Source organism: Macaca fascicularis, chromosome 11 (genome assembly GCF_037993035.2).
Source record: "Macaca fascicularis isolate 582-1 chromosome 11, T2T-MFA8v1.1".
Classification (NCBI taxonomy): Eukaryota; Metazoa; Chordata; class Mammalia; order Primates; family Cercopithecidae; genus Macaca; species Macaca fascicularis.
In genome coordinates, this window is record NC_088385.1 from 61,452,385 (window position 1) to 61,522,773 (window position 70,389).

The 70,389-nt window shown below is 45.4% G+C and overlaps 3 protein-coding genes across 3 annotated transcripts; all 3 read right to left on the bottom strand.

The window, feature by feature from the left end:
* Window positions 1-13,879: 13,879 nt before the first annotated feature.
* On the bottom strand, window positions 13,880-16,081 carry LOC123567526 (glycosylation-dependent cell adhesion molecule 1-like). Its single transcript, XM_045365411.2, has 4 exons — window positions 15,966-16,081; window positions 15,251-15,295; window positions 14,262-14,471; window positions 13,880-14,010 (listed from the first exon to the last, which is right to left on the bottom strand). Exons 1-4 carry the CDS (start codon window positions 16,027-16,029, stop codon window positions 13,880-13,882), a joined length of 450 nt encoding a protein of 149 aa, XP_045221346.2. The 5' UTR covers window positions 16,030-16,081.
* A 21,290-nt stretch (window positions 16,082-37,371) lies between these two features.
* LACRT (lacritin) lies at window positions 37,372-41,528 on the bottom strand. Its single transcript, XM_005571097.4, has 5 exons — window positions 41,417-41,528; window positions 39,759-39,812; window positions 38,812-38,949; window positions 38,303-38,404; window positions 37,372-37,514 (listed from the first exon to the last, which is right to left on the bottom strand). The coding sequence occupies exons 1-5, from the start codon at window positions 41,472-41,474 to the stop codon at window positions 37,453-37,455; spliced, it is 414 nt and encodes a 137-aa protein (XP_005571154.3). The 5' UTR covers window positions 41,475-41,528; the 3' UTR covers window positions 37,372-37,452.
* Window positions 41,529-51,408: 9,880 nt separating this feature from the next.
* Window positions 51,409-55,465, bottom strand: DCD (dermcidin). Its single transcript, XM_045365412.2, has 5 exons — window positions 55,346-55,465; window positions 54,277-54,315; window positions 52,764-52,865; window positions 52,330-52,419; window positions 51,409-51,682 (listed from the first exon to the last, which is right to left on the bottom strand). The coding sequence occupies exons 1-5, from the start codon at window positions 55,401-55,403 to the stop codon at window positions 51,639-51,641; spliced, it is 333 nt and encodes a 110-aa protein (XP_045221347.1). The 5' UTR covers window positions 55,404-55,465; the 3' UTR covers window positions 51,409-51,638.
* Between the last annotated feature and the right edge of the window lie 14,924 nt (window positions 55,466-70,389).

Here is a 70,389-nt window from a genome sequence, read left to right on the forward strand (position 1 = left end):
CCTCTATCTTCACAAGGCCTTCTTCCCTCTTTTTTTTTTTGAGGCAGGGTCTTGCTCTGTGGCCCAGGCTGGAGTGAGTGCAGTGGTGTGATCTCAGCTTGCGGCAATGTCTGCCTCCTGATTCACACAATCCTCCCCCGTCAGCCTCCCGAGTAGCTAAGACCACAGGCGTGCTCCACTACGCCTGGCTATACTTTGTATTTTTAGTAGAGACAGGTTTTCACCATGTTTGTCAGGCTGGTCTCGAACTCTTGACCTCGGGTGATCCACCCGCCTTGGCCTCCTAAAGTGTTGGGATTACAGGCGTGAGCCCCCGCACCCGGTGCTTCTTCCCTCTTGTGTGTCTGTGTTCTCTCCTCTCGAACAAGGACACCAATCATTGAATTTAGGGCCCACCCCAAATCCAGTATAAGTTCATCTTGAAATTGTAATTAATTACATTAGCAAACACCTTATTTCTGTATTCTGAGGTTTTGGGTGCACCTGAAGTTTTGGGAGACGCTAAGCAACCCACTACACGTGGGGAGACTGCCTGACAGGGCAGGGAGATGGTCAGTGCTCTAGGATTAGGATAGGGGGTCCTGCCAGAGCAGGCATAGGAGGCCAGTGGCCCCCTGTCTCTCTCCCCTCCCCAACAAGAGGAGGATGTGTTCAGAATCCGTGGTTGGGGTTGGGCTGGTCTCAAGAGGCCTTAAAGAGGAGGCTACTAGTGGTGAAGAGGGGGAAGAAATGGGAGCAGCGGTGTTCTAGACTGGAGCAAAGAAGGCTGAGAGGAGGACTTGGAAGGGAAAACCTTGGGTCCCTGTAATTTAGTCCCAGTGGAAGGGGAGACTGTAACCTGTGTGATGAACAATCACAACTCGTCGTATGATGAAAAAATGAAGTTGCATTTTGCTGACCTAGTCCAAGATGCATTTTGGTTTCATAATACTTGTTATTTCCCAGCATTCCTTTATACTTTATTGCAGGGTGGACAGGGGTAAAGTTTTCCTTGCTTCTGGGTGAGAACCCAGGAAAGCCTCTGAAACTTGCTGCTCACTCTCAGGTGAGGGACAGTCTCTATTCAGAAATTAGAACAACCAGGCCAATATATGAATCAAAACCTGAAACCATTTAGTGTCACTTCTCCAGGCTGCTGGACCCTGCTTCGGTCAGAAGCTTGTGTGGGAAAGCAGGCTCTGCTCGGCTTCTCTGTCCTGCTCTCCCTCCTGCTCTGTCCCCAGCCTGGCCCTTCCCCCGCCCTCACTAGAAGCTGTTTCAGGGTCAGGTGTGTTGGTGAGGGGTGGGGTGGTGCAGAGCCGACTGGCAGGGGTAGATCAGTTTTGAGATCGCTTGGTGCTCAGCCGCCTCCATCAGTTGGTACTCAGCCTCCTCCATCAGCTGGTACCACCCTCAGACTCTTTCTCTGTGTTCTCTGGTGATTATTCTCTGATGGGGGTTTTCCTGGGTCCTCAGGGTTCACCTCACCTGTGTCCCAGGAGTTGAGACTCCTTCCTCAGCCCCTGGGGTCCTTTTGTTCATTGAGGTGGCCCTATCGCACAGGATCCAAGGTGGACCCAGGGGAATGCACTGGTCTCCTTCTCAGGGGCCTGTAGCTGGTTCTTTCCTGATTAGGCAAACCCGGTGGGGCAGGCAGGGTGTCTCAGCAGCAGCTCTGCTGGAATGCCTACATGTCCCCAGTCCTCTCTCTCCTTCCAAACTTCTGGGCAGTACTCATACTCCAGAACACTCTGTTCCCAATGCTGGGGGCCGCATTCTCAGCCCTTGGGGTAACCCGTGCAGGCATCTCACTGGCTTTGCTATAAGGGAGTAAGCGCCTCTCTCCTTGCTTGGGAGGGAGGGCATGAGGCTGACAGCACAGTTTTCTCCATACATTTCCTCCTCACAGAATCCTCCCTCCCCTCCATACTATGACCCTCTTTTATATCCTTGATCTGGCTGAGGGGATCAGAAACTAGTTTTTAAAATTTTTCATATGATGATTTGGTGCCTCGGTTTGAAATTTCCTTTGTTGTATCTTGGTGCCTGGAAATTATGCTTTTATATCCTTTTACAAAAGGACCTGGGTTTGAGACTGTGCCAGGAGGGAGGGGTGTCAGGCTCTAAGTCTATACTAGCAACTTCGCTTCTCTTTGTCAAGGAAAGCGAGACACAAAACAAACATTCCATCTCAGAGGTGGAATGGCCAGCAGAGGGCAGCAGATCCTGCTTAAGACACTGCTTCCCGCCTTGGACTCATTGGTGCCAGATTATTTCATTCAATCTCCAGAGGCCACATGTCCCCCAGGTGCTGGGGCTCAGCTCTCATGGCATCTCAATCAGTTCCCTGGCATTAGCCCCGCTTCCTGGCTCTCTGCAGTCTAACCACCATTCTTCCTTTTTGAAGTATCAAAAATGAATCAGTCTGCATTTGATGCTAACAGCCATGTACTAAGCACCTATGTTGCAGAGATCAAAGCCATACTCTCTACCCTGGAGAAGCCCAGCTGGCAGAGAGGCTTGTGAACAGAAACTAAGAGCTGCAAAATAGTAACTGCTGCTGTAGAGGCAGAAATAAGGACTTTGGGAACATTGAGGAAGGGGCAGCCTGAAGGAACTAGAGAAGGCTTTGCAGAGGAGAGTGAATTGGAGTTAGGCTTTTTTTTTTGTGTTGTTGTTGAGTAGGAATTCAGGGAAGAATAATGTGAGAATAAGGGGGAAGCAGATTAACACATTTCTGGTGGACAAGGGAGGTGAAATTAGCAAGGGAGGCGGAGAGAGGGTAGCAAAGAGTGGTGGCTAGGGCAGTGTTTGGAGACTAAGGGGAGACTGGGGTTTTGAGGGACCCTTGGGGAGACACCTTAGCAGAAGAAGAGCTTCCTTTTCCTCTCCCATTTTCCAGGAAGAGGGTCTGAGGCTCTGGGGCTGCAAGGATTTTATTGAACTTAGAGGTTGTTGGAAGAAATGGAGGGGCATGGGAGCCTTGAACTCTTCAGAGAAGCAACACTTGAAGGATTCGATGTTGTTTAGCTGGGAGAAAAGAAGATTCAATGTTGTGTAGCTGGGCGGGTGAGCTTGGCGTAACAGAGGGAGTGAGAGCGTGGGCTTTGGATGGAGTCAATCCGGCCTTGGAACAAATCCTGATTCTTCCAATACTCCAGTGACCTTGGGCTTGTTGCTTTACTTCTCTGATCTTATTTCCTTATCTAAGAAATGAGAATAATAATAATTCCTACATCTTAGAGATGTTTCAAGCATTGAATGGGATAATATACACAAAACTCTTAGCACAGTTCCTGGTTACTTCTCATTAAATGCTATTATTTATTATTAGAATGATTGTCTTTAGATGTTTTAAAGGTTGTCCTGTGGAAATAAGAGCGCACTTACCTATGCTGCTCCACCAGGCTGAACAAGTTAGAGGGAGACAAGTTTGATGGGCGGGGAGGCTGAAGGCCCCATCTAAACCACCAGGGCCTGGAGGAAGCTGCCTCATGCGGAAGGAGTTCTCTGCTGATGGAGGGATCCAGGCAGAAGCTGTCTGGGGGCTCTTTCCAAATCAATGCTTTGGGATCCTGGGTTGTTGTGAAATTATGCATCAGTCTATAAGTGAAAGAGTCCATGATTCTACTTGAAGGAAGAGGGCCCCTGGGACAGGAGAGAAGGAGCTGGCAGTAGAAAGAATCAGTGCTTTGCTAGTCTAGGGCCCCATAATCTGAGGCCTCAACTGTTCTGTCTCCTTGGGTGAGGGAGGACTTGCAGTGGGCTCTATGGAGGCTGTCCTGGCCCTCTGCCTACCTCCCTGTGATGGAACTCCATATTCTGTGTAGGAAGTTTGGAAGTGAAGGGGGACATTCTTTTTTTGATAAGACCCTTTCCCACCCCCAATAAGAGAAAGTCCCCATTTTGGAGTCCCTCTACCTAAACATGTGTTGAGAAGCCCTTTCTGCGCTATAGCTTCAGGCTTTCTCACTTCAGGCTTCCTCTGATGCTGGGTTAGGTTCTGTGGGTAGGTGATCTTCCCCTCACTTCTGCAGGAATCCTGTAGAGGTGAGGGGGGAGAGCACTGGGCTTTTGAGCAAGAAGGCTTCTCAGTCCCTCCCAGCATCCTTTTCTTCTAACCACACTGGGAAAGGGAGACCTTTATCTGCTGCCCCTTCTCTGTGCCCATTTCCATTACAGGGGAGGACTTTGCTCCCTTCCTCACAAGGGGATGGGTGTCAGAGTGAACCCTTCTAACCCCTAGCTGTTCCTTACTTGCTCTTTTCTAGAAAAAGAAAAGTAGCTAATTTTGCTGATCACTCATTCATTTGTTTATTCAATTCACTTATGAATTCAATTCAAATTCATTCATCGAACTTCAACTCTTTGCACAGTAATTACTGTTCAAGGTACTGGAGAGAAAATGGTGAATAATAATGATTGATACGTTCCCAGGTTTCATGGAGCTTACATTTTTGTGAGGTAAAAAAGTATATAGACAAGTAAATGAATGTATAAATAGGAAAATTTCAGAGCACAGGAAATGCAATGAGGGGAATAAACAAGGCGAGGTGACAGAAGTAACTGGGGGGAGGATGGGTGGGAGTGACCAGGGAAGCTCTCTGATAAGATGACATTTGAACCAAGACCTGAAGGGTTAGAGGGAGTCAGCTATGCAGACAGCAAGAGGAAGAGGATTCTAAGCAGAGTGAACAAGGATGAAACTGGGAAAGAGGCTGGTGTGTCCAAGGACCATGAAGGGCGCCAGCGTGGTCATGCTGTATTGGGCAGGAAAGCGGAATGAGATGAGGTTGGGGGGATATTTGGAAGCCAGACCACACAGGGCCTCAGGGCCTTGCAGACCCTGGTAGAGAGTTTGGATTTCATTTGAAGTGTAATGGGAACCACCTGATAATTTTAAGGAGCAGACATGATCTGACATATACTTTGAAAAGACCACTTGTCTAGTTACTGATGGAGCCTGGATTGTACGGGGTTAGAGTGGAGGCAGCAAGGTTACTCAGAAAGTCATTGCAGGGGTTTGGGTGGTCAACAATGGAAGTGGAAACAGGGTGGTGGCAGAGAGATGGGGAGAGAGGGGTGAAGTCAGGATATATTTCAGAGATAGAATCTATAGCCTTGTTGGTGAATTGATTGTGGGGATTGAGGGAAAGGCAGAAATCAAGATTGACTCTTGGGTTTTTAGTTTGAGTAATTGAGTATATGGGGGTGATATTTAATGAGACAGGAAGATGAGGTGGATAGGTCTGTTAAGGCATTAGTTCAGGGGTAGTAACAAGATTGTAATGGCATGACTTCAACAGAACGGAAGTTAAACAGAGATAATATGGTGGCTCCGCAATATTCTGGACATTCTATCTCGTTACCCTTTCTTTTCAATACGTAGCTTCCATTTAGTGGCCGAAGATGGCTCCTCTACCTCCCATATCTTTATCTCATTCCAGTCAGTGTGAAGGATTTAGAAAAGAGAAAGGGAGGACACACTCTTTCTGTCAAGGGCACCACCCGTAATTTGCCCTTATTGTATTTGTTCATATCCTCCTGGCCGAAACCTAGTCACATGGCCACGTGTCTGTAAGGAAGCTTGGGAAATGTAGTCATTAGCTACATTGAAGAAACGGTAGGGTCAGCGAATCGGAGGTCTGGACCAGGTCAAAGAATTGTTACAACTGGGCTTCTACTGTAATGGAGATGGAAGGGCAGGGAGTTGTGGACAGAGGGTGGGATTCTTAAATTTAGGATTTTGGAAGTGGCTGTAGTGACGCGTAGGCTGAGGTACAAAGGTTAAGGACTGAGAAGCCAGAGTGTTCGGGGGTCATCGGCATGAACACTGACTGTCCTCAAGAATGAGGACAGGAGCAAGTGGGAAGGGGAAGACCAGGTGCTGAGATTAGGGGCTCCCTTTAAGGGAGAGGGGTTGGTAGGAGGGGGCAGCGTGTGTTCTGAGCTTCAAAGGAGGGGAGATTTTGGAGTAGAAAGGAAGAGGAATGGTTTAGAAGTGGCAGTGGAGAACAAGGAGGAAACTACTTCTTCCCACCTTCTGATTCTGAGGTGGTTGGTGGCTAAAGGAGAAAGCAGTTTCCACTTGAGAGTGTAATAGAGGTTGTCAGAGTCTCAGAAAATCTGAAATTACTACTGTTATTAATTTTTTTTAAGGGACAGGTTCTTACTCTCTCACCCAGGCTGGAGTGCAGTGGCATGATTGTAGCTCGCTGCAGCCTTGAACTCCTGGGCTTGAGTGATCCTCCCACCTCAGCCTCTGAAGTAGCTGGGGCTACAGGCATGCGCCACCATGCCCAGTTAATTGTTTTTATTTTAGAGACAAGGTCTTGCTATGTTGCCCAATCTGATCTTGAAAACCTGGCCTCAAGCGATCCTCCTACCTTGGCCTCCCAAAGCTCTAGAATTACAGGCATGAGGCACCACACCTGGCCTTAAAATGTTATTTTAGATTAAGCAGTATCAGTTGAAAGATGGGAGAAGAAAGAAGGAAAAAAGGGTATCAGTTGAAAGATGAGAGAAGAAAGAAAAAAAGGGAGATTAAGCAATGAGAGAAAATTCAAAACAAGATATTGGGATATCAAGAAATTTACTGATCACCAATCAGGAGTTCTAGAAGGCATAGTAAAAGGGTTTGGCAGAGAGAGACTGGGCAGGGAGAATTGGGCTAGATTTGGGGCTGTCAGAGCCAAACAGCGTTGGGGTTCTGGATGACAAGTATATCTGGAAGCTTTAGCTTGGACCTGTAAGTGACTGTGGTCAACAGAGAGACAGGACCTGAGGATCTTGGTTGCCCACCTTTCTACAAGAGGAATCAGGACAAGGACTAGACCTTGGTGCCGACCTGAACGGTTTCAAGGCCTTTGGTGACTGATTCCTGTGGCTTAAGGGGGGGATGTGAGTGGTGGTTAATCCCATGGAAGATGTGTGGGAGCAGAATAACTAATGGCCCCACAAAGATGTCCACACTGGAAATCACAGAACCTGTGAGTGTGTTGGCTTACATTGGCAATAGAGAATTAAGGTTGCAGATTGAACTGAGGTTGCTAATCAGCTGGTCTTAAAATAGGGAAATTCTCCTAGATTATCTGGGTGGGCCCGGTGTAATCTCAAGCATCCTTAAATGTGGACAAAGGACTCCAAAGAGAGAACCAGACTGGTGGCAAGGTGAGAAGCCTTGGCCGGATGGGGCTGGCTTTGAAAATGGAGGAATGGGGCCATAGGCCAAAGGCTGCGGACAGCCTCTAGAAGCTGGAAAGGGCAAGGAAATGAATTCTCCCCTAGAGGCTCCAGAAAGGAACGCAGCCCTGTGGACATGCCTTGATTTCAGCCCAGTGAGACCCATCTGGAACTCCGGAACTACAGAACTGTAAAATAATAAATCTGTGTTGTTTGAAGCTGGTAAATTTGTGGTAATTTGTAATTAGAAAACTGATACAAGATGAAAGGCTCTCTTATGGGTGACTGCTCCTTCCCACAGGGTGAGATGCTATGACAGCTGGTGAGACAGAACATTTATTACACCACGTTTCACCAGGGGGTGGAGTTAATGCATCAACAGGAATGTTCCTCAATAGCTTTGCCTCTTTCTCTCCTGCCCTCTCTCATGAGGGTGCACATTTGGACAGGACTTCACCTCCCCACCTCTCCCCTGGGGGATGCCTGCTGTTTCTCTCACTGTTTAGTGGGAGAAAGCCCCTTTTGGGCTTGTGTCTCAATAGCATTCTCCAGCTCAGCCTTGCCAGGGAGGTCAGAGTGCTGTAGGTTCCCTGGCACTTGTCTGGCCGTTAATACAACTGATGCTTTGGTCTCCTTTTTGCTCCCTGTTCTCTGGACACCTTCTCCATTGGCCAGACTCAGAGGGGCAGAGGGATGACGTGCTGGTGGCCCTCCCTGGAGCTGTGATGGTGGAGTCAAAGACTGGTCTTGGGGGACCCAAATACAGTGGATTTTAACAGCAAACGCTCTAAAGGTAACTCTGACCTGCGGCTGTGTGGGTGCAGCTGAGGCTGGAATGAAATTATCCCGGTTCCACTTGGTCCAGAGCATAAGGCTGTGAAATTTTGGCTTCAGATGATGTGTGCTGATATTTAGTAGGTGATGCTAGGTTGGCTGTCCAACTGATTGTCTACTTTGGTTTCCTTTTTGTTGTTGTTGTTGTTCACTTTTTTCTTAGTTTTTATTTACCATATTTCTCTTGTTCTTTTGTCTCACCCACGGATGCGGGTCCCAATGTCTGCTTTGTTCTGAACTGCTTTTAGGGTAGCCAGAGGACTCGGGAGGGATTTTGTTTACGGCCTGATCACAGGCTCCTGAGATTATTTCCTACCACGTAGTCTCAAAGTGGCTTGGGTTGGACATTTATGAAGCTCCAGCCAGGGTTTCAGATTTCAGAGGCCCACTGTGGGATTAACCACAGAGATGCGGCGGACTTCATACAGATAAAAATAATGGGATCCTTTATGTGGGTGAAAGTGAAGAAAAACTCCATGGAATTACTATAAATTTGAAGATACGGGAGAAATGAACAAGTCCTGTACCTGGAACACTCTTTAGAAATCATATTTTCCTAAAGAATCAAGGAAATATGGGGTTCATATAAGATACAAGTCTTGGTCTTATAGTGAGAAAAGTCAGAGAGAAAGGGAAAAGAAAAAAGAGGGCAGTTCTGTTGATTGAGTTGGGAGGAAAGATGAGATTTTCTTGGGAGAAAGTTTGAGTTCATAGAACCCATGCTTGAGATACATTAAAAGAGAAGGGAAATGGCTCCATGCCTAAATAGTTTTAAGGATGGAACTAGAAAAGAGCAGAATATTTATTTCTAGATCAGGGAGGGTGAATGGGGCCTGGAGGGATTTAACAACGATGCAAAACAGTTTGAGGCCGCTAGAGGGAGCGTTGACCCAGTCACTTGCACAGAGTGAGGGAAGATGATCAGGAAGTTTAGTGGTGAAACATTATTAGGTAAATTTCAAAGGAATGCAGGTTGTTGCTTTTTTTTTTTTTTTAAATGGAGGCTTGGGGGCTGTTATTGCCCATGTCCTGAGGAAGCATGCCACAGAATTACTGAGAAGATGAAATACACTCTAAAGGGAATTCATGCATGAAATAAATAGATCTAGTCACATCTGAAATTCTGTTTTCCCAAAATTTAAAATTTTTAAACTGACAAATCATAGTTGTATACAATTATGGGGTACAATGTGATGTTTTGATATATGTATACATTGTGGTATGATTGAATCAAGCTTACATTTCTCAATATCATAAGATGATAGAAATATCCTAAGCCCCCACTTTGAGAGAAGAGGCGGTATGCATGATCCCACCCTCCGAAGGCAAACTTAATGCCAACATTATTCACTCCACAAGAGATTTCTCCCACTTGTGAAGTTGAGGCTTTCTCTCTTCTTGCAGATACCACTTAGTTTCTACCGTAGCATGATACTGGCATTAGCCATGGGATTCCTGCACAGCTCAAGTGCCCCATGTGTCTTTTGAGCCTTGAGGAGGAGACTGACATTGAGATGCCTTGCCATCACCTCTTCCATTGCAACTGAACCTTCCCTGGCTAAGCAAGACAAATTCCTCCCCCTGTGCTGCCATGAGCTGCTCACTGATAATGACATGTAGGAGGAGCACAGATGAGATGAGGCCCACAAGCAGCAGCAGAAGTGTGGCTGGAGAAGCTGCATGGAGCCAGGTACACCTGAGGCACTGCGGCTGAGCGCTGGCCTCCATGACATCTTTCTCCTGCACCTTGAAGCTGTGTCAAAGGTTTTTTTCTTCCACCTTCTACCCCTGCAAACAAACAAACAAACAAACAAACAAACAAACAAACAAACAAAAAACCCTTAGAAGCTCCACAAAAAAACCACGCACTAGGGCCTGGGCATGTCATTGCTCTGGGGCCTGAGAATGTGCTTGTGTTTTTGAGTTTGGCTGGTGCGGAGCTGGTGCTTTTTGGTATTATTGCTTGGTGGTATTTTATGTATCCTAGTTACTCTAACTTTGAAAAGGAGGGACCCATGGGCTCTTTGGGGTTGGATTAAGTCAACTTCATAGATGCTAGAGGAACTACTCACATTTCAGGGGGAAAAAGATCAGGATGCAGCCGGTCCCCTGCCTCCAGGCATAGCAGCCTTTCCCTGACTTCCAGGGAACACGCCCCATGCTGGTGGCTCTGTGTCCTCCTCATCCTCTACAGATTTGTGAGGTTTCACCACAATCCTTCCCGTAGTCACACCCGAGAGGTCTGAGGCGGTGGCTTACCCCAGGCCAGACACAAGATGGAGATGCAGGTACCTAACCCTGTCTCCACAATGGGAAGCTAAAGTGATAGGGAGAATGTATGTACCCCTCCTTTCCTTTCCAGATCTTATTCTACCAAACAGTGGGAGCAACAAAAATGACAAAAACCACTCCTAGGCTAGGTGCGGTGGCTCACGCCTGTAATCCCAGCACCTTGGGAGGCCCAGGCGTGCAGATCACCAGGTTAAGAGATTGAGACCATCCTGGCCAACATAGTAAAACCCCGTTTCTACTAAAAACACAAAAATTAGCTGGGCATGGTGGCCCGCACCTGTAGTCCTAACTACTCAGGAGGCAGAGGCAGGAGAATTGCTTGAACCCATGAGGCTGAGGTTGCAGTGAGCTGAGATCGTGCCACTCCACTCCAGCCTGGTAACAAAGCGAGACTCCGTCAGAGGAAGAAGAAGAAGGAGAAGGAGAAGGAGAAGGAGAAGAAGAAGAAAACAAAACCACTCTCTCCACCCCATCTCAACAGGTCACAAAATTTTTCATGTTTGAAGGCCCAGCCAGAGCCTGGCACTTGGCTGGGGGAGACAAAGAATGAGTTTTTTGGGAATGGATTTTCTATTTATTTATTTAGAGACATAGCCTTGCTCTGTCACCCTGGGCTGGAGGGCAGTGGCGCAATCACAGCTCACTGCAGCATTGAACTCCTGGACTCAAGTAACCCTTTTATGTCAGCTACCCAAGTAGCTGGGACTACATGTGTGCACCACCATACCCAGCTAATTTATTTATATTATATATATTTAATATATATGTGTGTATATATATTATATGTGTGTGTGTGTGTGTGTGTATATATATATATAAATAAATAAAAAATAAGGATCGGGGTCTTGCTATATTGCTCAGGCTTGTCTCAAACTCCTGGCCTCAAGTGATCCTACTCCTAAACTGTTGGGATTACAGGCGAGAGCCACCATGCCTCACTGGGAAATGAATTTTCTTTAAGAATGGAGATGTCTAGACAAATGGACATACCTAGATGCCTTTTGAATGAGACTCTGGGCTAAGGATGAGTAAAAAATTGGGAGGGGAGGAATTTTGGACTTTACTTTTCTTGCATTGAAAGGTGTATTTCAATTTTGTTCTTTGTTCCTTTTGAAATTAGGAGGATCGCTTGAGGCCATGAGGCAGAGGTTGCAGTGAGTGGAGATTGTGCCCCTGCATTCCAGCCTAGGTGACAGAATGACAGAATGAGACTCTGCCAAAGAAAAAAAAAAAAAAAAAAAACAAGAAAAAAGAAAGAAAGAAAGAAGGAAGGAAGGAAAGAGAAAGAAAGAAAAAGAAATTAGAAGAGGGTTTATGTTCAAATTTAGGATTTTTTTTTTTGCTGATGTTGAATTATTATCTTTTATGCTGCTACATAGTGCTTATTTGTAACCCTCAAGTGAGCTCTACTGAGCAACATGACTGAGCAGATTGGAGAGAGGAAATAGAGTCTAGGGAACAGTACAGTCTTGGAGTTAATTTGTGTCCTATTTGAACTCAATTCAGAGGCTTGGGTACCAATAGTAAACTTGTCAACTCACCAATTTCAGGAGGAAAGAATTGTGGTGAGAAGCTGTACTTAATTTTTTTCATCTGAAAATGGAGATAACAAACTTTTTAAGTCTTTTGCAAGGGCTAAATGGGTAAATATGTATAAAGCATTTGGAACTAGGGCCTGCCACATAGTAGGAGCTACTGTATATTAAATCAGTGAGCATATGGTAAGGCCACAAAGGGCCAAATGTCTGTAGAGTGGAAGACCACTCTGATGTGCTGCTGGTCTTCTCTCCCGCACCCCTCCAATCACAGCTGTGGCTGATGGCAGATCTCAGGCTCACCTGTTAAGCCCAAAGGCTTCAGAAGAGAGAAGGCTATCTTCTGTGACTCTGTGTTGGGGGCATTCCTTCCTATCCCCTCCCAACAAGAAGAGCAGGTTGGGGGGAATACTTCCCAGCCTACCTTTCCATTCCTTCCTTCCTCCTCCCTGAGGGAAGAGTAGATGATCTTACAGATGAGAGCCTGATAGTGTCTTATCCAGCCCTGTTTCTGTTCATTCAGTGAGTCAGTCTGGGTTGGGAGTGTGGGCAGGGGCCCTTTAGCCTGAGGTCTCCTATCCGGTTTTCACAGAGAGCCCTGTGCTGTGGGCTGTGGCACAGCTGTCCAGCCATTAGTAAGATGGATGCTTTGATCCTCACTGGGTAACAACTCTTATATCCTTTTCTATTTTGGCCTGAACTGGAGGATCAGAAGGATGAATCTGGGGCTTCTTAATCTGCAAGACACTTCCATGTTCCTAATATCATCCACTCAGGAAACTTCCCTCCAATTTTTTTTCTTGAACTTCGCAGGCTCCTACCTTCCCTCCTCTGTTATTTTGAAAAGAATTTTTGCTTTATCTTAAGCTATATCTGGAGAAAGACCCATAATAGAACTTTCGATCTAGCTTGGGAGATATTTTTGGTGGAGTTGTGTGTTCTTCCACTGGGGGGAAAGTGGGTAAACCAGGGAAAGTGGGCATGTGGCGACTTTCTGTACTAGGAGAAAGCAAAGGGAGGAAGTAGATTATTTTATCTCTCTCTAGGTCTGAACATATTTCCAGATTTTCCTGGGCCAGGACAGACCAGCTCTGCATTGCAGTAGGTCAGTTGCTCTGTTGATCTTCTGAGCACATCTTTTTATGTGTCCTGGAGGTAGGACACTAGAGATCCAAGATGTTTCCCTTCCTGCCCTCCTACCTGCCCTTGAGTGACAGCTTCCCTTCTTCTGTAAGACAGAAACCTTCGTTTTCCCATGCTCTTCTTTACCCATTGAGTCTCATGTGCTGTTACAGTGAGAACTGGCCAGGGTTGGGAGGAGACAGGCACATATTAGGGAGATGGGCCTGGCACATGGTAAGCACGTGGGGGGTGTTTGTTGAGTGGGTGAATGGGAGTCATCCACTCTGTGGTGAAGCAGAAGTCTTGGCAGATGAGGGTGTAGAGGGTGTAGAGGTGGAGAGAAGACAAGAGGTTACAGGATGAGACATTGGGAGCACAGAGTGCAGTCCAAAAATGTGCTGGGAAAGGAACAGAGAGCTTGGAGAACTAGGAGAGGGCAGTGTCCTGGAAAGTGAGTGAGGAGAAGTTTCTGGAAGGAGTAATTGTGTCCAGTTCTACAGAGGCCATCACAGGATTTGTTGATGTTTGTGACTCTTTGGAGAGCAGTTGTGGAGGCTGGATGGGTGCAGATGGTAGACTGTAGGGGCATGAGGTGTGCACAGGAGCTGAGGGGCACGGGGCAGTGCATTGGTGAGGTGGAGGCAGTGGCGAGGAGGGTCCGGACTTTGCAGAGGATGTTTTGGGATGTGGAGACATAAGCAGGTTTGTAAGCTGAGGTGGATGACAGGTTTAACCTCAAAGGTCAAAGGGATAGGGTAACTAAAAAAGAAGCCCCGTACAGTGGGGGCATCCTGCCTCTCTTCCTGAGCCCAGCAAAGCCACCACAGAGTCAGACTTGGGACGCAATGCTTTAATGCACATTTTGAGGAGCTGAAAGATGGTTTTGGGATGCAACTTCTCCCACAGCCCAGTCTGGAATTCAGGCACCCTCATCATTAGGGCCTCTTGACATCATTGGCGCTAGGGATTAGGTTTTTCAGATAGTTCATGATTCCTTTCGAAGCTTTGTCCAGATTCTTCCTGACTTTATGGCCCAGTTTGGAGAGTTTTCCCTCTGAGGTGGTTGCTGAGGAGTATTGGGAGGGAAATGTCAAGTTAAGGCTGGTTCCCTTCCACCCTCTCCCCTCCACCCCAGCAACAGCCTTTCACAGGACTGGCGATCAATGCTTCATTTGACTCGCACTTGCATTTAGTTCTTGTTCCTCCACAGCCTCCTTTCTCTTTCTAACCCCACCTATTTCCACCCAAGTAGCTCCCAGCCCCTTCCCTTTCCTGCTCAATACCTGCCCAGCGGCTTCCCCCTTCCCTGGCTCATACCAGCCCTGGGCGCCCGTTCTGTAGTCTCTTCTAATTGGAGCTTAACATTTTTGAAATTGTCCTCTTGGGGCATGGGCTTTTGACTCTTTGCTCTTTTGACAACATTCTCTTTGGAAACCAGCTCTTCTTTGGAGATGAAGGACTCCTTAGAGAGGTCTTCATCAGAAACGTGGTCCTTCTTGGGGTGGCTGCTAGGGGTGACCTGGGCAGCTGGAACCAGGAAGATAAAGGGAATGGGGGGCGGAGTGACAGCGCATGGTGAGAAGCAGCCAGCCATCCTATGTCATGTCCCTTAACATGTGGAGCCTATCAGGGTTGAGTCATTGCCTAATTAACATACAAGTAGGACTGAGGTCCTGTACCGGAATCCAAATCTATGCGCACCTGAAAGGCACATCTCTGATTTTGAATGCCATTGATTAGGAATTCCACTTTCCCTAGCAAATTTACCTTCCCAATGAGAAGAGGTTAACTTTGCAAACATAGGTCCCATTGTCTGGCCCATTGGAGGAGTTCAGTAAATATTGTTTTTTTTTCTTCTGAATTCTGGATATTGCTTGAATCTGCCTTCTCTGGCTTCTCCAAGGTAGACTGGGGGAAGCTAGCCTGAGATTAAACCATGTCTATGGATAATACACAAAGCAGAATCCCGCAATGTTCATGGTTTTGGGCTGTGGCAGTGGGGAGCCTGGAACAGATGAGCCACTCCAACATCCTCACCTCCATGAGCTAAAACCCTTGACCTGCTAGCACTTGGGTGTGAGGTGTGGTCCCCACTCCTATCTCCAATGACTAGCCAGCAGAAAGGGCTGTTCAAATGGTTCTTGGCCCTCACATTTTGGCCAACTAGTGCAGCAGGAAGGATTAAGGTTCAATACTAGGAGGGTTTGTCTTTGCTCCACTTCTTTCCCAGATGGAGAATTCATCATTTACTGGACAATCTTTTACCACCATTGACTTACTTTAAAGGATGCCAGCATGAGACTTACAGGCATCTGCAGGCTGAGTCTCTGAGTGAATTTCACCTTCTGGCTCTGAAAGAGAAGAGGTTAAAGTCTTCAGAGGTCTCAAGACAGTTAACACATGAGTTTTTCCCTCTGTAACCCCTTTTGCCCCAGCATTCTCAATCTTCCTTACCTTCCTCTACATCCTCCTTAGCATTTCAAACATACTTTGTAATTTATTTAATATGTTCATTGTTTGTTACTTTCTCTTAGAATGTAATTTCAATGATGACTGTCTATTCTATTAGTGTATCCAAGTGGCTAGAACTACGTGTCTGACACAGAGTTAGTGCTCAGTAAGTAGCTATGGAATGAATGTGTGAGTACATATTGTATAGAGGGAGGCACAAAAGTCCAGAGAAAGGTAGTGACTCTGCCTGGACTATCCAGCATCACCAGAGGCTGGAATCTGATCTGAACCTCCACTGACCCATAGTGCATCCTGATTTGGATCTGTTTTGGCCCCTCTGGCTCCAGCTCCGGGCTTTCTAGGTAGCAGAATTCCCGGAATCATATGCCCTAGTCCCTCACCTCCATACCTAGGACATCCAGGTGTGAACTTTTGGTTCTGCAGCTTTCCATCTCTCCACACAGCATATTACAAGGATTAAGGAAGGTCCTTCCTAGTGCTGAGGTCTCTCCAGCTGACAGCTCAAAAACCTTTAGGGGACCGAGGGGTGTGGAAGGAGACCAGACTCACCATCAAGGATGGCGAGAGAGGTGGAGGCTAGGCTGGCCAGCAGCAGGACCACGAAGAACTCCATGGTGGAGCTGTAGCAGGATCAGTTTTTCTGGGGGAGGCTGCTGAGAGTTGCTGAAGAGGCAGCCTGGCAGGGCTTTATCTACTTTGAGGTAAGGATGGATTCTGGGGAAACTGGACCTGGGAACATACTAGGTTTCTCCTCCCAAGTTTCCCATTCTGAATAGGTTTGTTTTTGGGAACTGGAGTTTCTGGAAACCAGTTAACTGGAAAGTAAGGCCCCCAGCCTTCCCCCTGGCCCGGACCATGCCAAAGGTGTGTCGGCTCCAGGTTTCATCCCCAGAAGTCCTTGGAATAAGGACCCGGGTGTGAGTTTCCCTCTTTCATAGTACTCATTACTGTGTAATTTTACTTTCATTTGTATGATCATTTAATCAACATCGATCTCCTCCAGAAGAATGAAAGTTCCAAAATGGCTGGGATTACATCTGTTTTGCTTGCTATTGTTTTTCCAGTACCTAGCAGGTATCTGGCACATAGGAGAGTCCTAGGAAATATTAGTGGAGTGAATGAATCAAGGGATGGTCAGGCTGTCCTCTAGGGCAGTGGCCCCCATCCTTTTTAGCACCAGGGACCAGTTTCATGGAAGACAGTTTTTCCATGGCCAGGGGGAGGATGGGGATAGTTTCAGGATGAAACTGTTTCACCTCAGATCATCAGGCACTAGTTAGATTAGCATGCAACCTAGATCCCTTGCATGTGCAGTTCACAATAGGGTTTGTACTCCTATGAGAATCTAATGCTGCTACTGATCTGACAGGAGGCACATCACGGTGGTAATGCTCACTTGGTTGTTGCTTACCTCCTGCTGTGTGGCCCGGTTCCTAACAGGCCACAGACCAGTACCAGTCTGTGACCTGGGGGTTGGGAACCCCTGCTCTAGGGTGTAGATAAAACTCCCCATCAGTTCAGGAATGAAGGCGTGAGGCAGTTACAGAAGTTCCGACTATATGCCAAGTAGTATCCTGAGTTTGTTCCCATGGGATATCTCATTTAATTCATGATGGTTTGGGAGGTATGCGTTATTTACCAAGGAAAAAAAAAACTGATGTTTATAGAGGTGAGGTTACTTGCATAAGGCCACATATATGGGTGGATTTGAACCCAGTTCAGTCTAACTCTACATCTGGAGTCTAGCGCCTCTAAAAGCGGACAAGATGGAGCAGTCGGATGCCCGGAAAGGCATCTGGAGAGCAGATGAGGGTTGTGCGTAGGGCCTGGGTCTTGGTGGTGGGCCTAGGAACTGATCTGGTTGATCTCGTGTCCTTCTCCAGCTGGAAGTTTGATATTCTCTCTGAAACCTCTCCAGGAAGGAGAAGGCTGCTGTACCCTAACACTGAGTCTCTTGTCCTCAGCAGGGAGCGTGGCTTGCTGGGAATGTGCATAGGTAAGGTAATGCCTGGAGACCACAGTTGGCTGTGCCAGCCAGTGTGAGACCTGTGCCGGGGAGAGCCCCAAGGGGCTGGCAGTTTTCTTCCAATTGTTCTGGCAAAGCTCTCTCTTTAGGCAAGGTGGTGTAGTGAAGGAAGTTTGTCTTGGGCTGCCTCCAACCACCCCTTCCTCCCTGACTCCTCCTCTCACCAGCAACCTCTCCTCCCATAGCCCAGGGCACTTGGGAACAGGACGGGGGCAGATGAGGGCATTCACAGCAAGTCTATGAGGGTAGGGTTTCAGCTCTGCAAGCTTATTTCCTAATATACATAATTCACATGTTGAGGCTCTCATCATCTGCAGACTAGGCTATTTTAGTTTTTCACTGCTCTTCTTGCTTCCAGTCTGTCTCCACTACAGTCCATTCTTCATACTAATGCTGGAGGGATCTCACGAAGTTCATGCCACTTCTGTACTCAAAAGTCTTTAATGACTATCCATCACCATGGGATAAAGTCCAAACTCCTTGGTCTTCCACCTTCACAGCCTCATTTCGTACCCTTGTGAATTATTCCCTACTCACTGGAGTGTTATACTTGGGTTCATGCCGTTGCTCTGTCAGGAATCTCCTTCCTCTCCATCTGCCTGCTATGTTCCCACAGCATGATCCAGATCAGATGTCATCTCCTCCCTGGAGTGAACACAACCTTCTCACCATCCCTCCTCCCTTGGTTAGTCACTCACCTCTGTGGTTCTACGAGGCACTGTTCATGTCTTTATCTTTTCATTATTACGTTCCACTACTATTTATTAAGTGCCTGCCAGGCAGCAAGATTTGGAGATATAATGGTGAAAAAATCACCTGGACCCTGGCCTTAGGCCTTTGTTGTCTAGCACTTATCACACTCTATTGTAGTGATCTGTTTTGAAATCTATTGCTGTTACTGGTCAGTTACCATGTTGAGGACAGGAGCCATAGCTTACTTGTCTCTGAATCCCAATTTATTTAGCGCAGATCTTAACTCTTGCTAAGTTTCCAGTCTGGTTTGTCAAATGAGTCAATGTGCCTTTTCAAAGATGGCCCCTTGGGGATATGTTTGTTCAACAAAGTATCTCTTTAGTGTGTGTGGCAGGGGACTTCTGAGAGGCCTCCTCCCACACAGAGTTCAACAAGAATGTCTGCCCTACACCAGGTATGGTGTGGGTGTTTAAGCTCCAGTGCTGAACAAAACAGACCAGGTCCCTCCTCTCCCGGGTAAGGGTGCCAGATAAAATGTAAGTCACCCAGATAAATGTGAATTTCACAGAAACAATGAAAATGTTGTCAGTATGCCTCAAATATTGCGCAGTACCTAAGTATGTCTCAAATATATCTGAAATTGCATTTAACTGGGTGTTCTGTGTTTATTTGCTAAATTTGGCTCCGAAGGTTCCAGACCAGCCTCAGACTTGGATTAGAAGCAGGCAAGGCTTTCCGTGTCCATCCTTCCTGATCTGTCCTTCTCAGAGCCCAGTCTCATCCTGGATACTCAGTTACGGGAAATATGTCCTGGAGAGGTGACCACGTGTCTGCCACACCTAAAACTCCCTTCTGAGAAATGAGGTCACGTGGTTCTTTGCATACAAGATGCCAGACTTTGGGTCAGATGTCTTTGTTACCCTAACCACTCCTATTTGTGAGGAAGTCTGGGCTTATTCAGAGGTAACAATCAACAGGCTGGACACAAGGGAGCCCATGGCCTCTCAGGAGAGCTGTCCATTTCCAGGGCTTTCTACTGGATGGTTCCTAACCAGGCGAATGAGGTCACTCTCAGTGAAGTTTGAGTCAGAGAGACAGAGAGAAAGAAAACTCAGAGATGTAAAAACAGTAGAAGAAGAGAGAGAGGCCAGGATAGAGGGAGGGAGAGATGAAGACTCCTGTCTAGGGGAGCCCTTGGGCCTCAAGCTATGACAAAGTGACTGTCCTCGGAGCGGCTGAAGGGGCTCACAGCCCAGCGGGTCTCTGCTTGGTACTCCGTGAAGCCTGCTGCCATGGCTTCCTGATCTTCCTTCCTTCCTTCTGTCACTTAATGGAACCTGAGTGAATCTTGTAAACTTGAAAAAGCCTATTTTTAAAGCTCCACCCACCCCACCTCAAGCATCATTAGCTTTTAGTCAGGACACCTGGGTCCAAGATTCAGCTCCGCCACGGACTCACTCCGCAGTCCTCAATCGGCAGCCGCACCCCCCAACCCCTGCCCCACCGCCACTTCTCTGGACCTCATCCTTTTCCTCAGCAAGGAGAGGGAGAGTCCAGATGGATCTCCCAGGATCTCTAGGACTCCTGTTCCAAGACCTGACACCCTCTTGGAACAGGGGTGGAAAACTTCTTGGGAGATTTTTATTCCAAGCAGAACGGCATCAGGCTGGTTGCTCTCAAACTTCACAACCAGCTGGGGAGTGCATTTCAATCCCCTTTCCTCTCCAGTTAGTAGGCCTGGGATGCAGCCCAGGAACCCACATTTAAAAAGCACCGTCCAGAGCGGTTCTGATGCTGAGAACAGGACTACCCTAGGCAGACAGAATGGCTTCTACACCAAAGTTTAAACTTATTTTCTGGTAAGGATTTTGGGAGGTACAGAGTCTGTTGTTTTGGTTGTTTGAGTGTATGAGTGTGAGAGTGTGAGTATGTGTGTGTGTGTGAGACTGAGTGTGTGAGAGTGTGTGTGTGTGACAGTGTGTGTGAGAGTGTGTGTGTGTGTGAGAGAGTGTGTGTGAGAGTGTGTGTGTATTTGTGTGTGTGTGTGAGAGAGAGAGATAAGGGGGGACATCACCATGGAGGCTGCTGCCCTGGGGCAGTGGAGCTGGAGAAGAGAAGGGGAAAAAGGAGACCAACATTCTGTGAGGTCTGACCTTGAGCCAGGTGCAGGATTATTTAATTCTCATAGGAATCTACAGGGTAGTATTGACAGTCTCTGACAGACTGGGAAAACTGAGGCTCAGAGAGGTTAAGTACATTTACCAAAGTGACATAACAGCAACTGGCATGGCTGGGATTTGAACCTGGAACTGCTTGGCTCTGATTCCCATGCTCTTCCCATAATGTCTCACCCACACCAAGCATCACTAGAGTCAACGTCACAGTACAGCAGCCATAAATCCTTGGCTTTCTGGTGGAAATCCATTTCACACATTCTGTGCTGTTTCCCACATATCCATTGACTATTCTAGGAAATCAATGTTTCTGCCTCCAAACACTTCCCAAACTTCACCTCATCCCCTGTTACTGGAATAGGGAGGGAAAAAAGTCATCGACAGGGGACCTTGGTGGCTAACACGGCCAGAGGGAGCAGGTCCACATTGGAGATGGGAGAGTCATTAGAGAAAGGAGTCAGGAGAGAGCCAGCACAGAGGAGATAACTGCAGAGAGGTTCCACTGCCGTGGAACCCTGGTGTGGGTGGGGAGGGCGAGCAGCTTCTGTCTTCTTCCCAGTCCGGATCTAGCAGTTCTTTCTGAGTGAGTCTCTATTCCCTTCTTCAGGGTCCATTGCTGTCATGTCCATTCCAGCCATATCCAGTTTCTCCGCGGGAAGCTCTGAGCCAGACTTGGCTCAGCCTGGGCAGTCTGTGAAAACACACTCTCTCTCCATCTGGAAGATGGGGCCTTGGGAATGTTACCCATGTGGGCTGGCTGCTCAGTGTCCCACATACAGCCCCATGCGCCGGGTTGGGAGTGGGTGAGTGGCCGTGGGTGTGGAGCTGGATGGGCCAGCTACATGGAAAGGTGCAGTTCCTGGCATGCCTCGTGATCACTCACCCATCTATGGATAGGCTTTTTCCTTTCCTCTTAAAGCCCTTAGGAGTCAGTCGTCAGACTACACAAGCAATTCCCAATTGGATGCTTCGTGTCAATAGCTCTGTTCAGCGGGGTTATATTCCAGTGTGAGGACTGTAAGCTGTGAGAAGGGGCCACCAGCCAATCAGGATGGTTGGAGGGTAGACACCCTGAAGGCCAGGGCACCTGTCTTTCCCACTTGCACATCAGGAGGTGAGATACAAATGGCAGAGTACACAGTCAGAGGATGGAGGTTGTTCTTGGGGAAGACTGAAGATCAAAAAATTTTGGAATTCTGAATCTGGAAGGAATCATGTGACTTGTGAATCACAGAGAGGACTCTAAGTAAGGGAAAACCAAAACAGGTTGTGGTTGTGACCCGTCATGGTCACATCTGTGTGTTAGGGAGATTTGTATTCCCACTAATTCCCTCCTGGGCATGGGGAAGAGGGTTTAACACTGGGGCGCTTGTTTAGGGATGTACTGGCTTCATAACAGAGACTTCAGATGCAACCCAGAGCACCCAATTTCCTACACAGTCTCAGGTAGGATGCTCTTACCTGGGAATAATGGACAGTCCAATTTAGTTGGCTCAAACAATAAAAAAGGCATATCTCATGATGCAAGAACACTAGAGGTAGGCTTGGTAAATTCAGCAGCTTAATGAATTCACGAAGGACTTAGATTCTTTCCATTTCTCCATCCTACTCTTTTCTGTCCAACAGCCTGGTCTTCTGGCTACCTCTTTTCAGGTAGCAAACTGGCTGCTGCCGCACCAGGTGTCACATCCTCACGATGTCCAGAGGCAGAAAAATGACCCTTCTCTTCCTGTGTTACCTTTTACGATCAAGAGAATCCTTTCTTGGGAGTCTTGATAGCATACTCTCTCTCATGTCTCACTAGCCAGAATGGCATCACGTGTCTTTGTGGGACATGTCAACCAGGCTTTGGCAAAGGCAACGGGACCACTTTGATTGGCTCTGGCTGACTGTGATTCATCTCCTGATGGGGCCTGCCTCCCCAGAAACACATGGCCATGAGAAAGGGGCATAGGGAATAAAATCAGTCTGTCCACAAGGAGAAAGGGAGGTGCAGCTATTAAAAAGGCAACCAACAGCATTTAATGGACATATTCAACATTCTGAACCTGGGGTTCAAATATGTAATGGTTTTATTTTCCTTTAATTGCTGCCTTGAAAATGCTCCGGGGAACCTCCATTTCTAATCGTTTAATAATATCTCTGGTATATTCTATAGGTAAGTCCAATTTAACATTTCAATTTCACATCCAATTCAACACTCACTTTCTCTACCTCCTTTTTCTTTCTTCTAGTTAGTTCTCTGCTCCTCCCAGCTTGTTTAAGCAAGAAGAGACAATCAATGAAAAGAAAATAAACATCCCTTATCTGATTGCTCTCAGACTCTTTTCTCGGCTAGCACAGCTTCTTAGGCCAAGACCGGCTGATCATGTCCTCTTTGTGGCAAGAGGCCAAATGATGGCTGTCTCAAGGAAGGGGTGCATATGTGAGTATTTGGGGCACCTGCAGGACCTCCCTACTGTACAGTTTTCTCTTTCAACCACCCTCAGCAGCCATTCGGCAGTCCACCCTCTATCTTCTCACATCGGGGGTCTGCTTGTCAAGTGACTGCCCCCTTTTGAGTCGGATACCAACAAGATGGCTCAAGTCACAAGATCTGTTTAATCCACAGGAAACTCTTGCCCTCTTTCCATACCAACCAGTATAAAAGGCTGCTCATCACACTCCTTGCCTCCGTCTAGTCTTCTATTTTTTCCTCTATTTGAGCAGGCACAGAGGGCAGATCAGCAAGTCCGCTGTGCAAGCAGGTGTTGAATTTGGAATGAAATTTCATTCTTCCTTTTGGCAGGCACCAAGCCCTTGCTGCTAGGCTTGAGGGTGGAGGGAAGGGATGACAACTCATGACCCTAATAAATCTCCGATATTTTCCTTCTCGCTCCTGTTCTTTACACATACTGGGGACTAGGGTGATGGTGACAGGACAAATTCTGTGACTTCTGAATCAATCCTGAGGGATGTGTCTGGTGCCTCCTTGTTGGCTCTCTTTAGGTTGTAGAGTACTCAGCACTTTACTGTTTTTAACTTGTAGCTATAGTTACAATAGAGATTTTATTTGGCATCTTTCCAAGTCATCCTACCACCCTAGCCTTTCGAGTAGCTGGGACTAAAGGTACATACCACCATGCCTGACTAATTAAAAAAATTCTAGGGGGATAGAGACAGGTTTCTCTATGTTTCCCAGACTAGTCTTGAACTCCTGGCCTCCAGTGATCCTCCCACCTTGGCCTCCCAAAGCATTGGGATTAGAAGTGTAACACATGCACCTGGCTTTATTCAGCATCTTATTTTAGGTGTCTGCTACAGTTCCACTTTTGGCTGTCCATCGTTTATAAACACCGTTCATCACATATACATACTTAAATTTTTTTGTGCTAGATGAAACACATTGCCTCCATCTCTAAAAGAAGACACCCGAAAGCTTCTCATCTGTTTGCTGTACCTAATTGCAGATCGAGTTCTCAAGCCTAGTTGTAATTCCTTGATGTCCTATGACCTATGTTTACAAGATATACATCATTGAAACATACAGTATACACTAGTGGAGAAGGAAGACTGGAACATAATGAACAGTTCCATCAAAAAAGGAATGATGATAAATTTCTCCAGTAGCCAGTGATTCACAGTAAATATTCTGCTGGGCAGAAATAGCAAGGATGCCCTGCCTAGCATTGAATCAGCACCCTTTGCTGGCCAATTTGTCAGCCCTCAGGTCTGTTTTCTGGAAGGATCTACTGTCTATTGTCCTTGAGGGCCATTATCTCTAGGGTGGACATTGAACAGAATGCCTCTGAGGGGATTTACTTCACTTTACAACAAGCCTATTTAAAGGATTGGTTGTATTCATTTTGGCCAATTCCTACCACACTCATTCTAAATCAGCCTTCCACCCAAACCATCCAACTGAAATTGCTCTTGTCAAGATAGCCATATTACTAATTCTAATAGTCAGTCCTTAGATCTCTTATTTTACCTATCAGGAGCATTTGACACAGTTGATCACCTCATCTTCTTGGAAATACATTTTTTCTTTTGGCTTCACGGACACCACGTTTTTCTGTCTTTCTTCCTGCCTCACTGGCTGCTGCTTCTTTGCTGTTATTTCGATAACTTTCCCCAACCTCTAAGTATTGGAGGAGACATTTTTCTCTATTTATAGTTCTTTGGCCATTTCATTCAGTTTCATAACTTTAAATCCTATCTATATCTCGTCTATGTATTCATTGGTCCTAAATGTGTATCTTCCAGCTTAGACCTCTCCTTTCAACCCCAGCAAAGAAAAAAAGTGGAAAAAATTGCTGAAATATTGGTGGGAAGGAATAGGATGCCCCATATCTATATTTCTTCTCTAAAAAGTACTTCATGTTGCTGTGTCCCTTTGGTCTTCTTCCCCCACATCCTACCATGTTAATTTTTCTAGAATTTTAGTTTTGTGATGTTATAGATTTAGTTCTATGACATTCTCTTCTTCCTTTCTTTCATTTCTTTAGACAATAATTGTTATCTTTCCCATATCTCTTGGGGCATGTTCCTAAGTTGATTTATCTGAATGCTTCTATGATTGTTTTCTAAGTAGAACTTTTTGTGGCCAACCTTTTGAGTGTGGTTTTATTACCACTACCATTTAAATGATAATATCACCTTTAAAAAATATGAATGTTGAATTGTTGTCAAAGTCCTTTGGAGCATTGTGAGGATATAAACATATGCTTTTTGTTACCCATTTATATATATATGCACACAGATATATATTATATATTTATTAACCGTATATATTATATGTAATTATATTCATACATTTTCTAATATCAAACCATTCTTTCACTCCTGGCATGGACTCTCTACTTGCTGCTAGATTTTATTGATAGTATCTCATTTAGAACTTTGCCCTAATGTTTACAAGTAAGAAAGATTGTTCTATATTTTCTTTTTTGGTGGGCAGTCTTTTGGGCTTTTAAATAAATGATCTGCTGACTTTGATATGTATTTGGAAGGGTTCCTCTTCTCTGTGTTCTGGAACAGTTTAGTGAAATTGGGTTCCTTAAAGGGACAGAGAATTCACTTGTAAAATTCTCTGGGTGTGGTGCTTTTTGGTGTGATAGCTCTTGATATTTTCTATGTCTTGTATCGCAACTTATCTGTTTGTAGTTCACCTCATCCAGGGTCAGTTTTCTTGGATATTTTTTCTTTTCTTTTTTTTTTTTTTTTTGAGATGGAGTATCACTCTTGTTGCCCAGGCTGGAGTGCAATGGCGTGATCTCAGCTCACTGTGACCTCTGCCTGTGGGGTTCAAGCGATTCTCCTGCCTCAGCCTCCCTAGTAGCTGGGATTATAGGCATGCACCACCACACTCTGCTAATTTTGTATTTTTAGTGGAGACGGGGTTTCAGCATGTTGGTCAAGCTAGTCTTGAACTCCCGACCTCAGGTGATCCGCCCTCCTTGGCTTCTCAAAGTGCTCGGATTACAGGTGTGAGCCACCGCACCCAGCGGTCTTGGATATTTTTTCTAGAAAATAATTCATTTCACACATGTTTAAAAATCGATTTACTCAGGTTTAAGCAAAATGATCTTTTCATTATTTGAATTTCCTTTTTACCTTTGTAATGTTCCCATCCTCATTTCTTATTCTGGTTTCTCTCATGCCTACCCTCTTTACCTCTCTCTTTTTTAAAGTTAGATAATAGTTTATGTTTTCCATAAATAATTAGCTCTGGATGTTTTAAATTTAGATTCTATAATTTTCTGTTGTCTATTCAATTAATTTTTTGCTTTTACTAATTTATTCTTTATGTTTTCATTAAATTTAGTTCATTCTTTTGAGTTGGGTGTTTAATTAATTTTTAAACATTTTTTGATTAATGTTAATATTTAAGACTTGAAATTTCCTGTGCACACTGTTTTAGCTATATCTCATTGATTTTAATATATAGTATTTTCATTATTATTTTATTTTAGATAGCAATTTTGGTTTTGTTTTCTTCTCTGAATCAAGAGTTGTTTAAGAGGGTTATAAATTCTCATATGGATAAGACTTTAAAAATTACTTAGTTCTGTTCTTAATTTCTAGTTTTATTGTGTTATTATTGGGGAATGTTCATTTGCATCATTTCTGCACTTTAGAGTTTATTCAAGTGTTGGTTAGGAGTGTAGACTCTGGATCCACACTGCGTGGGTTCAAGTGTTGGTTAGGAGTGTAGACTCTGGATCCTCACTGCGTGGGTTCAAGGCCTGGTTTTCCCATGTATCAGCTGCATGACCCCAGGCATCTTGTTTAACCTCCCTGTGTCTCAAATTTTATCATGGGGTTGTTATGGGAATTAAAAGAATTAAGATCTACAAAGTACTGATGAATAGTACCTGGTACATTTTAAAGTTTGACAGATACGTTAACCATTAGTATTCGTATAGTTGTTTATCATATAATTTTTGATGCATTTTTCAAAAGTTTCTGAAATGAAAGGATATTCTGGTTTTTCAGGAGTATTAAATTAACCCTGTTTTCCCCTTTAGGTTACTTAGATACTCTGTAGTCAAACTTTTCTTGTTTATTTGACCTTTATGGCTTGAGACAGGTGAATTAGAGCCTGCCCAACTATGAATCTCTTTGCATTTCCTGAAGTTTTGGTGCTCGTTAAAAGGTGCAGAAATCTTTGTGTCTGTTGTTAGTGTGGAGTGCAACCTTTATTCTTTTTTTTTTTTTTTTTTTTTTTTTTTCTGATACGGAGTTTCACTCTTGTTGCCCAGATTGGAGTGCAATGGTGCTATCTCGGTTCACTGCAACTTCCGTTTCCTGGGTTCAAGCGATTCTCCTGTCTCAGCCTCCTGAATAGCTGGGATTACAGGCTCCTGCCACTACGCCTGGCTAATTTTTGGCATTTTTAGTAGAGGCGGGGTTTCACCATATTGGCCAGGCTGGTCTTGAACTCCTGACCTCAAGTGATCCGCCCACCTCGGCCTCCCAAAGTGCTGGGATTACAGGCATGAGCCACCGCACCCGGCCCCAACCTTTATCCTTATAAATAGTTCTCCTTGTCTCATTTAATATGTTTACTCTGAAATAAATATTGACTGATATTAAGATCAAGATTCTGTATTTTTCATTTGCTTGGTGGGTTTTCGCTCATCTTTTAACTTTCAATCCTTCTGAGTTATTTAAATGTTCTTTTTCTATTGAATTTTTTGGTAATTCCTACCAACAAGGATATTTCATCATAACCTCAATGCAACCATTAAAATTAGGAAATTAATATTTGATACACTACTGATACATTATAACCATCTCAACCATACACCCCATTTAGATATTTCCCATTGTTTCAATAATGATCCTATGACAGAAGGATCCAGTCCAAGATTATGCATAGCATTGAGTTGTCACAGTTCCTCAGTCTTTCCGTGACTTTCATGACACTGACACTTTTGAAGATTATAGACCAGTTATTGTGTAGAGTGTCTCCAATTTGGGTTCATCTTATGTTCCTCATGTTTAAATTTCAGGCTTCTCACTTTTGGCAGAAATATCAATCAGTCATACAGCATTCTCTGCATTGCATTCTGTCAGCGGGCACATTATTTTGATTGATCTGATTTCTGTGATGGTACTGATTAAGGTGATGTCTGCCAGGTGTCTCCACTGTGAAGTTACTCTTTTTCTTCTAGTGTAATTAATAAATATTTTGTGGAAAGGTACTTTGAAACTACATAAGTATCCTTTTCCTTATCAAACTTTTACCAATTAGTTTTAGTGCTCATTGATGTTTCCTGGTTGAATTATCACCCTGATGGTTGCTGGATAGTGATTTTCTACTTCAGTCATTCCTTCTGAATTCATTAGCTACCATTCTAGTGTAAGAAAAACCTTTCTCATATTCCCATTTACTTATCCATTCATTTATTTAATCAATATGGACTCATGAGCTCCTATTTATTCAATGATTTATAATCTTCTTTTCTTTCCCTTTCTTCCTTTTTTCTCTTCTGTTCCTTTCCTTTCTATTTATTCAATGATTTATAGTCTTCCTTTCTTTTCCTTCCTTCCTTTTTTCTCTCCTTCCTTCCTTCTTCTTCTCCTTCCTTCCTTCCTTTCTTTCTTCCTCCTCTTCTTCTTTCTTTCTTTCCTTTTTCTTTCTTTCCTTTTCTTTCTTTCTTTCTTTTCTTTTCTTTTCCTTCCTTCCTTCCCTTCCCTTCCCTTCTCTCCTTCCTTCCTTCCTTCCTTCCTTCCTTCCTTCTTTCTTTCTTTCTTTCTTTCTTTCTTTCTTTCTTTCTTTCTTTCTTTCTTTCTTTCTTTCTTTCTTTCTTTCTTTCTTTCTTCTTTCTTTCTTTCTCCTTCGTTTCTTTCTCCGTCCTTTCTTCCTTTCTGTCTTTCTCTTTCTCTTTTCCTTCCTTCCTTCCTTCCCTCCTTCCTTCCTTTTCTTTTTTCTTTCCATTATAATCTTTTATAATAATTTTCCTTTCTGCTGAATTTTGTTAGTCTGTGATAATTCAATACTATTAGGATTAAGCTAACCTTCTCATTAGATTTTGTACATCTTTTTTTTTTTGTTAGCATTTTCTTACTTTCTGGTACAACAAGTCATTCCAGCCTTATCATGTACTTTCTCTGTCCTACCCCTGGTATTAGCCATTTCTCCAAGGATCCCTGTTCTCTTAATGGTATTTGGAAAAGAAGATATAGGCTCTATATAATGCTCATTGTTCTTAGGATGTTACTGCTTCTAGGTCTCTCAGTGGTCAAGCTAAGAAATGTATCTATGTATTTATATATGTATGTGCATTCCTATGAATAAATTATATATGCATATTTATATCTGTATGTATTTCTACATCGAATTACATATCAAAGACCATAAGTTCTCACCATTACCTCCAATTCCAATCTAACACCACATTGTTCAGGCTCAGTCACTCTGCACCACCTAGACCCTCTCACCCTGTTTGAGCTGCAACCCCCCCACATCAGGCTGGATGGGTGCCCTTCTCATCCTGCTCGGATCCTGATGTCCCATGCCAGGTCACTGCTCCCCTTCACCCCCTGTGCTCCTGGTAGATGCCCTCCTCATTTCCTGTTCCAACACCCTGCTCTGGCTTTCTCGTAATCCCTCACTCCCTGTTCATGCAGATGCCTGCCTTGCTCAGCTCTACCTACTGGCTTTTGTACTGAAACTCAGAAAGTAAGGCAGGAGGCCGGGCGCGGTGGCTCAAGCCTGTAATCCCAGCACTTTGGGAGGCCGAGACGGGCGGATCACGAGGTCAGGAGATCGAGACCATCCTGGCTAACATAGCGAAACCCCGTCTCTACTAAAAAATACAAAAAACTAGCCGGGCGAGGTGGCGGGCGCCTGTAGTCCCAGCTACTCGGGAGGCTGAGGCAGGAGAATGGCGTAAACCCGGGAGGCGGAGCTTGCAGTGAGCTGAGATCCGGCCACTGCGCTCCAGCGCCGGCGACAGAGTGAGACTCTGTCTCAAAAAAAAAAAAAAAAAAAAAAAAAGAAAGTAAGGCAGGAATATAGGCAGGCAGGAAGGGAGGCAAAGTAAAGCAGTTCCATTGTTCTTCATGTATAATATTTTTGAATCCATTGTTTATAGTTTGGTTTTGCTTTGTGTCCTGATCTGAGACTCTTGCTTTTTATGACATGAATTTGTTCTATTTTTGTTTGTTCACATAAAAGACATGTTTGTACTAGTTATACCTTCTTAATGCCATCCTTTTATTTTAACAATTTAAAATGTATATTTTGCTATATGATCTGTGTTTTTTTCCTTTTTATGTATAGTTCTGCTAATATAAAAGATTTATAGTTTATAGTCCTATTGTTTATCTTTATAATCAGCTTCAAATGATGTACTCAAATCTTCATTTCTTCGGAGTTGACTCCCTCTACTATCAACTATTAAAATAGTATACTTCTACTTTCTCCTTTCCCCTTCCTTTTCATCATCTGGTTTTCATGCAATGTATTATTATGAATTCTTCTAGTGATTTACTTTAAACCTTGATTATTTGATTTAGCATGTTAAAAATATTTTTTGATCCTTCAACTATAAAAGTTGTAAAATCCACCTACTTATATGAATTCCCTCTTTCTCTTCCATCTGTATTCTGATTTTTTGTTACGTTCTCATAGTTTATAACATTTACCCCCTACTCTGTAACCATAATTTTCACAGCAGTTTTAGCTTTGTCCTGCATTAAAATGGATTTAGCACTCATAGCTACTCCTTTTACCTCATTTTCTCCATTTATCTCTTGACTGGCTGAAGTTTATTTTCTAATGGTTTTTTAGAAGAGTTCATAGAATGGAATTCCTTCAACTGTTGCATGCTTGAAAGTATTTGTCTGTTGCCTTAGCCTGGTAAAATAGCTTGACTAAAGACAAAATGCTTGGATATCACCTTTCTTCTCCCAGAGGACTGTGTAGGAATTTCTCCATGGTCTTTTGATGTTCAAGTCAGGAGCTAGCTCGATCTAATTTTTTCCCTTCAGTCCGTGTGTCAGTAGTTTTGGCTGGATGCCCACATGATTCCTTCTTTATATTTGAAGATAAGAAACTCTATTAGGCCAGTTCTTAAAATTGGTCTTTTTGAATCAGTTTTTTCTTTCAATCTGTAGATTCAAGCTTTTTTTAAATTAAAAATTTTAATTGTGGTAAAATACACATAACATAAAATCTACCAGCTCAGCCATTAATGTACAGTTCAATGGTGTTAAGTATATTCACGTTGTTGTATAACCAATCTCCAAACTGAAACTATATTTATTAAACAACTCCTTATTTCCCCCAGCCCTCTGCTAGATTCAAGTTTTTTTCCCTCCCTTCCCTCCTTCCCTTTATCTTCCCCTTCTTCCTTCCTTCCTTCCTTCCTTCCTTCCTTCCTTCCTTCCTTCCTTCCTCCCTCCCTCCCTCCCTCCCCTTCCCTCCCCTTCCTTCCTTCTTTCCTTCTTTCCTTTCTTCCTTCCTTCCTTTCTTCTTTCCTCTCTTTTTTCTTTCTGTCTATTGAGAGAGAGTCACACTATGTGCAGGCTGGTATCGAACTCCTGGGCTGAAGCAATCCTCCTGCCTCAGCCTTCAGAGTCACTGGGATTGCAGGCGTGCACCACTGCTTCTGGCTAAAGTTTTATTTTAAATAAATCTTTTTCCACTTATGTTTCCTATTCTGCGTGTTCAGTTCTCTTTTTCAGGAGTAGTCATTACACATATGGTTGCTCTGGTTACAAACAAGGTGACCTTGCTTTTGCTCTTCTGGGTATGTCATGTACTTTACAGAAGTCTGCATATTGCCAGCTCTGCCCATGATCTGTTATTATGGGACACTGTGTCAGCATCCTCCCTCCATTTGGTTCCAGTTTCACTGGAATTGGCAGAATTTCTTCAAAGAAAGTGTTATTTGGGGTTTTAAGGGCTTTCTATTTTCATCTAAGATGGAATTTACATATCTGCATTTATTTTCCTTGTTGTAAAATTCTGTTGGTTTCCAAGATAAGAAATTAGTAGATATATCTTTATTTATTTTCCTTACATTTAGAATTGTGTTATCGAATGTTTCCTCCCATTAATTTGTATATAATTTATTTAGCATATCATCCGCATCTGAATGTTAAAACTTCTATAACCTCAGAAAGCAGGAAAACGACTGTGAACCCAGAAGTAGCCTGTTTTTCATTAAATCAGCATTTTCAGTCATTTCATGAAATATTGAGTGGCAGGGGAGATAGAAGGCTATGCTCAGCCTTTCATCTGGTACAGATATGTTTGTGTATGCCTTGAGTAGTTCGAACATTCCAGGGTCCACCTTCTCCTCACAATAAAGTCACATAGTCCACAGGCTTGTGCCACAAGGGGGAATTATCTGCTCCTTGTACCTCATAGGCCCTTTGGATTGCTGCCATTGTCTCTGGGGTTGGAAGGGATTTCATCAGGACTGGGGTTTTCTCTGAAACAGTATCTGGGGTTAGCTCTTGCCCCTTCATCAGTCTTTGTCATAATCACTGTGTGTCCAAAGTCACCAATTTGTGAATGTGAAATGGTTGAAGTTTTCTCTCCTTTGAGGAATTTTGGGGGTGCTGTAGGTAGGTAATCCCAGAGCCTGCTTCTCCTTCATTCAGTACACAGACAACTTGTTAACCACCTGTCACCTGCAGAGTGTTAGGCGTTCTGAGACGAATTCCACCTGGACCCACTTCTGAAGTGTTGCCTCTCTGGCGAAGATGTATTACAGCAGACATGCAAATGCATATTCTAAGAACATAGATGATGGAGACATTCATCTCACAGGATATAAATTAGGAGGTGGGTGGAAGTGGGTGAACTCATTCAACATTGAGCCAATGTTTCTTGGGTGCCTTTTGTGTTTCAGGCACTATTCTAGGCACTGGGGATATAGAAGTAAAAGAACAGACAGAAATCCCTGCTGATATGGCTTGGCTGTGTCCCCACCTAAATTTCATCTTGAATTCCCATGTGTTGTTGGAGGGACCTGGTGGGAGGTAATTGAATCATGGGAGCAGGCCTTTCTCATGCTGTTCTGGTGATAGTGAATACATCTCATGAGATCTGATGGTTTTATAAAGGGGAGATTCCCTGCACAAGCTCTCTTCTCTTGTCTGCTGCCATGTGAGATGTGCCTTTCCCCTTCCACCATAATTGTGAGGCCTCCCCAGCCACGTGGAACTGTAAGTCCAATAAACCTCTTTCTTTCGTAAATTGCCCAGTCTCAGCTATGTCTTTATTAGCAGCATGAAAATGGACTAATACAGTAAACTGGTACTGTATTAGTACTGATTAATACAGTAGAGTGGGGTGTTACTGAAAAGATACCTGAAAATGTGAAAGGGACTTTGGAACTGGGTAGCAGGCAGAGGCTGGAACAGTTTGGAGGTCTCAGAAGAAGATAGGGAAATGTGGGAAATTCTGGAGCTTCCCAGAGACTTGTTGAATGGCTTTGCCCAAAATGCTGATAGCAACATGGACAATAAAGTCCAGGCTGAGGTGGTCTCTGATGGAAATGAGTAACTTGTTTTGGGAACTGGAGCAAAGGTGACTCTTGTTATGTGATAGTGAAGCGACTGGCAGCATTTTGCCCCTGCCCTAGAGATTTGTGGAACTTTGAACTTGAGAGGGATGATTTAGGGTTTTTGGTGGAAGAGGTTTCTAGGCAGCAAAGCATTCAAGATGTGACTTGGGTGCTGTTAAAGGCATTCCATTTTATAAGGGAAGCAGAGCATAAATGTTCAGAAAATTTGCAGCCTGACAATGCAATAGAAAATAAAATCCCATTTTCTGAGGAGAAATTCAAGCCAGTTGCAGAAATTTGCATAAGTAATGAGGAGCCGAATGTTAATCCACAAGATGGTGGGGAAAATGTCTCCAGGACATGTCAGATTTCCACAGCAGCCCCTCCCATCACAGGCCTGGAGGCCTAGGAGGAAAAAGTGGTTTCATGGGCTAGGCCCAGGGTACCTGTGCTCTGTGCAGTCTAGAGACTTGGTGTCCTGTGTTCCAGCCGCTCTAGCCATGGCTGAAAGGGGCCAACATAGAGCTTGGGCTGTGGCTCCAGAGGGTGCAAGCCCCAAACCTTGGCAACTTGCATGTGGTGTTGAGCCTGTGAGTGCACAGAAGTCAAGAATTGGGGTTTGGGAACCTCCACCTAGATTTCAGAGGATATATGAAAACACCTGGATGTCCAGGCAGAAGTTTGCTAGGGGTGGAGAACTCCTGGAGAACCTCAGTTCTATGGAAAGTTTGGAACTCCTTAGAGATTAGTTAAGCGATTGTGACCAGAATGCTAGTTGAAATATGAAGAGTAAGGCCATTCTGATGATATTTCAGATGGAACTGAGGAATAAGGTATTGGATACTGGAGTAAAGATCATCCTTGTTATAAATTTACAAAGAACTTGGCTGAACTGTGTCTACATTTCAGGGCTTTGTGGAAGGCCAAACTTGAGAGTGACACACTAGAGTATCTGCAGAAGAAATTTCTAAGCAAAATATAGAAGGAGGTGCATGGTTACTTTTGGCCACTTGTGCTGAGATTTGGGAGCAAAGGAATAATTCAAAGACAATTATAAAGATAAAGAAAATTTACATTAAAAGGGAAGTAAAGTGGAAAGAGTTGGAAAACTGTCAATCTGGCCACATGAAGAGTGAAAAAGTGCATTCAGAAGAGGAAGCCAAGGATGCAGCTAAAAAGATTAGCATAGGTACAATGGAGCCAGATGCTATTCCTCAAGACAATGAAGAAAGACCAGAAATGCATTTCAGAGATCTTTGAGGGTACCCCTCTGTTATAGGCCCAGAAGTCTAGGAGGGCAGAATAGTGCCTTGGGACTCTGCCCCTGGAATCCCAGTGCAGAGCTTCATGGCTGCCCAGTGCCCCTGGAATCCCAGTGCAGAGCTTCAAGGCTCAAGTGACCCCAATTGTAGCTTGTGCTGCAGTTTTGGAAGGTACAAGCCATAAACCTTGACAGTGTCCAGGTGGTGCTGACTCTGCAGGCTTGCAGACAGCAAAAGCTATGGCAGCTTGGCAGCCTCCACCAAGATTTCAAAGGATGTCATCAAAAGCCTAGGAGCCCAGGCAAAGATTTGTCACAGGGGCAGAGCCACTGCAAAGAGTCCTCATCTAGTGGAGCCATGGAAGTGATGCCACAATAGAGAGTCTCCATTAGGGTAATGCCTAGTGGAGCTGTGGGAGTGGGACAACTACTGGGACCCCAGAAGTGTGCAGTCACTGGCAGCATGCAACATCCACCTGGGAAAGCTTCAGGCACCAGACTGCAATACCTAGGAGCAGTCACATGGGCTGCACCCAGAAAAGCCATAAGCGTGAGGCTGCATGAAGCCTTGGGGGCCTAACCCACACCCCAGTGTGGATGGGAGGCCACACACAGAGTCAAAAGAGATTTATTCTTCAGCTTTAAGATTTAATGTCTGCCCTGCTGGGTTTCAGATTTGCTTGAGACCTGTTACTCCTTTCTATTTCTCCATTTTGGAATGGGAATGTCTGTTTTATGCTTCTACCACAATTGTATCTTAGAAGTAAATAACTTGTTTGTATTTCACAGGCTCACAGATGATACTGTGGACTTTGGACTTTTGAGTTGGTGCTGGAATGAGCTAAGATTTTGGGGCTTTGGAGTTGGAATGAATGTATTTATATTTGAGAAGGACATGAGTTTCAGAGGGCCGGGAGTAGAATGGTATAGTTTGAGTGTTTGTCCCCTCCAAAACTTACATTGAAACTTAATCCCTAAAGTAACGATATTGAAAGGCAGGGCTATTAAGAAATGATTGGGTTGGGAGGCTGAGATGGGCGGATTACGAGGTCAGGAGATCGAGACCATCCTGACTAACACGGTGAAACCCCGTCTCTACTAAAAAAAAAAAATACAAAAATTAGCCGGGCGCGGTGGCGGGCACCTGTAGTCCCAGCCACACGGGAGGCTGAGGCAGGAGAATGGCGTGAACCCGGGAGGCGGAGCTTGCAGTGAGTGGAGATCGCGCCACTGCACTCCAGCCTGGGAGACAGAGCGAGACTCTGTCTCAAAAAAAAAAAAAAAAAAAAAAAAGAAATGATTGGGTCATGCTGGACGCAGTGGCTCACGCCTGTAATCTCAGCACTTTGGGAGGCCAAGGCGGGTGGATCACATGAGGTCAGGAGTTTGAGACCATCCTGGCCAACATGGCGAAACTCTGTCTCTACTAAAAATACAAAAAATTAGCCAAGTGTGCTGGTGGGCGTCTGTAATCCCAGCTACTTGGGCGGCTGAGGCAGGAGAATTACTTGAACCTGGGAAGCAGAGGTTGCAGTGAGCCAAGATTGAGCCACTGCACTCCAGTGTGGGTGACAGAACAAGACTCTGTCTTAAAAAAAAAAGAAAAAGAAAAAGAAAAAGAAATGATTGGGTCATGAGGTCTTTGCCCTTATGAATAGATTAATCATCTATGGATTAGTGAATTAATGAGTTAATGGATTAATGGTGTGCCACAGGAGTGAGACTGGAGGCTTTCTAAGAAGAGGAAGAGAGACCTGAGCTAGCATGGACAGCCACCTCATTATGTGATTCTCTGTTCTAGCTTGGGATCCTGCAGAGATTCCCTGCCAGCAAGAAAGCACTTGCCAGATGTGCCTCCTTGACCTTGGACTTCCCAGTTCTAGAACTGTAAGAGGTACATTTTGCTTCTTGTAAATTATCCAGTTTTAGATGTTCTGTTATAAGCAACAGAAAATAAACTAAGATGGGGTGAGAAGAACAGTCTAGAATCAATGACTCCGGGCATGTTAAAGAGCAGAAGACCATGTGCCCAGCCTGGGAAGGAGTCTGGCAAGGAGATCTGACTGCTTTCTTTGCCCCCTGAAGTCATGAGTGATCTTCCCTGGTTCATCTGTGTGCAAGACACAGCCCTGAACTGTGGGGGAGGAAAACAAAGTTTCAGGAGGAGGAAGAGGTGACTGAGACCCCTTTGAAAGACTTTAGTCCTTTGGGGAAGATAATTCACACATCTAAAACACAGTCAAAAGTGGCTTCTCTGCACCGCATCACAAGAATAACTTTAATGGATTCAATTGGTCTTTTCAGTCAAGTGCCAGTTGTCACTGTAGTAGCTCATTACTTTACTGTCTGACCTAATTAGCCATTGCCAGCCACTTTGGCCCAGTGTAGAATGTACGAGTAGAAGGCAGGAGAGATGAATTTCCGATAAAGGTACCAGAAAGTGGCTTTAGTATCAATGGCCCAGGCTTTGATTATTTTCAGGATGATAAATCCTGGTCCTTTGGAAGTTGATTTAATTTTTGGAAATGCTCAAATGTCACTAGGAGTAATGTGTGAAGAATAAGAGGTGGACAACAACTGGAGTGGCATTTGGACTCAAAGGAGGCTCAGCACATGTGGATGTGGCTCAAAGTGAATAAAAGGGCTTGTTAGAGGCTCTGCCTTCTAGGCAGGCTGTGACTGGCCAAGGGGCCTGGGTCAGGACATCCTATGCCTTGTGTTGGTCCAGGGAGGGCTTTTCTCCCTGCCCTTCCTCCAGGGCCCATCCCACAGAGCACAGGCACACAGCAAGTTGGATGCTTTTGTTTTAATAACTCTGGGCTACAAGGGTATTTAAGGCTTTAAGTCCAGTGATCCCATTCTTTTCAGCTTCTCATGCCCACGGTTTTGGCAGACCGAATTTCTTCAGTAATTTTTGTGCAAATTCATTTCCATCTAGAAGGAAAGATGAGACAAATGAGGCTTTTAGGACCCCAGGTGCCAGCTCCACTCCTTCCATTTCTTCTCAACTCCATCTTCTGCTTTCCAGACTTACTGAGACTCTGGAGAGGCTTACACAGAAGTTGGAGGGATTGAGATTAGATTCACCAGAGCCTGAAGGACCTACCCTCTTCCCCACCTTGGCAGGGGCAGGGGGCAAGAAGAACAGAAACAAGCAGCTCCACTGTGGGAAGGTTGGGGGTTAGACCCCAGGGGAATCAATATCAGACAACAAGGCACATTGAATCTATTCTTTCTTTTGAGACAGAGTCTTTCTCTGTCACCCAGGATGGAGTGTAGCGGCACGATCTTGGCTCACTGCAACCTCTGCCTCCTGGGCTCAGGTGATCCTCCCACCTTAGCCTCCCAAGTAGCTGGGACTACAGGCACACACCACCATGCCTGGCTAAGTTTTGTATTTTTTTTGTAGAGATGGCATATCGCCATGTTGCCCAGACTGGTCTTGAACTCCTGGGCTCAAGCAATCCACCTGCCTTGGCCTCCCAAAATGCTGGGATCACAGGCGTGAACCACCGTGCCCAGCCAGCAATTTGAATCTGGGTGAGAAATTGGAAACATATGAAAGCACAAAGTGAGGGGTCTTCAACAGCAGGGGCTGTGGCAATTCCAAGTCTCATATGTGAGAGTGGAAATGGGGGCAAGTTCTCTCCCATCTCCCACCCCTGGATAGTGGGTGGTGAGTATTCTCATTCCCACAAAGCCTTGCCTTGGGATGCACTCACTTTCAATGAATTGTTTTCCACGTGCCAAGCCTCCAGGCATTCCTTTTCCTGCTCTTGCAAAGGCTTGTTCTGTTAGTAAGATACTTTTCTCCACTATGGATTCTAATTTTGGAGCAGAACAATCATATCAGCAGAAAATTCACCTCATTTAAAGAGAACTCTGCACTGCCCCGCCTGCACCCCGCCCCCCACCCGGCCCCCACTCCACCCAGGACATCATCCCTACACAAAGTCCTAAAGTGCAGAAGCTTTGCTGAGGGCTCCAGCACTTCTTTCATAGGAAGTTGTGTGAGCCAGGACAGAAACCATGTATAGTGCAGGCTGCAGCATCTACTATTGTGGAAATGTTGTGTGTGGGTGCAGTGCACAATCCCATTTGTGCCTTTGTGTTCAGGTGTTTGAGTCTACCTGCTTCTCACCAGGCTTATCTCTGGGCATGCAAGTGTGATGTGGGCCTGCAGCCAGAGATTTTTCTAGGTTGTTGATCTGGCATAGAGACAGAGACTTACTCAGGGGGTTTAGTTCCTGCCTGCTTGAGGTAACCTTGGCTGTCCCCTGAACTGCTGCCGACGTCTCCTGGGCTGTTGTGGTTGTCTCTGGGGGTGAAGCAGATGCTGCTGGATCTGAGATCTCTTCATTAGGCTTAGCTATGAATGCACAAATTGATTGATTTTAGCAAAGCCAAAATGTTTGTTTCTTTTGGAATGGGTAGCAGGGCCCCAGGATACCTAATGTGTGCTGGGTGCCAGGATACAGAAGTGATACGGCTTAAACCCTGCCCCCTTAAGGGAGATAGCATTTCTGCATGCTGTGTGTCTCTTGGAATGCAGTGGACAAGGTTGGGGAAGGATTTGGGCAAGGGGATGGTGAGAATCAGGGAGCACTTCATAGAGAAGCTGGATCTTGAAGGCAGGATGTTAGCGGGAAAGGATGTTCCAAAGGGGCTTCGCTGGGGGCAGGCAGCGAGGAAGAGGTCAGGCGAAGGCATGTGTGGGATAGGTGTGGGGAATGGAAACAAGTTCAGTTTAGCTGATGCGGGTGCGACATAAAAGAGAGTCATGGAAAACGGGGTTGGAAAATGAGGTTAGAGGCCTGATAACGGTTACCTTGCTAAGGAATTGGGAGTAATGGGAGGTGTTTGCAGGTGAAGGTATTAACGCCATGTGAGACATTGCCCTTACCACTTAACCTCATGTTTCTCTCCCTTTTATTCACAATAACCTTTTCCCCATGCTCCCTATTGGCCTTGCCTCTCTGGGTCATCCTCTTTTGTCCTTAGCTTTGTGCCATTTCAACCCATGCTACCTTCTTTATTATATTACCTGCCCCTCCCCATTACCACCAAGCACAGAAGCCAGATCTCCTCCCACTGGCTTCTTCTCCCAGCCACCACTCATGTCCCTAACTGTTAAACCTTCCCAACGAGGCCTAGGACAGGTGGGAGGGGAGGACTCACAGGTCCCAGCTTCCTGGGCAGGATCAGCATCCGTCGAGTCAGAGGAGGCATCTTCTGCAATGCAGGAAACACACCAGATGAGAGCAAGGACCGAACCGCACCCACCCGAACCACCCTCCCCTCCCAACCCCAAAGCTTATCACCTGGGAATGCTCATGGATAGAAGGGGAGGAATTTCCCTTTTGGTTGGACGTGCGCTTCCACCATATCAGTGGGTCTAGTGGGGCACTCTCTGATGTTTAACTCCTGTGGCTTTTGAAACAGGTTCCCCTCTGAGAAATGTAATGTCTCTTGGAACAGTGCCTTCCTCCTGACTGGCCCCTGGCTTGGGAGGCTTCCCTGAGGTGTCTGTCAGGGAGCTGGCCATGGTCAGAGGGGCTCAACCTCCTCTGTGGTGGAGGAGGACAGTATGTGGGGGTCATGGGGCCATGTTTGAGTGATTTCCAGGATTGAGACCCCAGCCCTGATTCCCTTTATTCTTTCAACACAACATTTATGCAAAACTCTGTGCCAAGAGATGGAGGGGCAGTGCTGAAGAGGGCAGACAAGTCCCCTGCCCTGACAGAGCTTACATCTGTCCTTTTACGGAATTATTTAATGACTGGTGTGACAGTGCTGGAAGGGAACATGCAGCCTGGTGCGAGAAGGGCACATGGGATCTGATTTGTTCCACATGTGCAGGGAAGCCCTTTTTGGGGGAATTGCATCTAAACTGAGATTTCCTAGATGAAAAATCATTGGCCAGGTGGCATTAGAGTTGGTTGGGTGAAGGGGCCAGGGAGAGGGAAGGCATTCCAGATGAGGAAAGAATAAGAAGAAAGATCCTGATGTTCAAGGAACAGCAGGATCATCATGGCCCAAGTGGTGCTTCTGTGGATTAAAAAAGGCATCCCAGCTGGGCATGGTGCCTTACGCCTGTAATCCCAACACTTTGGGAGGCTGAGGCAGGCAGATCACCTGAGGTCAGGAGTTCGAGACCAACCTGGCCAACATGGTGAAACCCCATCTGTAATAAAAATACAAAATTAGCCGGGCTTGGTGGTGTGTGCCTGTAGTCCCAGCTACCCGGGAGGCTGAGGCAGGAGAATCAGTGGAACCCAGGAGGTGGAGGTTGCCGTGAGCCGAGATCACGCCACTGCACTCCAGCCTGGGCAACAGAGGGAGACTCGGTCTCAACAACAACAACAACAATAACAACAACAACAACAACAACAACAACAACAACAACAACAACAAAACAGCATCCCTTCCTCCTAAGAGACACAGTCAGGGGCCAGGCTCACTGCTTGGCAAGTAGAGTGTGGGCCAGATTTTAGCTTCTACCACTCCTTGCCTGGGAACCCTCGTGTAGGGGACACCCTGCTCAACTACATGCAGTGGCCCAGAGGAACCGCAAGAAGCCAGTGTAGCTGAGCCTAGTGGGTAAACAATGGTGTGTGAGGAGATGAGCTGGGAGGGCAGGCAGAGGCCAGAGAGTTCTGGGTTCCCCTGGCCGGTGGGGTGCAGAGGCCACGTGTGGAGAACTGGGAGAGGAGTCACTTGCCGAGGCAGGGAAGCCAGAATAGCACTGAGAGAGGAGGAGAGGGGTGAAGGCAAGAGTGAGGGCCTCCTTGGCCTGGGAGGATTCTTGTGGGGTGCAGAGGAAAGGCCATACTCACCAGCATAGACCAGGGCCCCAGCCACAGCTGCCAAGAAGAGGAGAGTGGTGAATTTCATTCTTCGGGATGAGGAATGAGTATAACCACAGAATCTGCAGAGGGTCCGGGGAATAAGGATGCTGAAACTGCTGGGCCCTTTTAAGGATATCAAAGGCCAATGGGAACCAAGCTTGGAGAGGTGTGACTTCCACATCCTCCTCCCCTTCTTCCCCAGACTGTCACCTGCTAAGTCAACAAGGGCTAGCTTGGGCTGGTTGATACCTGGGAGTCTTGTAGGCAGGTCCTGGATGGGAGCCTTTCTCTATTAACTCCCAGCCATCCCTTTTCTTTCTCCCTCCTCCCTTCCCCACCATATCTGCCCTCTGGGTTCACACCCCAGGGCTCTCAGGGACAGTAGGCAGAGCACATTTCACTTGGGGAGTTTCTGGGATGTGTCTGTTGAGGGTTCTGGTAGAGAAATCTTAATCTCGTTATCTCTCCAGGAGAAGGTTGAGGGTTCAGGAGATTATGTTGTTCACCTTCTGTCCCAGTCTACATAGGACTCAGTGCAGGGTTTGAAGGTTTCCCCAAGCAAAGTGAGCCCCTTTCCCCGGGAGGCCACACCCAGAACACTTGAGGCCTGAGTTCCTGGCTACTTTCTCCCCGTGAGGGGATGGGTTTGAAGGCGCGTGTGCCTTCTCTGGAGTTGTTCTCTGTTCTTGACATTATCCAGCCCCTAAAAAGAACTCCTCCAGGCTCATATAGGCCTGTCAATCTCTACCTTCAGGCCTAATCAATGGGACCCCGCATTTCTGAGAGACTCTCCTGGTCAAAGCATGATGGTGGTTCACTGAAATTGGAGCTTGGTTCTCACTTCAAGTGGGGAGCTGACCCATGGTGTGAATAATCCAGAAAAGCAGATTATTCTAGAGAAGCTTCTCTTTGACTTGGGGTTTCTTCCTCTCCTGATCTGGGACTCTAGAGGTCTGGATTTTGAGTTCTGGCTTTGTCATATGAAAATGTTAGGATTTGAAAAGTTATCGGATTTTTATTTGTTTTCTAGGAGTTGTGGCTCCTGTGTACGGCATAGTGGTGGAGATTAAGTGAGATAATATATGGCAAAGCATTTTTTTAGACAGCGAACTTCTATGGAGTTGTGTGGGGTTCTTGTGCCATCTTTCCAGGTAGGTTTTTGTCCAGGCTGGTGCTAAATGCTAAATAATAATAGAATGGGCCATGGAGCAGGAGCCAGCTGAGGGGCTGAAGGGTGGAGAATAAGGTGCTGGATGTCAATTTGTGACTTTCCCCTTGCTTGGTGTCGGCACTCACCCAGCCCCATGTGGGCTGACTCTGGAGGCTTCTCTGCTTCATGGTAGCTCTGAAGATGAGTGTGAGAAGGGCGTGTTGAAGAGTTTTCGACATAAGGGTGTTTTGGGTGCCAGAGTTTAGAGCATTAATCTTTTCGGGAGCTAAAGGAAGATAAAATTAATGGGGTGGGACATTAAAGCCTCGGCAATTACTACCTGCCTGAGGGTCTGGGTCTGGGAGCCTTGAAGGTGGTGGTGGCCTTACCTGGAATGGTGAAGGCTGAGGAATAAGAGAAAGTTTTGATGGCACCAGTGCCCTGGGTATATGCACATACGTGTGTGCACGTGTGTGTACACGGAGGAAGGAGAAGTCCTGCAGATCCCAAACAGATCTAGATCCTGAGCAGTCTCCATGAGCACATTAAAAAAGTCAACAGGAGCAAATTATGCTATTTGCACAAGACTTTTTTAAGAGGAAATGAGAACTTTGGCGTCAACACTAGAACTGTCACAGATCAGGGTCTTTCCAAATGTCACTGCATAGTCCTATCTTCTTCCAACACTTCCTCCTGGCCTCAGTAATTAAAGAGGCAAGCATCTACATAGAAAATTTTCGTTACTCTATAACAGGGCCCAGGAGAAATGTTACCCCAAATTACAGAGCCTGGGAAAGAATTGGGTGCATAGATTAGAGGAAAGAGGCGGACCTCATGGATATGGGTGAGGTGCTGCTCTGTGTGATGTTTTGTCTTCTAGGTTATCTGACCTCCTTGATGACTGTCAGTTCGCTGATCTGTGTGTTGTCTCATGGGCTGCTTGTTGTACCTCTCTCCCCTCTGCCTCATCCCTGCACTGGTCTGGAAGGATGCCTCTATGGGCTGTATCACCTGGGCTCCCATGCCCTCTAGCTTCGAGTTGAGTTTGGCCAATGGAAGACACGTGGGAGATGGGAGGATGGGAAGAGGGAGAGGTCAAGGTATTTGTTCCTCCTGCTCCCTCCCTTGCTTTGGCATGTGTGGTAGGATGACTTCAGAGATAGCTCCTGGTGAGGCCCACATCTTGGCATTGGTGCCCTGCTGTAATTTCCTCCGCTTAACTGAGCTGGGTCTCAAGATTCACTCTTAAGAAATAGAAGATGGCAAAGTGATGAGGTAGTCACTTCTGAGACTATGACTTTAGTCTTGTTTACACACGCTCTGTCTCTGGATCTTCTCAGCTTGCTCTGATGAAGTGAATGGCCATGTGTGAGGCTGTCCTGTGGAGAAGCCAAAGTGGCAAGAAACTGAGGGCAGCCTCCAGCCTGTAGCCAGTAAGGAACCGAGGCCCTCAGTCCAGCTATCCGTGAGAACTCAACTCTGCCAGCTACCACGTCATTGAGCTTGGAAGTGGGTCTTTCCTCAGCTGAGTTTTGAGGTGACTGCAGCCTTGACGATACCTTGACTGCAGCCTCATTAGAGACTCTGAGTCTGAGGGTATGTCTACCTGAACTGCTGACCCATAGCACCTGTGGATAAGAAATGATGTGTGAAGTTACCAAATGTTTGAATAATTTTTACAGCCACAGATACTTAATGCAGCATGGTGTGGCAATGACTGTTTCTCTCTGACTGCAGATTCTGTCTGTCCCTGTTCCAGAGTGCCATCTCTTGGTGTCAGGTGACATTATTCACCCCCCAACCATGCTGCTTCAGACTTCCTGCTGTTGCTAGTCCTTACTTGAATCTCTGTAAATAATAGATACATTTTTCCTTAAAGAGTCTTAAAAAAAAAAAAAAAAGAGTCCTGAGAACCATAAACCACTGCTCAATGAAATAAAAGAGGACACAAACAAATGGAAGAACATTCCATGCTCATGGATAGGAATAATCTATACCGTGAAAATGGCCATACCGCCCAAGGTAATTTTTTTTTTTTTTTTTGAGACGGAGTCTTGCTCTGTCGCCCAGGCTGGAGTGCAGTGGCACAATCTCAGCTCACTGCAAGCCCCATCTCCTGGGTTCACGCCATTTTGCCTCAGCCTCCTGAGTAGCTGGTACTATAGGCACCTGCCACCACACCCAGCTAATTTTTTGTATTTTTAGTAGAGATGGGATTTCACTGTGGTCTCGATCTCCCGACCTTGTGATCCATCTGCCTCGGCCTCCCAAAGTGCTGGGATTACAGGCGTGAGCCACCTGCCCAAGATAATTTATAGATTCAATGCCATCCCTATCAAGCTACCAATGACTTTCTTCACAGAATTGGAAAAAACTACTTTAAAGTTTATATGGAACCAAAAAAGGGCCCGCATTGCGAAGACAATCTTAAGCAAAAAGAACAAAGCTGGAGGCATCACATTACCTGACTTCACACTATACTACAAGGTTACAGTAACCAAAATAGCATAGTACTGGTACCAAAACAGAAATATAGACCAATGGAACAGAACAGAGGCCTCAGAAATAACACCGCACATCTACAACCATCTGATCTTTGACAAACCTGACAAAAACAAGAAATGGGAAAAGGATTCCCTATTTAATAAATGGTGCTGGGAAAACTGGCTAGCCGTATGTAGAAAGCTGAAACTGGATCCTTTCCTTACACCTTATACAAAAATTAATTCAAGATGGATTAAAGACTTAAATGTTAGACTAAAACCGTAAAAGCCCTAGAAGAAAACCTAGGCAATACCATTCAGGGCATAGGCATGGGCAAGGACTTCATGACTAAAACACCAAAAGCAACGGCAACAAAAACCAAAATAGACAAATGGGATATAATTAAACTAAAGAGCTTCTGCACAGCAAAAGAAACTACCATCAGAGTGAACAGGCAACCTACAGAATGGGAGAAAATTTTTGTAACCTACCCATCTGACAAAGGGCTAATATCGAGAATCTACAAAGAACTTAAACAAATTTACAAGAAAAAAAATCAAACGACCCCATCAAAAAGTGGGCAAAGGATATGAACAGACACTTTTCAAAAGAAGACATTTATGCAGGCAACAGACACATGAAAAAATGCTCATCACCACTGGTCATCAGAGAAATGCAAATCAAAACCACAGTGAGATACCATCTCACACCAGTTAGAATGGCGATCATTAAAAAGTCAGGAAACAACAGGTGCTAGAGAGAATGTGGAGAAATAGGAATGCTTTTACATTGTTGGTGGGAGTGTAAACTAGCTCAACCATTGTGGAAGACAGTGTGGCAATTCCTCAAGGATCTAGAACTAGAAATACCATTTGACCCAATGATGCCATTACTGGCTATATACCCAAAGGATTATAAATCGTGCTACTATAAAGACACATGCACACATATATTTATTGTGGCACTATTCACAATAGCAAAGACTTGGAACCAACACAAATGTCCACAATGATAGACTGGGTTAAGAAAATGTGGCACATATACACCATGGAATACTATGCAGCCTTAAAAAAGGATGAGTTCATGTCCTTGTAGCGACATGGATGAAGCTGGAAACCATCATTCTGAGAAACTATCACAAGGACAGAAAACCAAACACCACAAGTTCTCACTCATAGGTGGGAACTGAACAATGAGAACACTTGGACACATGGTGGGGAACATCACACACCGGGGCCTATTGTGGGCTGGGGGGATGGGGGAGGGATAGCATTAGAAATACCTAATGTAAATGATGAGTTAATGGATGCAGCAAACCAACATGGCACATGTATACATGTGTAACAAAGCTGCACATTGTGCACATGTACCCTAGAACTTAAAGTATTTTATATATATATATATGTGTGTGTATATATGTGTGTGTGTGTATATATATGTGTGTGTGTGTGTGTGTACATATATATATGCCCTCCTGAGTGTGCCATCTGTTTTCTGCCTGGACCTCTCCACTGATACACCACTTCCTGTATGAACTGTGATGAATACCTTTTCCTCATTCCCTTCCCTGTGTGTTAGGCCGTGTTCTGGGGGCTGGTGGTGAAGCAGAGACTCCAAAGGGAGGAAGTGACATGGACTATTTAGGGTAGACCTGCTCCTGCATTGAGAACACAGGCATACGTTGATCTCCAAAGGTCATTCTACCCTGGCTGCTGTGCTCAACATGGCTCGTCTTCTCTGCAAAGCCCTGTGTCCTGCACAAGCTCTGCCACACTCCTCTGATGCCTCTGATCTTCTTCCACCATGGCCATTCGGGAGGTGTAAAGACAAAGCAATAGAGTGAAATTTTTAAAAATGTGAATTCTGTTTCTTTAACATACATACAGCATGTAGTACATGCCAAGCACTATTCTCAGAGCTTTATCCATTTTAATCTCATTTAATCCTCCTAACAACCCAATGAGATAAAGTACTATTAATACTCTTACTTTCTAGATAAGCAGACTAAGTCTAAGGCAGTTTAAGATGCTGGCCTATGATGGCACAGCTAGTGAGTGGCAGAGCTGGATTTCAACGTGGGCTTCTTAGCTTCAGAGTCTGTGCTGTCAACCACAACTCCTTGCTGGAATACTAAATTCCATTTTAAAGTAAATATGAGGCCTCTCTAATGTTAAGTTTCTCTAGTTTTAACTAATTGGTACCTGTATTCGTTAGGTTTCTCCAGTGAAATAGTACTAATTGGATATGCGTGTATTTGTATATATATATGTATTTATATATAGTGTGAATATTTATAGACACACAGACACACACATATATATAGAGAGATTGAGGCAGAGAGAGACAGAGAGAGAGAAAGAGAGAGAGGTTGATTTATGTTAAAAAATTGGTTCATGTGATTATGGAGGCTGGCAAGTCCAAAAGCTGTCGTTCAGGTCTGAAGGGTGCCAGGCTGAAGACCCAGGAAATAGCTGATGTTGTGGTTCAAGTCTGAAGGCCACCTTCTGGTAGAAGTGTTTCTTGCTCAGGGAGGTCCATCTTTTGTTCTATTCAGCCCTCAACTAACTGGATGAGGCCCACCTTCAATTATGAAGGACAATCTGCCTTACTCAAGGTCTACCAATTTAAATGTTAATCTCATCCAAGAACACCCTCACAAAAACATCAGAATAATGTTTGACTACATATCTGGGCATTGTGGCCCAGCAAAGTTGACATGTAAAATTAACTAGGACAGTACCCTTCAGTATTTTGATCTTGGTGACCACATATCTGGGCATTGTGGCCCAGCAAAGTTGACATATAAAATTAACTAGGACAGTACCCTTCAGCATTTTGATCTTGGAAGATTTAGTGCACATCAACTGGGCCCAGAGAAAAAAAAAAGACATGTTGTGTGCATCTTTGGAAAACTTTTTCCAGATCTTAAGGGGAAGGATTTTTTTTTTTTATCTCTAGTTTCACAGGAGTAAGGGGTAAGCTCCAGGAAGCTGTGGAAGAGTCCACAAAGACCAATAAGCGGGCCCTCTTCCTGCCTGTGGTCTAAGCAAAAAGGATTCTCATGGCTCCTATGGGGTCTAGCTACCTCATCTGGCAATGTCCAGAAAAGGACTTGGGGTCAAAGGCCAGGGCTAAGGGTTGCAAATTTCAATGCCTACAAGAATCAAGCAGGTACCATTAATGAGCCAGGCAGTCCAGGTACAAGGCAAACAGCAGCATACGTGCGATGATAAATAGTAATTGTCCTTCCCTTTCAGGTGTTGGAAATCAGGAGGAAGTGGTTGAGTTGGAGCAAACTGGAGTGTGCCTGCCCTTTGTAAAGTGGTCAGCTGCCTCTGCCTTGAGCTGATGGCTGCAGACATTCAATTCTTCAAGGAAAATTGGAAATCTGGATTCTCTTGTAAAACTCCTGATTTTCTTATTATTTCTGAACATTTCATTTAATAGTTTTACTTTGTAGTATTTTAAAATTAATTAATTTAAAAATTGACAAATGAAAATTGTGTATATTTATCACATACAATGTGATGCTTTGAAATATGTGTGCATTGTGGAACAGCTAAATCAAGCTAATTAACATATGCATTACCTACTTTTTGTTTTGAAATAACTTCAGACTTACAGAGGATTTGTAAAAATAGTACAAAGAATTTTCACATCCTCTTTCTAGATCCACTGGGGACTTGAGCTCCCAAATGTCAACATTTAATTGTGCTTGCTTTATCATGCTCTACCTTTGTTTCTGTCTCTGCTTTTTCCTTAACATTTTGAGAACTGGATTTGAATTTTTAATATACATAACAGAAGACCCCTTTAGAAATGGCTGTCCTTGATCTTTTTTTTTTTTTTTTTTTTTGAGGTGGAGTCTTACTCTGTCACCCAGGCTAGAGTGCAATGGAGAGATCTCAGCTCACTGCAACCTCCGCCTCCCAGGTTCAAGTGATTCTCCTGCCTCGGCCTCCTGAGTAGCTGGAATTACAGGCACATGCCACCATGCCCGGTTGATTCTTTTTGTATTTTTAGTAGAGTTGGGGTTTCACCATGTTGGCTAGGCTGGTATCGAACTCCTGAGCTCAGGCAATCTACCCACCTCGGCCTCCTAGAGTGCTGGGATTACAGGCATGAGCCACTGTGCACGGCCCCTTGATCATCATTATGATGACAAATCCTGATGCTTGTGGGTTTATTTTTAGAAACAATATTTTCTTGAATAGGCAGGACTTAGTGGAGTTTGTTTTTCTTCAAACAGTGCTCCCAAATATGTATGGTCCCCGACTTAACAACGTTTTAATTTACGTCAGTGAGAAAACAATACACATTCAGTAGACATACTTCTATTACCCATAAAAGCATTCTGTTTTTCACTGTCATTGTGGTTTTCAATAAATTACATGAGCTATTCAACACTATTAGAAAATAGGCTTTGTGTTAGATGATTTTGCCCAGTTTTAGGTGAATGTAAGTGTTCTGAGCTCGTGTAAGGTAGGCAAGACTAAGCTATGATGTTCAGTAGATTAGGTATATTAAATGTAGTTTTAACTTATATTTTCAACTTATGATGGATTTATCAGGCTGTAACCCCATCCTAAATTGAGGGGCATCTTATATGTGTTGTTAAATCTCCCTTTCCCATTTATTCATGACAGATTTAGAGGATTCCATGTGTTCTAGTTCCTTGTGGTTGTTGAGAATCCATCCAGTTTAAAATCTTACCTTCCTTTCCTCTCCCCAGCATATGCTTCACTGGAGAGACATGAAAAGGGGTGGGGTCTGGTTCTGGATCTCAGGGGAGGTGGGACGGGAAAGACAGAGATCTTTGAAGGTCACTGATCACAGTCAATGAGGGAGAAATCCTGATCTCCTGGCTTGGTCTACATTCTTCTGCTCCTCTGGAGGCCTCCACTGATGCAGGGTGTGGCGGTCACCAGATAAATGGTGGTTAGCTTCACTCCAGCCCTGCCATTGCTGTGGAACCCCTCAAAGAGTGACAGTTCCCTTAGGCCAGTGGCCCATACTCTCAACCCTCTCACCAGGTGCTGCCTCCTCCCATCCAGCCTGGAAGCCCCCCGTACAGCTTCTTGGCTTTCGGTCCTTCTTCTAAATGTACTCATGAGAGCAATGGGAATCCTAAGTTCTCTTCTTTGCTCTTCAGTGGCCTCAGGAGCCTGGGATGAGAGTGTCTTCTTGCATCTCTTCCATGAGCTACCATGAAAAACTTCTTGTTTCTAGAAATGTCAGATGATAAACAGGTACCCGCCTTTTTGTTCACTTTCCCCTGTGGCAGAAGTTGCTACAGAGATATAAACATTCATTCTGATCATCTTACTGCTAGGCATTTCCAGTCCTTGCAGTTAGGTGTGGCCATGGGGAGTGGGTTCTTGTATTACTTGCTAGTATAGCTCATACAAACCTCCAAGCAATCTGTTCCATGCTCCTTCCCCCTTTCTGTAGTTGGAATGGTGATAAAGATGACAGAATGATCTTGAAGCTAGATATTGAAGATGGCAGGGTTGCTGACATCCTGGAATCCTTAAATGACTCTGTGGAGAAGACAGACTATTGCTTCTTGCCCCCAAATCTGGAGCAAACCACCTTGACTTGTATATGTTTGTGCAATTATATCTTGGATTATTGTTTATAGTAGATTAGCCTTCCCTAATTAATATAATCTTGATACCTGGGGACATGGCTTTCTCAAGAGCTGTCCTACTATGCTCCAGTCTGGGCAGCTTCAGGTCAGTCTAGAGGGTGCATTCAGCTGGGGGTGAGAGGTTGGTGGGGGAGATGCCTGTCTCCTCCTGGACTGGAACCCTCAATCTAGGAGTGATTTCCACAGCCCTTCACTTGACTTGAAGGATAGAAGAAGCATCTCCCTCCCTTCTTCCATGGAGGTGTTCAAGAAAAATCTCTTTGCCATGAGCACTGCATTCCTCACAGAGCCAGTGATCCTGATGATTCCACTTTTCTCCTTTTGCACAGGGCAGAGAATGATAGTCCTGTGGTTGATTGGGATTGGGCTGGCTTTTCTAGCTCTAAGGAAGTCCCAGGGTGGTGGGCAGGCTCCAGATGTCAGAAGTTCTCCATGGAATGTGGGGTATTTGGGGTCTATGATTCTAGCTGTGGGTCCTAGAGCCAAATTCAAGGCAATGGGAAAAGTCCCACTCAACACTGATGCATAGTAAAATGGCATTGGGCAGGCAGAGTGAGGGATAAGGAGGCAACCAGTTTGCGACTTGAGGCTTAGACCCTGCAGATATGGGTGAGGGGCTGGGCATGAATCAAAGAACTTGCTGGAACTATGCTTTCTGGGAAGGCTGGGTCTGGAAGCTGTGTTTTGGGAGGAAGGGCCAGGGTGCCAACTGAAGCCTCATAGGGTGCTCCTCCAACCTCTTGGGCTCCTGGCCACGTTTCTTACCCCATCTCTTTTTAAGGAAAACATACACATACTCCAAGTATTACAGATGCTTTCAGTTTAATAGCTGTTTTTTAATTTTTTTTTTTTTTTTTTTTTAGGTTTTGGGCTGAAGACTTAAAGCCCGCTGCTCCTGGGCATCATTTCTCAGCCTCTCCTTACAGCTATAGTACTGAGTCAAGGACGTCTTTAACGTCATGGACGGCTCCTAGGACAGTCACAGAAAAAACGGGGTAACGGGGTAGGAAGACAAAAGGAAGGGAAAGAGAGCCAGGGAATTGGGGAAGGAGAGGGAAGTGGAGGGGGAGGGAGAAAGAAGGGGAGGGGGAGGGAAAGAGAAGGGGAGGGGGAGAAGGAGAAAAGCGGGAGGGGGAGGTGGAAGGAGAGGAATGGGGAAGGGGAGGGAGAGGAAGGGGAGGGGTAGGGAGGGGAAGGGGGAGTGGAAGGGGTGGGGAAGAGAATATTAATAAGGATTCCAAGGCCCCAGGCACCAGCTCCACCCCTTCCATTCCTCCTCAACTCTGTCTTTTGCTTTCCAAACTCACTGAGGCCTGGAGGGGCTTACACAGAAGTCAGAGGGATGGAGGTCAGATTCATTGGAGCCCCAAAGACCTACCCTCTTCCCCACCTTGGCAGGGGCAGGGGGCAAGAGCAATAAAAAAAAAAGCAAGTTAGACCCCAGGGAGTGTCAATATCAGACAAGAATGGCCATTTAAGTCCAGATGAGGAATTGGTGACATTTGAAAGCACAAAGTGAGGGGTCTTCAATGGGGGGCGGGGCTGTGGCAGTTTCAGATCTCATGCAAGGGGTGGAGACCAAGGCTGGTCCTGAGGGAGGAGTGGGGACATACTCACCTTTACCCACACTTTCTAGATCTTCAACTGCATCTTTTCCTAGGTTTCCGAGTCCCCCCAGAGTGTTTTTTGCTCCCTCTAGGCCTTTTTCTAGGGTGGATTCAGAAAAGAAGAGGTCATAGAAGCAGAAAAACTACTTCCTTTGTAGGAGAGCTCCTCCGCTTCCTAGGCACCATGGGCACCCCTAAGGTGAAGTGGTTTTGCTGAGGGAACCAACTTCTCTGTCATGGGAAGGTCGGTAAGCCAGTATTAGCTGCAAAACCTATGGCCCAGAAACCCTGTGTGTAGAAGCAGGTGTGCACCCCCAACCCCTCCCTAGGAATATGGGTGTAGCTGTGTCCCTGTGCTTGTGCCTGTGAGTGCAGACTGGCCCCCAGATATCTTGCTGTTTCATGCATCAGAATTCTATACCAGGCATTGGCAAAGAGACTTACCCAGAAGGCTGGCTCTCTGCTTCCTTGGCTTTGGTGCCTGTCTGGCTAACCCTGGGTCTTCACCTGCATTTTCCTTTCGAGCTGCTGATGCCTCATGGGAAGCTGCAAGGGTGACGGAGTGAGAGGAATAATAGCTACCTCCACTCTTTCCACCCTGGTGGGGGAGCAGGTGGTGCTTTTACCCCCTGAAGGTCTGGCTTGAGGATAGCTCCCTCTCTCCCAATTCCTCTAGAGCTTGACTTTCATAATGTGTTAGGTTTTTTAGCACCCCTCAAGCTTTTTCCTGCTGCCTCCAAGACTTTTCCTGCTCCTCCAGGGCCTTTTTCTAGAGTAGGTTATGGTTCAGGGAAAAGTAAAGTCATGTTGGCAGAAAGATCACCTTAAAGAGACTCCCCCTAGTTTTCATTCCGTATACCAGCCACCTAGTGTGAGTAGGTTTTGCAGAGGGCACTAGCTTCTCTCTTCTAGGCAGGTTGGTGGATGAGCACAGAAATTTGGCAGTCTCTGAGGGGGACTTCTGCATCTATAAAAAATCCATTTGTTTATCTGGAGAATCAAAACTTCTCTTATCGCACTGGTGCAAAACGCAGCAGGGGCATCTGAGAAGAGACCAAGGTGCCTGGTGTTCCCTCTGGGCTGTATGTGAGAAGGCAGGGAGGGCAGCCGTGTGCTGTGGTTGGGGCTTGCAGTGCGGTGAAGATGTGCAGAAATACAGTTTATCTTTCTGCCATTAATTATCCAGAGTGTGTACATGGCTGGGGAAGTAGAAATGAATGAGAATTAGATCCCTCTCTCAGGGGCTTACAGTCTAGGAAAAGAGACAGAACTGCTATATACCGGAAGCCCAGAAGAGCGAGGGATGAAAGGAGAGACTGGGACAGAGGCACCACATCCACCAGGCAGGGAGGGCTTCAGAGAGCAGCTGGGACTTGAAGCTTGTTAGAGCATGGACAGGTAGGGGTTGAAAAGGCACCTGGGAAGAGGAACGTTGAGTAGTAGAAAGTTACTCATGTTGGCCGATGAAACAATTGTATAACATTTGATGTGGAGAATGCAAGCAGTGGAGCCTAGGGAAATTACGTTTGAAAAGTACCCTGGATCTAGATCATGGATTCCCTGAATGTCAGGCTAGAAGGTGAAAGCTTCGTGATGGGAAATGGGAACCACATGAAAGGTTTTGAATTGAAATTGTTGGTGAGGGTGGGGCAGATGAAAACCTCTGAACCCATCTAATGTGAAGTTCCTCCTCTTGCTCAAGAAAAGTTTTCCTTTCTTTCCCATTTTTCTTACTCCACTTCTACTTCCAGAGAGGGCTACCATTTCCCCCATGCTCTGTCCTTCTCCAGTGCATGAGTCTCTCAGGAAGTTTCCCTTTTCCATGTCTCCTAAAGGTCGGCCTCCCAACTTTCCTTCCCCTGAACCCTTCTTCTGCTTCTCTGACTTCCTCCGCTCATATCCCCAGTCATTAACTCTCCCACCCAGGACTGGGGCAGGAGGAAGAGGAAGGACTCACGGTTCCCCGATCCTGGGGCAGAGGCAGCCTCTGGGTCATCTGCAAAGGAGGGAACAGTGACCATGTCAAGTAGGGTACAGTTGCAGGAGCTATATCCAGCCAGGGCTGCCTAGAGTTCCCAGGCCTCTAATCTCAGGAGCGTGGCAGTGGCCAGACAGGAGAGAAATCTCTGCTACACAAGGGGCCCATTAGAAATGCTTTTTGGTATCTCAACCAAATCCCTCTCTCTGTTATCCTCCCCAGACCTGGACTACTCAGAACATCCTTATGGAAATGGAATCATTCTCTGACTCTCTTCTATGTCTTAGATGTCCAAGTTATGAAGGGGCATGACCATGAGGGCATGATCACAGCACCTGCCCTAGTGACAGGGCAGGACTTGTTCTGATTGTCACCTGATAGAAGGACCTCAGAAGGACCTTCCCTCCATTTCTTTATTCTTCCAACAGCATGAATGAAGCACGCATTATGCACCAGACATGGTGTTAGAGGCTGGAGATACAGCTATGGGGAAGACAGTGTTTGCTCGGGGAAGCTGACACTCAATGGGGGATTTGGAGGAATTAACATAATTACATAAGCAATTGTTTAATTACATTTGTGATAGTGCTAGGAAGGAAAAATATAGGAGGGAAGAAAATGAAAAACAGGGACCAAAATGATTCTGGGGCTTCAGCAAGGCAGCTGTGAGGAAATACATGGACAGAGAGAGCTAGCGGGGCAGACACTTGGAAATTGAGTAGGAGTGAGGTTGACATGGGTGGGTGAAATAATGGGCAGGGGAAAAGACAAGAGGATGAGCAAAAGTCTTGGCAGTGGGAAATGGCTTGGTTCATTGAGGGGAAAAAGAATGCCAGAGTGGGCCAATCGCAGACTGAGAGGCAGTGCAGAGCCAGGCTGGGGCCACAGGGCTCCTGGCTTCCTCTGACCACAGGGTCCCTGTGTGGAGAACCCAGTGGGAGGCAGACTTGGGTGAACTGCCTCTGGTGAGGAGGGGAAGGGGAAATGAAGGCAGGGCCCAGTCTTCTGGGGACTATATGGTTGGGTGTCGGGGAAGAGCCATACTCACAGGCACAGACCAGGGCTCCTGCCAGAGCTGCCAGGAAGAGGAGACTCATGAACCTCATGCTTCTGTGTGCTAGAGCGGGTATGCCACCAAATCCTTGGAGATCTTGGGATCTAAGGTGTCGAGACTGCCTCTCTGGGCCTCTTTTAAGCATGACAGGGACCAATGGGAGCCAGTCTTCCAGTGGTGTGTTCTCCTCCTCCTCTTCTCCCACCTCAGAGCCACCTGTTAAGTCAACAAGGGCTGGCTGGGGCTTGCTAGTGCCCGCCTTCCCTGCAGGTAGGTCCTGGACAGCAGCTCTGGAGTTGGCACTGTCCTGACTTGCATCCTTTGCCTGCCTCTCCCCTTCCCATCTTGCTTGTCCCAGGACTCCCATCTCTGATCGCATCTGGGGTCCTGGAGGAGACTGTGAGAGGTTTCTAGAGAGGGCCCTGGCAGGAGGGCTGTGCTCAGAAGGCTCTCCTTCCACCTGGAAACAGAAGGGGGCCCCAAGATGTCAGATCCAGCCTCCTTAGGAGAGAGTGGGGGTGGCTGAGGCTTCCCTTGAGTGGGTTAAGCCTATCCCAGGAGGCTACCCTCACAGTATTTGGGGACCCCTCCTGACTAAGATCCAGAGAGGCTGCTGTCCTCTCTAGGGGTCTCCACATGGTAACCAGAGCTTTCCAACCTCAGTAGACCCTGACCAAGGTGTCTTCATTTCCAGCTAATGATCCTCTACCCAAGAAAATTCTCCTGATAAGTTAACCAGAATATGAAGTCAGTTCCCAGTTTGCCCTTCAGATGGGGGAGGGAGGCCAGTGGTGTGGATAATTCAGAGAAGTGGAGAATCCAAAGGTGCTTCTCTGTGCCTCAGAATCCCTTTCTGCCGACTTGTGTTTGCTTTAAAGTGGCAGAAACAGTCCTGGAGATAATGGGTTTATGACTCGATTTTGTTGTTTACTAGCTGTGTGGCCTTCAGAGAGGCAATTTACCTGCCCCACTTCAATTGTTTTTCTTTCTTCTTTTATTTTATGGTAATATTTAAGGTGTAACATGATGTTTTGATATACACGTATTTAGTGAAATGGTTACTATAGTCATGCAAATGAACACATCCATGATTTCACATAATTAGCCTTTTGTGTCTTTCTCTCTCTCTCTCTCTCTCTCTGTGTGTGTGTGTGTGTGTGTGTGTGTTTGGTAAGAGTACCCAAAATCTCCTCTTCCAGCAAAAATCCCAAATTCAGTACAGTATTACTGACTCCAGCGCTCGTGTTCCACTTCAGCTGTTTTGCATTTGATGATGAGAAATGATCATTCTTATCCTACAGGTTTCGTGTGAGGAATACATATGCCAAAACTGGTCAACTCCCTCCTCCATCTATTCCAGACCCAAGCTGGGGAGCTGAGGATAACTTGGAAACTTAGTTTCTGCTCCTGACAAAGCCAGTTACTTCCTCGAGATGTCTTTTCTCCATGGAGTGGAGCCTGCCCTTGCCCTGTTCCTGGGAACTTGGTGAAAATGGACTGAGATTTGTTTCCCGAGGTGCTTTGTCTGTGCCAGACATCGTGCTGGGCCCAGACAGATAGAGATAAGCAGACTGTGTCTTGCCTTGAGGGGATACACAGTAGGCAAGGATCTCAGACAGATGAAGGGACAATCGATGGTAGCAGGGGACTCTGTCCTGGAAGAGAAAGCATGCTCTTCCTAGCCTATGGGATTGAAGCAAAGGTGTCCTCCATCAGTTAAAGGCTGAATGATTTTGGCATGTCACATAATCTCTCTGACTCTCGTCTCTACAGTGTGACCCAGGGTACTTGTGAAATTCAAACAGGAATAGCTCAGATCCACTTTCTGGGTCAACTTTCTGGGGCTCTTCCCTGTGCTCTGGATGTCTCCTTCTCACTTCCATGGGAACTCAGTCCATCTGAGCTCCCACCGTCTCTCCTGTTTTGTGGTTTATTGTGAGCCTCTCTTGGCTTTTTTCCTTCAACATATAGACGTCTTAAAAATAAGCAAAATGTTCTTATACTCTCCCTGTCTAGCTTCTTTCCAATTATTCTGCAACCAAGCTTTTGAAAACAACTCCATTTTTTTTTGGCCTCAACATCCGTGTTTTGCTTTATGTTCTTATCACCCTGTAGTGTTTCCACCACCATCCCTGGAACTGAGAGACGTCCTTGCCAAGGTACTCAGATACAGTCGCCACTTTTCGGCCTTTATCTTATCTGATCTCAGTGGGCTCTGATACTGTTAGAGCCACTCATCTTTTGAGGTGCTGGGGTTTTCTTTCTCTCTTTCCTTTTTTCGACCACCCTTCAGTCCCACTTTGACTCACCTTGCCTGCCCCTTATTCTCCAGTGTTCTATTCTTAGCCTTCTTCTTCTCTCCTCTTATACACTCTCCTGTGTGACTCATTCTTGGAGTCACACTTCTGACTCCAACATCTTCTTTCCAGCCCAGACCCCTCTCCTGAACACTAATATCCACCAATGGATGGGCGGTAACAGGATGGACCAAACACTGATGAACCCTAGGGGTTGAAACTGGCCTTACCTACCTTCCCCACATCTCCACCATCACCTGCTCCTCCTCCTGCACCATCTTCCATTCTGATTAACAGTACTGACATTCACCCAGTTATCTAAATAGAGATCTGAGAGTAATTTTACATTTTTCCTTCTCGTGGCCCCCTATATACAAGGACACTGGCGTCTATCAAGTGCTGCTTCTTCGTCAATCCCAGGGCTCTGGCTCAGAAACCTCTGTCTGGATCCTTGCCATTTTTTATATCCACTGAAGAAACAGCTTCACAAATGGTTTTCCCTCTGACAGTCTCAAGTTCTATCTCCCAGCTGTCTAAGTGATTTCTAGTAGACAAACTATGTGCAGAGCGCACACCATCTTTCATGAGCTGGCTTCTGTCTGTCCCTTCAGTTTCAACCCTTTTCACTCCCTCATCAAGACTCTGCCTCAGTCACATTAAATTTCTTTCAGTTTCTTGCACAGATTTAATTTTTTCTTGCGTCTGCCTCTTCACGTATTTTCCTCCTTGTATTGTCTTTAATGCCCTCCTACGATTAGATGACAGAGCTTTTTCTTACTCATCCTTTAAGATTTGGATCAGAAATGCCTTCTTCCTGGAAAATTTTCTTTTTCTTTTTTTTTTTTTTGAGATGGAGTCTCACTCTATCACCAGGCTGGAGTGCAGTGGCACAATCTCAGCTCATTGCAACCTCTGCCTCCTGGGTTCAAGTGATTCTTCTGCCTCAGCCTCTCAAGTAGCTGAGACTACAGGCACGTGCCATCACACCTGGCTAATTTTTGTAGTTTTAGTAGAGACGGAGCTTCACCATGTTGGCTAGTATGGTTTCGATGTCTTGACCTCGTGATCCGCCCACCTCGGCCTCCCAAAATGCTAGGGTGACAGGCTTGAGCCTGGCCCCTGGAAGATTTTCTGGGCATTCTTCTTGTCTTGCTTCGCCTCCCCACCAAAGTGAGGTCAGAGTTCTGGGCACTTCCACCAGCCCCTTGCTCTTCTCTTTATCTATGCTTCACTTCGACGGAACTGGGATTGTCTGTTCAGTGCTTGGTTTTCCACACTAGACTTGAGCTGTGCAGTGCAGGACCATGTTTAATTTGTCTGTGCTACCCAGCCCCAGTGAGGATGCCAGACATACAGTTAGAATGCAGTAACTTTGGGTGAAGTGCAGCTAGAAACCTACAAGTGAGTGGGGCTAGAAACCTTCAAAATTTGGGCAAGAAATGTGAACTGGTGGATAAAGCTTAGATTAGACTAATAACATTAATCTGTTGGAAACAGATATACTAAGCTGCTTTTTAAGAAACTATTATTTGTTTATAGTTTTTTTCTTTGAGGTACAACTTATATACAATGAAACATACATATTAACTGTATTTTTTGGTCTTGACAAATGCATCTACTGATGTAACCCAGACTCCAAGCAAGATATGAAGCATTACCAGTAACCCAGAAAATTTCCTCCTGCTTTTTCCCAGGTGATACCTGCCCCAACTCCCAGAGGCAAGCTGAACTACTTTTTAAATACAGTCTTTTTTTTTTTTTTTTTTTTTTTTTTAAGAGACAGGATCTTGCTTTGTGACCCAGGTTGGAGTGTAGAGATGCCATCATAGCTCACTGCACCCTCAAACTTCTGGGCTCAAGCGATCCTCTCACTTCAGCCTCTCAATGTAATGCACTCATTGCTGGAATATCTGTGGGGTTTATTCAACCCCAACTTGATAACCTTCTTTCTCTGTCTTGTAATGTGGGCTTATGCCTGTAGAAACCTGACAATTCAGGCCATAGAAGCATCCTTGGGTCAGGAAAGAGCTTGCATGTTTTCAAAGGTGTGGAGAGTCTCTTTGGTGTTCTGTGGTAAAAAGGGTCAGCACTGGGCCCTCAATTTTCATGCAGTTCATGGTGTGATTCCCCAGGAAGGGTCCAGAAGACAGGTTAAGATATGGGGAATACTTGACTTTGGACAGAATCAGCTTCTGTTTAACCAATGACTTCCAGCTGATTCCTCAGAAGAAAAGGTCAGGTAGGTTCAGAAGTCCAGTGTGGGAATAATGTGGTTAAGAGTTGGGAGTCAGGAGGTGAGTTAAGTTTAATATCAAAGGTGGGTGGTAGAGACCTGTGCAGGGCAAGGAGAATTCAGAGAAAGGTAAGCAGGGCCTTTATTCCTTTTGCAGGTGCTGGGTACTGGCATCTGAGGGATAAGTATGAGTTGGTATCCATGCTCATGGAGCTCATAGTCTAGGCTTGGTAATAAAGATAGGCTAAATAATTCGATATTAATGTGACCCATAAAGGAGTACCTAGAAGGGAAAAATGAAGGTCTGAAGCAGTTCAGGGATGTTGAGAAGAGGGGAAACGTTAGAGGAAGCACTGAGGGGTATTATGGTCAGGAGAGTGAGGGAGAGGACGTGCTCCATTCCTGAAGATCTGAAACCAAGTGAGTGATAGGTCCAGAGATGGGGAGGCTTGAGTATGGGGAGCACCCGTGTGTGTGTGTGTGTGCATGTGTGTGTGTGTGTGTGTGTGAGTGCACGCACATTTGAGTGGGAGGTATGTGAAGGCAGAGGGTGATGCTCCCTTCTCAGTTGGAAGGTCATCTCGGGCAGATCATTACACAGCCCTCAGGAACAGTTCTTGCTATTTGCACAAGCCTTTTCCAGGAGGAGATTAGCCCTCAGGGTTCTGGAATCAGCACTGCCAAGGAGCAGCTTCTCTGTACTCCTCCTTTCCTCCCTTCCCTACCTGGGCCTCAGGAAAGAAAGGAGCAGGTACTCCCAGGGATTGTGGGGAGGGAGCAGAGGCCTGTAAGGTAAATACCCATCCCCCAACACTTAAAAAAGATGCTTTTCATGAATTTAAAACAAGTCTGTAATATTCACTATCAAGCTTAGCCTGTTACTCATTATCGAGAGGGAGGCACGGGATGGGAATGGGGGTAGGGATGGTACCCAGAAGACTGCAATTCCTTTCTCCTAGATGTGGTTAAAGAAAAACACCCCAGTTCTCTGGGTTCCTTGAGGGAGCAATTGTCTGTGGACACCTGGTTGAAGACCCTGGTGCTTGCTAGGGTGCTAATCTGCCCCTTCTCCTGTTCAGAACATTCTTCCCCTGTTCTTCATTCTTCTCTGTCTGGGTACGGAGTCCCATCCTAGACAGTGGGGTGGGGAATGTGGAACGCAGAGGGAGGAGGCGACCCTGCCTTTATGAGGATGGGAGGTTGATTCCTGCATCTGGGACATGGACATAGGGCCTTTACCTGGCCATCTCTCGCTGATCCTAACTGACTTCACTGCTGTTTCTGTTATGCACCCATTGGCACTACAGTAATGCATTGTTTCTCTGAGCTAGTGGAAGCTAACCAGTCATCTTTGTCAAATGCATTAGGTATGAACAAAAGGTAAACTGCCTGAATTTTATAGGCAATTGCCAGAAAAAACATCTTCAGAATCAATATCCCTGGCTTTGAATAATTTCCAGATGACACATCATGTACCTCTAAAAATCAAAGTAATATTTGGAAATGATCATTAAGGACCAAGATGAGGAATAAAGTGGAGAGACATTTGGGTTGAAAACTCTACTTGGTTATTTCATCATAAGGTTCCCATTCTTGTCTGGCTCCTAAACACGTTCTGAAAATCAATTCAAAAGGGGAGATAATTCTGGAGGAATGAAAGCACATTTGGGGTGAGTATGGCCTCCCGAGGTGACTAGTTTGAAGAATGCGGTGCTCATTTAGATGTAGAAGTTCTGGCTTATTTGTGACAAATCAGTTCTCCTCTCCTTATTATCAAGTTTGAAATTGACCTTAGCAAGGTCTTTGATACATTTAGGACATTCTAAATTTTTTTATCTCAAGGGTCTGGAGAAATGAGGAGTCATCAGATCTTAGGAAGTTACTGGGAATTAATCTGGAGAGACTTCCTGGACCAAGAAGACTGTGGAGAGAGATGGAAGTGACAGCCTTCAATGCTGGGGGTTGGTTAGCATAAGGATAACAGTGCTGTCCTTGGATGCATAATTGGGGCATATGGACTGAGTGGAATTGACTTTGGGAACCCTTAAAATAAGGGCACAACAGAGCTGAGGGCAGCAGCTGGTAGAAGGATAAGATAAATTGTTAGAATGGAGTTTTAAACAGGGGGGAAGGAAAATCATCTTGGTCGTCTGCCATTCCTGCCTCTGAATAACTGGAGCCAATTCTAAAGTACTAATAGGGCCTGAGTAGGGTCTGCTACTCCCCAACTTTGTGATGCACTCCCTTAATCCCTAGAAGTGGCAGGGGGTCAGCCCCAGCTGCTTGGAGAGCCAATTGCCTCATGGAGGTGACTTAGATAAATAGGACTTTTATGTACTTGTTAATTCATGTGTGAGTTTGGGGCACTGTGGGAATGGAGCTGAGGAAAAGGGTTGCCACTGAGGTTTGCAGGAAGCAACTGGCTTTGTTGAATCTCTGCTGAGATTCTAGGAACTCCAGGAGGTTGTTTTCCTGAAATGCCCATAACTGGCCACAAGCCCTGGTTCCCTTTGCCCCTCTGGCTCTCTTCTGGGTAAAATTCTGACCTCTTCCCTGCTTCCTGTTCTGAGCTAATGACCAGGAATGAAGCTGCTGGGTAGGTGGGAACATATAACCTCTTCAGAGACTTGGAGACTCTTCAAGGGGGAGGATTGAGAGAGAAGTCGTTCCATCCCTCTCTGTCAGACTGGCAGAGAGAAGGGAAGCAACTGGTCTAGATTGAAGGTACAAAGGAGACTATGAGAGATAAATTCCTTATCTTTGGCTCTGCCATTTACTCTGTGTAATTCTTGCTATAACATGTTTTCTCTGTTTTATGCATTCATAGTCCAGCTTTCTCAATGTGGGGACAGTGGAGAAAGCCTCTAATCTATCTGCTTTATCTAATAATTTTATTTATTTATGTATTTATTTATTTTTAGAGACAGAGTCTTGCTCTGTCACCCAGGAGCTCAGTGGTGTGGTCATAGCTCACTGTAATCTCAAACTCCCGGGCTGAAAACAATCAATTAGCTCAGAGGCTAAACCTAATTCTCTGACTAGCCTCTGAGTAGCTGGGATTACTGGCATGGGCCACCATGCCCAGCTAATTGAAAAAAAATTTTTTTTTTGTAGAGATGGGGGTCTCACTATGTTGCCCAGGCTAGTCTTGAACTCCAGACCTCCAACAATCCTTTCTCTTCGGCCTCTCAAAGTGTTGGGATTATAGGCATTAGCTACTGCAGCAGGCCCTCTAATACTTATTTTTAATACATGTTGAATAGACTTAATCCTCCTTCCCACTGGGAGATATTCAACTCCCTTGTCAACATCTGTGTAGATTCTCAGGAGCTTCAACTCTTAAAATCACTGTGCCCTGTGATTTTCTCTAATGAATTATCATTCATTTGTGTCTTGATTCCTTCAGCTATTCCCTGTTCCCTGAATCCCTCCAAATATGGACACAGCTCCATTCTCTGAATTTCTCTGGGCACCACCAACATAAGGCTTTTGCCTTTGCTGAAAATTCCGACACAAAAACACTTTAATCATGCACATGAATCATCCATGTCCCAAATTTAATTGGCCCTAGGGAACTTGAGCCATTGAAGTTCCCTGCTATGGGGAGCCTCACACCATCTCTTCTTAGACGTTAAGTGTCTCCTGGTCGTTCTCTTTTTCCTAGCACTGCATACCCATTTACTTAACTTTAGTCTTCATTTGTTCACTCAATACATGTTTATTGATTGCCTACCATATGCCAAATACTGTGTGAGTCACAGATACATTTAAGTAGTTTAGTTGTCTTTGTCTCCTGCCATCCCGGGGAACTTCATCTTTCTTTGCTGAGAATGCAAAATGAACACTGGGTATGCCCCCATTTTGACTAATTGTGTACATCACATACCTCACATGCCTCAGAGACAAAACTTTGCATCCTGTGGTAAACTGCAACAAACTCTGTCAAGCATTAGTCCTCCAAACAAATAAAGCCTTGACTCTGTGAGTTGCTGACTCCCTAGTGAGGTGAAACTTATCTCTGACTTTTACAATATTGATGTCTGCAGATGACATAATAGCTCTTGCAGATATGGTAATCATGTGAGGAACTGCCATTTTTATAACAGTGAAATAAGAAACTGACCAACTGCTACTTCGCTGTTTTCCTTTACCTTCTGGGTATCTTACTCAGGGAGCCCACTTATAAACGAAGTCCTTTCAAACACTGAAAATAAAAATATTTTAAATGTTCAAATTTGCCTTTTTGTGGCTTTCTTTTAGCATCACCCAAAGGTCTTTTCTTTTGATGTTACCCGAAGCTCACTGAAATATTTTCTTATGCACAGAACCACGTACATCTGGACAGATTATGCCATCATTTTTGGAGGGCAGGAGATCTACAGCCAGTTATTTCTTAAAATAAATTATTCTGTAATAAGAATGATAAAATTTGGTTTGTATGTCTGAGGAGGGCCTGGGAACAATGAGGAGTGTCTCACCAGGAAGTCCACAGTTATTTTTGTCATAAATTGTTCAATAATAAGAATGATGCAATTGGTTCGTAGACATGAGGAAGGCCTGGGCAGAAGAGGAGAGTCCCACCTGAAGGGTGAGGTAATTAACTCCCTGGGCTGTGGTTGACCTCAGGCCCTTGCTTGTTCTGCCATACTGAGTCTTGATTTCTGGCATCCTCTCTGCCTTTCCTCTGTACACCCAAACGCCTACCCTCCAGCTTTGCATACACTCCTCAGCCTTCTGGCTGGCTGCCATACAGAAAACAAAACGGGCAGGCTGGTGCTAGGGAGACCGGGCTGCCCCTGAGCCCTGCAGGGAGCGCTCCCGAGAAGGGTTAGAATTCTGTTTACCCAGGCTGTGTGAATCTGGTTTTTGTCTTTTAAATTCCATCTTTATTCTCTATAAATAAAGTCACGCTAAACATTCCAGACCACTTCTGCTGGGTTAAACGTGTTAATCTAAAGGCATTTTATCCATACACGGAGCTGGGGAGGATTTCAGGGGCCAGAATGTAGTAGCACGGCAGTGACATTCTCCAGAACGATTCACGGGGACGATTCTGGCTCCTAGGCCTGGCGATCTCCCCTGTCTCTTCCAGCACAAAACTCTTAGCATCTCTGTTTCCAGGTCCCATTTATCAGTTTTCAAAGAGGATCAGGGGTGTGGGGAACGGCGTGAAAACGAGCCTCCTCTGAGGACAGCATCTGAGTGAGAGGAGTGATAAAGGCCCCCCCCCCCCCCGCCCCCACCGCAAGACAGTGTCTGTCACAACGCTGGACCTATTTTGGGTCAGGGTTGGAGCTAATGTAGGGATAACACAGCCACCCTGGGTTTCCTTATACTTAAGCAGAGGCACCTGGTACTACCTTCCCTCCTTGATCATAGAATGGTTTTCAGTTTTGCTGTAGATAATGCTTAGAAGCTGTGCATCTCTGGCCACGACTGACATCCCATCCACAGGAAGCGTCCTACCACGCATCTGGTTCACCTTCGGTCTGTGAATGCCATTTCCAGGGAACATGGCTGAGTGGCTGAGAGAACCTGGATTCTTTTCACGGCTCTGCCATTAGCTCGCTGGGTGTTGCTGGAAAGCTACTACCCCTCCGTTGGCCCCTGTCTCCTCTTGTGAAAAACAAGTGGGTTTCCCTAGATCTCTCTCAGTCCCCCGTCAGTTCTGACAGTCCCGATGGGTGGACTGGGCCTTCCCAGGTCTCCCAGGTCTCTCAGGGCTCTTGGGCTGACACGGGACTACCTGAGACTCAGGGGCTGGAGCCCCGCGTGGGTGGGCAGTTCACCTTTTCAGGGAGCATTCCAAGTACACGACTGGGCTGACGGTCTTCACTCTCTTCTCTCTGGTCTTCACCCTCTTCTCTCCTCACCCTTTTCCCCCCAACCCCAACACACTTCTGCTTTGGAAAAACACTGGGTTAACAGTTTTTCCAGCTTTGCAGGTTTTCTGCTTCTCCCCAGTCCCAAGATCCATTCTCAATATGTGGAGGCTGCGGCTGCGTGAATGAGGATAAAAGTGGTGGCAGGAGCGGCCTCCCAGACTCTTCCCCTAGGTCTCCAGGATCAGGAGCTCTGTCCTAATAGCCATAGAAAATCTGGGCCAGCAGAGGGCACTATGGAAATAGCCTGAAGCTCTGAGGGCCTCCATGCCCCCAGAAGGCATTTTCTGCAATCCTCGCCTTAAGCCACTCTCCTTCACCAAGCCCAGGCCAGCCCCTATCTTTTTCAGTGTTGTAATTGCCACGGCGCATGTACACAGAAGGTACATTGCGTAGAAACATATTTGGCGTATATTTGTCACAGGAAGGACTAGCTGAAAGAAACAAATCTCTTCTCAGTTTCTACCTTCTACGACAAAGGAGAGATGACCTTATCGCAGCCACTCCCCTGCACCTCCCTAGCCTTGCTGGCTCACTGAGGGCTCACTCTAAGGGTGTTGCTTCCAAGTGGCTAGAGAATACAGAAGCAGGCAGTGTTGAGTCCTGAGCAGTAGTCTTGGGTCCCCGGTTAGGTGTAGGCTCTGTTCATTATTTAACTAAATCTCAGGGAGCTCCATCCAACTTCAAAAATATTTCTGAGACAGAAAGAGAGAGAGAGAGAGAGAGTCAAAGAGCATCGGTCTATGTCCATTCCCTGGAAGGAAGGTGGGGACTGCTCTCCTGCAGCCTCCTGCCTGATGGGAGTCTCATGGTGGGAATAATCAAGAAACCAAGGCCCTGGAAGACATGGACGTGGGCAGCATGTCCACTTCTTCCTCCTGTATGGGTGGTTCTGGTGCTCAGCATTGTGGTGAGGCCTGAGGCGAAGGTGGGTGGGGTTCTGGCTTGAGTGCGGCAGTCTGGTCTCTCAGGGAAGAACACAGGCTGCTGGGGCCTTGGGTTGTTGTTTTCTTTGAGCACCTGCACTGTGTCAGGCAATACACCATGGACTATTGTTGTAGGCTTTCAGGAAGCTTAGAGTTTAGCAGGTGGAGAGAGGAAGTGGAGGATGCCTCAGAAGAGATTGAGATCTATTGAGTATAGACTCCAGGGGCGAGAAAGGAAGATCAGCAGGAGTGAAGAGGCTTCGTGGAGGATATAGCTAACTCAAGGAGGAGGAGGCAGGGGATTCCTGGGATTGGGAGCTGAGAGTGGGGATTAGTAGGACTGGTAGCGGTGGTGGTGGTGAGTTGTTGTCCCAGACTACAGAAGGGATGTGCTCGAGAACAGCTGGAGAAGAGTCTGGAGGGTTCCATCCTCAATGTAATGAGTTCTTGTTCTATTCGTTCCTAGGAGAGCTGGTTGTTAAAAGAAGCCTGGCATCTCCCCACCTTTTTGCTTCCTGTCTTACCATGTGATCTCCAGACACTCTCCCCTTTACCTTCTGCGGGGAGTGGAAGCATGGAAGCAGCCTGAGGGCCTCACCAGATGCAGATGTTGGTGCCATGCTTCTTGTACAGCCTGCAGAATCATAAGCCAAATAAGCCTCTTTTCTTTATAAATTACCTGGAATACTACCCACCCAGCCAGAATACTCAGGTATTCCTCTTTTTTTTTTTAAAAGACAGGATTTCGCTCTGTTGCCCAGGCTGAAATGCAATGGTGTGATCTCGGCTCACTGCAACCTCCGCCTCCTAGGTTCAAGTGATTCTCCTGCCTAAACCTCCCAAGTAGCTGCACCTCTTTAATTTCCACTCTGAGTACTAATGGCTCCTCATATAGTTATTTTTGTGAAAGGCCAGTGCTCTGTCCCCAACCCCATGACTATGCATGGCTGCTCCTTTTTCCTGGCATAACCCTCCCAAGGTTGGCACTGTACGCCTGGTTGGCTGATTCCTAGTCTTGGCTCTTGCCAGGTTTTGCTTTCCCTGGTTTCAGTTACCTGTGGTCAGCCACGGTCTGAAAATATTAAATGGAAAATTCCAGAAATAAACTATTTGTGTGTGAGTAGTATGATGAAATTGCATGCTTTCTTGCTCCATCCCACCCAGGATGTGAATCATCCCTTCGTCCAGCATATCCATGGTGTCTATGCCCCCCGCCTGTTGTCCCTTGGTAACCTTCTTGGTTATCAGATGACTGTTGTGCTACTGCAATGCTTCTGTTCACATAACCCTTACTTAATAATGGTCCCAAGCACGAGAGTAGCGATGCTGGCAATTCGAATATGTCAGAGAGAGCCATAAAGTGCTTCCTTTAAGTGAAAAGATTAAAGTTCTTGATTTAATAAGAAAAGAAAAATCATATGCTGAAGTTGTTAAGGTCTATAGTAGGAATGAATCTTCTATCCAGAAAATCATGAACAGGATATTGTTATGTTATTATGAGTTATTGTTGTTAAATTCTTACTGTGTTTAATTTATAAATTAACTTTGTCATATATATGTATGTATAGGAAAAAAACATAGTGTGCAGAGGGTACTATCTGCAGTTTCGGGCATCCACTGGGGGCCTTGGCACATATCCCTGCAGAGAGGGGACTACTGTATAGTACCCAGGTCCTCTTTCATAATTCAAACCAATTTGGAAATCTGCCATCATCTAGCTGTTACCATCTCTCAGGTGTAAGTCACCCAGGTTTGCTACATGCTGAGGGAGACCAGAGGGCCTCTCATTGCCTGCTTCGTTCTTGGAGACCCCCATCTTCTTTCAGGGCCTGTGGCGTTTGAACTCAAGGCTGTTCTCTGTACTAATTTCCCTGTGAGTTTATGGTCTTTGGCACTGCTCATGTTCCTCTTGGCAACCTGAGATGCTTTAATCTTCTTAGTCTTAACTTCAGCAAGGACACATCGTATGTATTTTGGCCTCTGTTTTAGTCGTTAGGCCACATATTTAGCAGTTGGGAAGGCTGATGAATCCCAGAGAAGGTGAGTGCCTGGCTGTAAGTTCTTGCATCAGAGAGGCAGCCAGTGTGGTGATGAGGAAGAGCCAGCACAGGGTAGTGCCAAGGATCAAGGTCTTGGGTTTTTTTTTTTCCTTTTTAACAAATTAACAGATAAAATAGTATGTATTTATCATGTACAAAATGATGTTTTGAAGGTCATGGCTCTTTTATTTTCTTTTTAAAAAATTAAAAGATAAAATTGTGTGTATTTATCATGTACAAAATGATATTTTGAAGTAAATTTACACTGTGGAATGACCAAATCTAGCTAAGTAACGTGTGCATTGCCTCACATAGTTATTTTTGTGGTGAACACACTTGACACGCACTGTCTTAGCATTTTTCAAAAATATGGTCAGTTTCTTTCATTGATCTCACGCCCTGTCTTTGTTCCCAAAACCCAATACCAGGCCAGGGTTGCTGGCTTTTTGATCAGAGCCACATGTTGGGTTGGAATCAGCTCCCGCAACATCCTAACCTGGGCCCTGTGTAGGGAAATCCTTTTTGGAGACCTCTGGTACCCTTTTCTATCAAAGACCCTGTTGGAATAACCTCAGTCAAGGAGAAGGGTGTGCACTACTATTTAATCCCAGGAGAGAAGGGGTCAGTGTCTTCATTCCTTTCCTTACAGATGCCTTGTTGGCTTTTGTGCATATTTGCCCACTTTCTCCAGGGATCTGTTGTAGTTAGTGAGGGTCATAAATCAACTGGTCTGTCCAGCCACATATAAAAGGTCTGATGGCACCATTTCCTCAGCAGAGTGAGTACTTACCCACCTTGAAACTGCATAATTAAAAGAATTATTCAGTGATTCCTACTATAACAATTATAATAAAAATCTGCTCAGAGGTGACTCTATAATAGAGGCTAATGAAATCTTCAGTTCTATGTTACAAAGCATCCCATTTTATAAATAATAATAAATTTTATATTTGTATTAATTAAGACACGTAACTTGTTTGGCATGAGCTAATTAAGGTTGGCACATTGATTTCATGTAATTTAAAATAAAAGGAGAGATATTTTATGTTTTCTATGCATCCTTGTTAGTTACATGTGTACCATTAGAATTGTTGAAAGATGGCAAATAGGAGATCCATACTATCATCTTCATGGACCAGTAGAGATCTGGTAGTTTTGTTTTATATGACAGGAAAACTTTTTTCATATTATATGGACGTAGAATATATTCCAGCTCAGGACTTTCTAAAAGCATGCTCCGCTGGGCCTGAAAAGATGCATGCCCTACTCTACTTGTTTGCTTGTGTCTGTCATAGACTCTGCTGAGCCTTTCTTACCGGATACACTAGCCAGAGAGACAGCGAGAGTGTGTGTGTGTGTTGTGTTGTGTGTATGTGTGTGTAGTATACAATTCAGCATGAACATACATGTTTGTGTTGCAGGAAGTTCATGGGGAAAATAATAATATTTCCAAAGTAATTTAGAATTTCAAAGTCAACGTGCTTTCACGTACATTAGACTATTTAAAGTATCTCTGAGAACAAAACATTCTGTACATGTATGAATATTTTTGAAGATGGACTCTTAGAGGCTGAGTTGCTGGTTTAATTTTCTATATATCCTTCCAAATCTTTTCCCACCAATTTACAAACATGTGTATGATTAAAGGTGAGGTCCTTAAG

Coding starts and splice junctions, on each gene's coding strand:
- LACRT (XM_005571097.4), bottom strand. CDS start 41,474: ATGAAATTCACCACTCTCCTCTTCTTGGCAGCTGTGGCTGGGGCCCTG. Junction 38,950..39,758: donor TGCCCAGGAAGCTGGGACCT/GTGAGTCCTCCC, acceptor GTGCATTCATAG/CTAAGCCTAATGAAGAGATC. Junction 38,405..38,811: donor GCAGGAACTAAACCCCCTGA/GTAAGTCTCTGT, acceptor CTCCAAAATTAG/AATCCATAGTGGAGAAAAGT.
- DCD (XM_045365412.2), bottom strand. CDS start 55,403: ATGAGGTTCATGAGTCTCCTCTTCCTGGCAGCTCTGGCAGGAGCCCTG. Junction 52,420..52,763: donor GCAGAGAGCCAGCCTTCTGG/GTAAGTCTCTTT, acceptor AATCCACCCTAG/AAAAAGGCCTAGAGGGAGCA. Junction 51,683..52,329: donor TCTAGAAAGTGTGGGTAAAG/GTGAGTATGTCC, acceptor TGACTGTCCTAG/GAGCCGTCCATGACGTTAAA.
- LOC123567526 (XM_045365411.2), bottom strand. CDS start 16,029: ATGGAGTTCTTCGTGGTCCTGCTGCTGGCCAGCCTAGCCTCCACCTCT. Junction 15,296..15,965: donor CTCTCTCGCCATCCTTGATG/GTGAGTCTGGTC, acceptor CTTCTCTTTCAG/AGCCAGAAGGTGAAATTCAC. Junction 14,011..14,261: donor AGAACGGGCGCCCAGGGCTG/GTATGAGCCAGG, acceptor AATACTCCTCAG/CAACCACCTCAGAGGGAAAA.